At 50.6% G+C, this 60,948-nt stretch overlaps 1 protein-coding gene and 1 non-coding gene across 7 annotated transcripts; both read right to left on the bottom strand.

Annotated features, from left to right (window-relative positions):
• Positions 1-23,286: 23,286 nt before the first annotated feature.
• On the bottom strand, positions 23,287-43,083 carry KRBA1 (KRAB-A domain containing 1). 6 transcript variants are annotated; one of them, XM_030826315.1, is made up of 17 exons: positions 42,826-43,083; positions 38,254-38,380; positions 37,798-37,917; positions 36,936-37,091; positions 36,387-36,542; positions 35,356-35,496; positions 34,951-35,124; positions 34,016-34,171; positions 33,031-33,228; positions 32,392-32,565; positions 31,820-31,993; positions 29,222-29,374; positions 28,508-28,690; positions 27,538-27,732; positions 27,311-27,451; positions 26,108-26,212; positions 23,287-24,672 (listed from the first exon to the last, which is right to left on the bottom strand). In XM_030826315.1, the coding sequence occupies exons 1-17, from the start codon at positions 42,835-42,837 to the stop codon at positions 23,816-23,818; spliced, it is 3,222 nt and encodes a 1,073-aa protein (XP_030682175.1). In that variant the 5' UTR covers positions 42,838-43,083; the 3' UTR covers positions 23,287-23,815. The 6 variants fall into 6 exon arrangements, with proteins under 6 accessions (XP_030682175.1, XP_012367789.2, XP_030682176.1 ...); XM_012512335.2 differs by having other exon boundaries at positions 36,387-36,539; XM_030826316.1 differs by having other exon boundaries at positions 37,798-37,872.
• Positions 43,084-50,180: 7,097 nt separating this feature from the next.
• Positions 50,181-50,252, bottom strand: TRNAC-GCA. Its single transcript has one exon. It is a non-coding gene; the product is annotated as a tRNA-Cys (tRNA).
• Positions 50,253-60,948: the final 10,696 nt, after the last annotated feature.

The raw sequence follows: 60,948 nt of genomic DNA, 5'->3' as shown, positions 1-60,948 counted from the left end.
TGCTCAGTTGCCCAGGCTGGGGTGCAGTGGCATGATCTCGGCTCATTGAAACCTCTGCCTCCCGCACTCAAGGAATTGTTGTGCCTCAGCCTCCGGAGTAGCTGGGACTATAGGCACGTGCCACCATGTCCAGCTAATTTTTCTGTATTTTAGTAGAGATGGGGTTTCACCATGTTGGCCAGGCTGGTCTTGAACTCCTGGCCTCAAGTGGATCTGCCTGCCTCCCAAAGTGCTTGGATTACAGGCATGAGCCACTGTGTCCGCCCCAGTCTAGTTATTTTGATGAGGTGAAGGAAGCTCAGAGAGTCTCCATGACCTGTGCACAGACATGAGGCCATACCTGACGCAAGAAAGCAACCTGGTGGTCTGACTCTAGAGCTTGTGCTTTTTAAAAAATTACATTATTTAAAACTGTGGCAAAATACACATAACATAAAATGTAACATCTTTACCATTTTTAAGTTTGCAGTTTAGTGGCATAAAGAACATTCACGTTATGTGACCATCACCACCATCCATCTCCAGAACTCTTTTCATCTTGTGTCATGGTTAATTTTCTGTGTCAACTTGGCTAGACCATGGTGCCCAGATATGTGATCAAACATTATCTTTATATGTTTATATAAGGGTTTATGGATGATATTAACATTTAAATTGGTGGACTTGGAGTAAACAGATTACCCTCCATAATGTGGGTAGGCCTTACCCAATCAGTTGAACAGAACAGAAGACTGACCTCCCCCAAGGAAGAGGGAATTCAGCCAGCAGAGGCATCGGCTCTTCCCTAGGTCTCCGGCCAGCCAAAGGCACCCTATAGATTTTGGACTTGCCAGCCCCTGTAATCACATGAGCCCATTCCTTAAAACAAATCTCTTTCTATATGTATATACACACACCCCATGGTTGTCTTTCTCTAGAGAATCCTGACTAATACACCTTGCAAAGCTGAAACTCTGTGCCTATTAAACCCTATTCTCCCCTCTCCCAATCCCTGACAACTACCATTCTACTTTCTATCTCTATGAATCCGACTACTCTAGGGACCTCCTATAAGTGGAATAACACAGCGTTTGTCTTTTGTGACTGGCTTATTTCACTTAGCATGATGTTCTCAAGGTTCATCCATGCTGTAGCAGGTCTTAGAATTTCCTTCCTTCTTAAGGCTGAATATTCCATTGCATGTCTACACTACATTGTTTATCCAATCATCCATCAATGAACACTTGGTTGCCTCCACATTATGGTATTGTCAATTATGCTGCTGTGAACAGGAGTGTACATATATCTGTTTGAGTGCCTGCTTTCAGCTCTTTTGGGTATATACCCAAATATGGAATTGCTGGATCATATGGTCATTCTATTTTTAATTTCTTGAGGAGTTGACATACTGTCTTCCACAGCATCTGCACCATTTCACATTCTCACCAGCCATGCATGAGGCTTCCAATGACGCCACATCCTGGCCAACAATTGTTATTTTCTGGGTTTTGATACTGGCCATCCTCATGGCTTTGAGGTGGTATCTCAGAATGATTTTGATTTGCATTTTCCTAGGACCTGGGCTTTTAAACACCAAGCTCCACTGTCCCCTGGCAGAGAGGGGTCTTCAGGACACACATTCAAGGTCTTCAGGGCATCACAGACTCGTGGTTGGACCTAGTGGGCTGATGAGTAAGAGAAGTATGTGCAAAGGATCATGGAACAAAGAGCAAGGAGCAGGGACTCACACCTGGAGGTCAGGAGGGCGTCTCTGAGGAGGTGAATTAACTTGCCAAGACTGTAAGCAACTGGGGACCAGGCTTCCAGGCAGCCAGGAAACCTGTTACATACACACGTGGCATTAACATGCATCTGTCTCCTGGGAGAGGACAGCGCTGGGTGGCAGAGACCTGGGAAGAAGCATGAAGCCATGGAGGTTGGGCTTGGCCATCTGTTGCAAAATGTTCCCTTTCCAGACGCGATCATGAATCATGGAGCTACAGCTATGGGATCTTTGTTGAGGCATGGACGTCAGCTATGATTTAAAATAGGTAGGAATCGGCAGGCAGAATGAAGTTTCATTTCATGGAAAACATATATTATGGCATCCTGAATCGAGGCACTGAGAAAGGGTGGCTGATGTCCAAGCAGGTGATATACCAAGACCAGGCAGTACAGACAGGTACAGCTCTGAGAGAACACAAGGAAGGAAGGGGGGAAGGAAGGTAGCAAAGTCTCAGGATGCAGGCAGGCAGGTTGCAGGCAGATAGCAACCTGGGAAGAGGGTCGAGGCCTCACAGACTCCCACGACACTGGCCAGCCTGGGCCCAATCCAAGCCTCAGTCTCTGAGAATTGCCTGAAAGTTGTCCTGCTGACATTGCTGCCCCCTGCACCCAGGCAAGGGGAGAGCTGTGCCATGTGACACTGTGTTCACCGAAGCTACTGTGTTCGATTCCTGAGGCCTCCTTTACAAAGTGGCACACACCGCATAGCTCAAAACAGCAGAAATCTATTCCTTCACAGTCTGGAGGCTATGAGTGGGAAATCAGGTGTTACACTCCCTCTGGAGGCTCAAGGGCAGACTCTGTTCCAGGCCTTTCTCCTGGCCATTTCTTGACTTACAGACACATCACTTCAATCTCTACCTCCATCCTCCCATCACCTTCTTCCTGGGTCTCCTCCACTCTGGGCATGGCTGTGTTCCTCCTCTTCCTATAAGGACAACAGTCATATTGGAGAACGGCCCACCTTAACGACCTCATCCTGATTTTCTCCGCAAAGATCCTATTTTCAAGAGGCTATATTCATAGGTTGGGGCCAGGGCTAGGACTTCAACACAACTTTTTGGACTTCTTGGGGGGCACAATTCAATTCGTAACAGAGACCTTGAGTAAAATACTGTGTCAAAGTTGGGGGAGCAGAGGCTGAAATGAGGGCTGCTGGTATTGGGAGGGAATGGGGCAGTGCAGCTCTAATCAGAGCCCGTGAGAGTGGACCTGTGGGTTCTGGCAGCTCTTATCCCCAGGAGCTCTTGGATCCACCCTGTGCTATGTTTTGGAGAGGTGTCATATCACTCAAAAAAGCCAAAAGCTGGCACTATGGCTCACACCTCTAATCCCAGCACTTTGGGAGGCCGAGGTGGGAGAATCACTTGAGGCCAAGAGTTCAAGACCAGCCTGGGCAACATAGGGAGACTCCATTTCTACAAAACAAATTTTTTTTTTTTTAATTATCCAGGCATAGTAGCAGGCCTGTAGTCCTAGCGACTCAGGAGGCTGAGGTAGGAAGATCCCTTGAGCCCATGAGTTCGAGGTTACAGTGAACCAAGACTGATCACTGCACTCCAGCCCAGGTGACAGAGCAAGACCTTGTTTGTCTGAAAAAAAAAGATAAAACATAAACAGTTTTGCTTCGTGTTACTTTATTCTTCGTGTGATTTTTAAATTTAATTTTTTCCTAGTCCTATAACAGTCAAATAGCTTTGATATGACAGTAAACAGTTGACTTTTAGGAGACACTAGGAGCAGCTGGAAACTCAGCCTGTTTCCATCAAACATGACTGTTTTGTTTGGTGTTTCTGTAAATTGTGTTTATGTGTCGGGGGTGGTGGTGTGCACACCAGGATTTACTTGTGGAGAGACATAGATGAAGACAGCCTCCTGGGGAAGATGTTGCCTATGTTGGGGAGAGGGCTTGAAGGGGAGCCGGGGTGGGGGTTGGCGAGGTGGGTTGAGGGTGGGAGGGCTTCTGCTAGTATGTTTAGGGAGACAGATGGGCTGACTGAAGCCAGACAGGTTGGTGAGTGCATGCAGGGAACATGCTGGTTTCCAGTAGTGAAAGATTTTTTCTGCCCCTGGGACTCAAGGACTTGAGTTGTTGTTAACTCCAGGGTCGTAGTTGTTCTCGTAGTTGTTTACTCCAGGGTCCTGGGGAGGCCCCCCATGCCCCACAGGGAAGAAAACCTCTTCAATCACTTATTGATCCTTGAAATGTCTTTTAACCAGAGGTGTCTTGGATTTCACAGTCAGAGAGAGTGTGCAAGACCCCCAGAAGAGGGCGCACGGCCACAATTCCACGCTGGTGGAAGGACCGGAATCCTGTCCTTCCTGGGAGGCCTCACCTGGGGAAGGATGAGTGAGTGTCGTACTGAGGCCTCACACAGTGGAGAAGCAGCAATGGAGAAGGAGGCCCCAGGAACCCTAAAGACAGAGACGTTGAGGTCGGGAGGGTTTGACAGAGGCTTGAGGAAACAGATTTATCCAACTGCGACAAAGGACTGAGCCTTCAGGCATGGGATTAGGTCAGCCTCGGGCAGGGGACATTCTTGGTCAATAGCAGGACTTTGATTTATGTAATGGGCTTATGCAATGTCATTACATAACATCATTAGGGGCATCGCAAATTGGATTCTATTTCAGGCTCTACAGGAGCCAGACCCAGGGCTCCCCTCCGGCCCAGCAAGACAGGATTCCCACGGGCCCAGTGCCCCTTTCCTCGCTGGGATTTTCTCTCTTGAGGTGTCACTGCGGGGCTTCCAGGAGAACTCCTAAGGCCTCGCCCTTGTCCGTCTCAGCTTCTCCCTAGAAGGGCTATATTTTGGGTGGATGAGGCTCTCTTCAGAGTAGGCTGTGTCCTCAGGATCCTCTTTCTCCAGAATGACGGAGCTCGCATCATAGCACGCTCATCCTTTGCAGATGCCGGCCCTGCTGCCCCTGCTGCCCCTGACCCTCCCGGTACCATCCCCCCAAGCCCAGGCCAGTGGGCAACCTTCTCCTATCGTGTGCCCCTCTGACTTCTCCCCAGCTCCGCTTCCCCATCTATCCTCCAACTGTCAGGCTGATCTTCCTTATAACTTATCACGCCCCAGCATAGAAACTTCTGCTCATCTGAATATCCAGAGGCCTTAGCGGTTGACACATTGTGCCACATTATGCTGTGCATCCCTCTGGGGGTGGCAAGCTTCCCTGGCACAGAGCAGAGTACCCACCTAGCCAGTGTGCAATACATATCTGTTCTAACTCAAGGCTCTCTACAGTTGGCCCCAACAAACTTTTGACTTATTTTCCAAACCTCCTGGGTACACACCCTCCCTTACACCAAGCAGTCTTGTTCCTGTCTCCAGGCCGTGTGGTCCTTCCTGCCTCCTGCCCCGGCCTCCCTGGGCTTCCCCATCACAAAGTGCCCACAGCCCTGACTTCCCTTTTAAATCTGCCTATTTTTCGAGCACAGATGGGGGCCACCTCCTGGGGGTGTCCTTCCCCAATGATCCCAGCACACAACAATCTCCTCCTTTAAGCTGTCATGGTTCCTCTGCTTCCCACCTTACCAGATGTCGCCTGCAGTTGTTGGGTGTGTCCATGTGTGCCTAACATGTGTGAGCGCCTCCAGTGACTGGGGCTCCTACTTAAATCCCCTAAGCCCCCTTTGGTACGGGGTTACTGTCCTCACTTCTCAGGTAAGGAAACCGGGGTTTAGAAAGGTTACGCCCTTGTAGGAGCCTCATCTCTCCAGGCCCACTGGGAACATCTCGAGGGCAGAAGTCGTGTTTTTTTGTCTTGGTATTTCCAGGACCTGGCACATTTGAGCACTCACAACACATATGTTGAATTGTACAGGCGGAAAAGGAGCCTTTACAAGGCCTACCCATCTCAAAATCCCTCCCCTACTGGGTAATCTGAGTGCCTAAAATCCACCCCTGCAGAATTATAGCTGTGGACTAAGGATGCCAGCAAATACAAATCCCAAAGTTAATAAATTCAGCGATCCATTTTCTCATGTGGCTGCTGAGATGGTTAAAGCTAAACTTACTGCTCAAATGCAATTATGTGAGTTAGATATCTGGTATGTTTCACATACTCTGCATGTCCCATTTAAAGTCTCACTGTAATATACCACCTTCATTGGCCATTACTGCAAAGTATATGTATTAGATGAGAAGAGAGCTACCTGAACTAAGAAGAGAGCTGAGAACCACACTCAGGAAAGCAGACAGAAAGGGGAAAGCAGGAATGTTAGTGTTGGAGAGGCCTGAGAATTTTCTAGACCGATGGTTCCTAGCCTTTAGGAAACCACCAAGCATTTAGTTGTTTAAAGCTCCCTTCAGAGTAATGTGCATAGAAAGAATGATTTGCACATAATTTTAGAGGGTATGTGGACATCCACTTTAAGCCCCTCCGTGGGCTCCCATAGTCCGCAGAGCTGGTTTAAGAACCTCTGCTCTCATCCTGCATGAGAGAACGGAGGCCTGGAGGAGAGATGTTCTGCTGGGGCCTGAAGGGTGGGAGGGAGGGAAAGAGGAAATCCATGATTTTGCAGGGCAGGCCCTGCTGGCTAGTTTCCGGTTCTCCTTGTCATCTTGTGCCTGGGCTGCCCCTGGCACAGGAAGAGCCTGTGTGGCCAGAGGAAGCTGCTTCCCCTCCACCCAGCTCTGCATGCCCCTCCCTGCTCAGTAGGCTGGGGAGGGTGGGGGTCCCAGGGTTCCACAACTAAGGTGGGCTCACATTCTGGGACCAGATCAGGACTCACAATTATCCCACCGGAGCCTTCCACCCATCCCTCTCCCCAACCCAGATGGAAGCACACTTGCCTAGCTGGGCTGGAAGCAGATGACATACCTAGGGGGCCTGCCGGGGGCCTGGGTTGGGAACAGAAGCCCCAGCTCTGCACTCTGAGAGCTGTTCTTGAGTTATCCCCCACCCCTACCCCTGTGCAAAGGATGCTAATGAGAAGCTTTTCATTTCACAGCTGCAGCAGCACAGCGTGCACACACTTGTCTCATTTTGCTGTTTCAGGAAAGAAAGCAGAGCTAGCTCACCCCTCGCCCCCACTTCTATTCCCAGTCAAGGTCACAGCTTCTCCTCGGCCCTGATTGGCAGCAGCCTTCTGAGGGCCAGTGCTGGTGACCAGCAGTCAGGCTTCAGAGAGGGGCCTTCTGAGCTTTCCACAGCTCTGTGAGGAGATGTCCGAAGGGAAACATTGCAGAGTGGGACAAGGGGAGAGTCCAGAGATAAGAATTATCTATTTTTTTTTTTTGAGACAGAGTCACACTCTGTCGCCCAAGCTGCAGCGCAGTGGCACGATCTCGGCTCACTGCAACCTCTGCCTCCTGGGTTCAAATGATTCTCCTGCCTCAGCCTCCTGGGTAGCTGGGATTACAGGCACCTGCCGCCATGCTCGGCTAATTTTTTTTTTTTTTTTTTTTGTATTTTTAGTAGAGACAGGATTTTACCATGTTGGCCAGGCTGGTCTCGACCTCTTGACCTCAAGTGATCTGTCTGCCTTGGCCTCCCAAAGTGCTGAGATTACAGGCCTGAGCCACTGTGCCCAGCTGAGAATTATCTATTTTAATCCAAGTAGGTATTTAGGCACTTGAGAATACCCGGGGGGAAAAATCTCATATTGTTGCAGGGATCTGCCTTTTGCAAATATTGCTTGTAAATTAAATGAGCTGGACTTGGGAAGTGGCAAGAAATAACTTTATTTTCTTCTTTCATTGTCGCATTCAAACCCATTCTGTTGTATCTGCCTTCTTTGCTATATCACTTTTTTATTGTGTATAACAAATCGCTCCGAAATTGAGCCACTCAAAACAACCTTTTATTTGCTTACAGCTCTGTGGGTTAGCAATTTGGACTGGGTTCAGCAGAGTGGTTTTTGGCTGGTCTCACCTGGGTTCCTTCTTGCAGGTACAGTTACCTTGTGGCTCAGCTGGATCTGGGTGGTCCAAAACGGTCCTGTTCTCATGTCCAGTGGTTGGTGCTAGCTATTGGCTAGGCCTCTCTCTCCTCCTCCAGGAGGCTGACCTGGGCCTCCGACATGCCAGCTCTGTATTCCGAGGGGGCTGGTGCAGAATCTGTAAGGGCTTCCTGAAGCCATGGCTGCAGCACTCACACAATGTCACTTCAGCCATATTCTCTTGATCAAATCAAGTTACAAAGCCCCCCAAGGTTTAAGAGGTGGGAAAACAGTCTTTGGTGGGAACAGCAGCCAAGACCCATGACACGGTAGTGAGTGTACAGAGGCAGGAGAAGTTCTGGTCACACCCACTCCTGGACCATATGTTAGGTGGATCCTAATATATCTTGGATGTTAGAATAGTCTCATTTTCAGTTACTAAAAAGTCTAACACCATCTAACCCACAACTTCTATATCTCATCCACTCTGAAGCATCTCTCCAATCTCACTGGGGACTGCTGTGATGGGAAAAGGGGCCCAGGTCTCAATGATCTCCATCTTGTTCTTTCACTGCTCTTCCTCACACCCTGGGCCCCAGTTGGCTCCCCCAGGGGGATGACAGGAAGGAGGGGAAGGAGAATGCCTCCCATCTGACCAGTGTTGCTGTCACCCAACCCAGGTGTCCTCTGTGTGGCAGGATGCTGCTGGAATAGTGACTTTGTCTCTCATGAGGTCCTTTGCTGAGTTCTTCTAGGTCACTTGCTCCCTGTGTGGGGCTCCTCATTAGGGGCTCCCTAATGAGGGCAATGCACCCTCTAAGTGACCACCCTTCAGCTTCTGCTCTGCTGTGTGCCCCCCACAACTGCTTTCTTCCAGGGTTACTCACCAGATGTGCTATTTTCTCCCCTGTTTCTCTGTGCATTCCTTCCTTCCTTCCCTGTGGACCAGCTTTCTTGCTTCTTCACTCATAGAGCACAGCAAAGGTGGCCTCTTCACAGCTTCCACATTGACCAGTTACTGGTGTAGTCATTCAAACAATTGACTAACTTTCTCAAGTCCAGACTCCTGGAAGAAAGAATCTGGCTAAGCTAAGGTCAAATTGATCCCAGGATTGTTCAGCTATGATCGTTGTCCTATGGATGTCATGTCCCACCCGTTTATGGAAGAAATGGGAGTTCCCAGGGAAATGCTGGCCCTCAGGCTGGACAGTCAGGCCCAAGTATCTACTGCAGTGGGCACAATAGCTAGAGCCAGTCCTATGTTAGCAACTGTTATATTGACAGTTCAAGAGGACCATCAGCTTTATTAACTATAAACTCATGGGCGGTCACTTAGAAAGCTGCTTCAGTAGAATGATGGTGGCAAAAGTTAGATTGCGAATGTCTGAAGGGTGAATTGGAGTGAGGAAATGGAGGCAAGATGTGTAGAACATTTGGAACAGATATCTAATTTTATGTAGTCAGTGCTGCTGCTTTTCTAAAAAAAAAAAAAAGTACCCCCTCCTTCTTCTTGGTGAGATGGAGCTGCTGTGTTTCTGCATGGTCCTGGCCCTGGCACCAGGTGACTGGTCCAGGAGAGGGAACCCAGCCCAAGCTGGGCCAGTTGGCACCCTTCCCCGGGATTTTGAACTTTGGACCAGTGACCGTGTGAGTCAGACCCTCTTGGGTAACAAAAGCCATAGGAAGTAACACATGGAAGCTTCCATAGGCCATATTTCTTATCATGTGAATGAGATTGGTTTTCAGTGAGGGAGAATGGAGCTGACCCCATAGTAAAGTAGGAATGAGGAGCGAAGAAGATCTTTGTATCAGATGAGCCACAGATTCTTGGCATTCCTTAGGCCAAACTGTATCCCTTGTTTCTGTGGCAACCATGGAGAGATGCGCCCTTGGATTTCCCTTCCAAACCCAATGCTGCTCCTCTGTGAAGAGGATGGTGAGCTGACAGCTGGCTGCTGTCAGTGCATCCAGGGTCCACCTCAGCTTGTGAGCCAAGGCCATGTTCCTCCCAGGAAGTCCCCAGCCAGTGACCACACCAGGCAATTTCTACCCAAAGTGGAAATCGTCCAGTAAGCCGGCGAATAAGCTCTCTGGGCCAGAGCTCTCTGTCGAGGTGTCTGAGAATTTGTGCATTGGGGTCTGAGGCTCCAACTCCACAATCCTGTTCCCCCCACCCCCAGCTCTCTTTGCAGAGGGGTTGGATGCTCATCATACCTGAGACTGCTTTCTCCCTTTTTCATCTTTGATGGGGCAATTACTTCCCAATAAATCTCTTATCCCTGTAATTCTGCCTGCTTCTTGAAGCAATCATTCCCATGACTTCATTGAGCCAATATATTTCTTTTTTCTTTTCTTTTTTTTTTTTTTTTGAGACAAGGTCTTTCTCTGTCACCAGGCTGGAGTGCAGTTGCATGATCTTGGCTCACTGCAACCTCTGCCTCCTGGGTTCAAATGATTCTCGTGCCTCAGCCTCCCAAGTAGCTGGGACTACAGGTGCGCACCACCACGCCTGGCTATTTTTTTGTATTTTCAGTAGAGATGGAATTTCACCATGCCAGGCTGGTCTTGAACTCCTGACCTCAAGTGATCCACCTGCCTCGGCCTCCCAAAGTGCTGGGATTACAGGTGTGAGCTACCATGCCCGGCCTATTTCTCCTTTTGTCTTGGCTAGTTGAGTTGAGCTTCTGTGATGGGTAATTTTATGTGTCAACTTCACTGGGCCAAGGGATGTCCAGATAGTTGGTAAAAGATCACTTCTGGGTGTGTGTGAGGGTGTTCCTGAGAGAGACTGGCATTTCAATCAGTCAACTGAAAGAAAACCTGCCCTCACCAAAGCGAGTGGGTGCCATCCAATCCATAGAGGGCCCTGCTAGAACAAAAAGGCAGAGGAAAAGTGAATTTGCTCTCTGTTCTAGAGCTGGGACTTCATTTTTGCTCTCAGACATCAGAGCTTCTGTTCTCAGGCTCAGATTCTGGGTTTTACACTAATGTTGGTTGCTCCCCTCCCCTTACCGTTCTCAGGGCTTTGACCTCAGACTGTTCTCAGGGCTTTGACCTCAGACCGTTCTCAGGGCCTTTGACCTGATCCTAGCCAGGTTGCAGGGCTCCTGGGAGGCAGCAGTGTCTGACCCTTGAAAGTTTCCAACTGGAATCAAGGTTATTAATCGCCCCCACCCCCACCCAACACCCAGATGATGGCTGTCCCCAAAGATGGCAATAGTCTGAACTATGTCTCATTCTTGACCACTAAAGGAAAAGACAGTAGCAACAGGTGGTCCTAGAAGTTTATTCTTCAAACTCGCCCTCCAGAACTCATCCTCCAAACCCCTGGAGCCTGTTCCAGGCAGACACGAGGGAGCTGTGCTTCACTCTTGACTTGGAAAGATGAGTTCTGATGGGTCGGGCTCCAGCAGCAGCAGCAAGCAATGGAGACAGAGAACTGCCCTGGGATCAGAGCCCGCTAATAATGAGGTGCCCCAGCCTGACTGGATATGATTCAATTTGCCTTCAACATGGACGGGAACACGTGACTGGAAGACATCTATACGAGGATGGAGAAACATTTCCCCTAATTGAAGCTCACTCCACATCAGGCTGGAAGTATTTCATCTGACAAGCCTCCTCCCTAATATGTTTTTAGTGAAATATCCACCAAAAGGCAAGGTCTTCTTCTGGGCCATCTGCTTCAATGCCAGTGGCTACTTGGGGGGTGCCCCAGGTATTTAAATAGCAGAGATGACCCACTTCAGAACTTTTCAGGGATCTGTGCATCCAACCTGGACTCCCAGATGCCCACTCACACCTTGGCCCACTTAATTCCCCGTGAACAGGCCTTGGTGTTGCAGCCCTCAGTGAAGATCCAACTTTCCCTGGGGGCTACACCCATAAACTAATGAGCTCAGATTCAGTCATCACAGCCAGAGAGTTCACAAGCCCCCAGGTGATCCTAACTGAGGAAGGAGCAACCCCTTTTCTTGCTTCAGGACTGGACAAAAGCAGAAACCTCTCTTAGAGGAATCCAGCCAGGGGAGGCAGTGCCTCTCCTGGAGGCCATCAAATTGGAGTGCCTACCTTGCAAAGATGCATCTTCCCATCCCAGATCTCCAAGAGTAGTCAGTCCACCCCTGGAAGGACTTGTCCCAGCCTCTCATTTCAAGGACAAAGACCTCCTATACTGGGTTTACATCCCCAACCCAGGAGTCTTTGAAATACTGATGGTTAGCAGAGGGAGAGAGGGAGGAAAGTCAGGTCTGGTAGAAACAGATCTTGTTTTCTCCTAGCCTGAAAGAGCCCAACCTACAATTCTCAGGGCCTCAGCACCTCCAGACAAGGTTTTGGAACCCACCTCCAAGCTTGGCTTCTCCCAGCAAGAGGAAGAACCCTTTTAGACATCCATTAAGGAGGTGTCCAAGAAGCTGTTCAATTCCTCCATCCCAAGCAAAGCCATCTTCTCCATGATCCTGGACTCCTGGGGCTCATACTCCAGCCCAGTCATGAGGATTTCAGCCCAGTATGAGCCCCCAGAGTGCCTATGGCCTCCTGCCAATCTTCCCAGGCTGACAGATCTCAGCACTACTCCACTGAAGTGGCCTCTCTGACTAGATCCACCAGCCCCTCAACAGAGAGCCCTTAACCTTGCCTCTGACCCCTTCAGCCAAAGCTGAGACTAGAGTGAGGAAAGCAAGGTGCCAGGGCACAACATTTAAGAAGATGCTCTTTCCCAGTGACTTGGCAACTGTTCCCATTATTTCTAGAAATCTAAAGCCAAGCTCTCCTGAGCTACAGGTTTCTGGCCTTGAGCTAGCCCCTAACAGAAGGTCTGGCTCTGGATCCGATCAATAAGAGTGTCACCAAGACCCTGCTGGAAGGCTGTTCCCCTGCCTGGGGGACTGACCGTGGCTGCAGCAGCTGTCCCCACCCAGCCCTGCCCTTCCCTTGCTGCTCACGATGCTCGATATTAGGATCACTTGGGTGGCTATGCAGTCCTAGGAGCAGTGCAGCCCCTGCATCCTCTGGGAGAACAGCAGCCAGGGCACCAGTCGACTCTTTGTGGTGTCACCTTTCCTGCCTGTGCCAAGACAGGAAGTCACCCTGAATTGCCACGGGGCCTTGGCAAGCAGCAAGACCCGACCCTAGGTCTTTGCCCTGCCTTGACCACCCCAAGAGGCTCTGATTCCTCTACGCTCCCTGCCAGGAATGAAGGGATACAAACCACAGAACAAGGCTAAGAGAGCAGAGGGACCAGCAGTCTCTCCCCTACTCTGTTGACTGACCCAGGGTCTGTGTAAATAGTGGACATTCTCCAAATTATCCTTTCACGTAAACTTACTTTCCTTTCTTAGATCCTTGTCTCAGGACTGCCACGAGGTGGATGGGGTGATAAGGGGTTTTGGTTACTTCTGCAACTTGCTGTTATTTTTTAATTTTTTTTGTAGGGATGGGGTCTTGCTATGTTGCCCAGGTTGGTCTCGAACTTCTGTCCTCAAGCAATGCTCCTGCCTCAGCCTCCCAAAGTGCTAGGATTACAGGCTTGAGTCACCAGGCCCAGCCTGGCACCTTGCTTTCAGATCCTGGAGGAGAAAAGGGCTGCAGGCACGGTTTCTTCCAGGTGAGGGACCCAGCTCCTGGTGTCTTCACTACAGGTGCCCAGACAGGGAGATCTGCAGGCTAGGCCATGTCCCTGTTACTGTCTCCTCACCTGTTCATGTTTCCATGTCAGCTTTCCTGCCTGAAGAAATTCTGATCAAATGTCTCTCAGAGATGGGTCGAGAGTTGAATTCGGGTGGGAAGTAGGAGATGGGCCAAGAGTGTGAGTTCTCTGGTGCACCCCATTAGATGTTTCTCTCATTGAGTCCCTCATTCATGCCAGGGAGATGAGCAGCAACAAAGAAAGCCCAGATCTGGCCCTCAGCTGACCACGTGCACACGAGCCAGCCTAGGATGCTACTGTAAATTAAATCTCTACCAATAAAATCCAGGGTGCAATGCTGGGAAATAGTGGGGTGTCAAAAGTTTTTATGGGAAAAAGTTATTGGGTCAATGATAAATGTTTTTACTGTCTAGACTCTGGGTCTACATTTATTCTTATACAAAGTTGCAACATGCACCAACTCAGATATGGCAAGACTGTAAGAGACTCTGAGGAAAACAAGTACATATCATAGCTAGAGAGACCAGCAGGATGCCCAGGGGTGACTTGTCTATCATCCCTCCCCCTCTCCACGTTGAGTAGTTGACTGACTGATCTAAGCTTCAATTTCCTCCTCTGCAAAATCAAGATAAAATTATACTTAATTTGGTTGGTGCTAGAATAAAGTGAAATAATGCATAATAATGGAATAATATGGCATAGTGCTTGGCACATTCTGGATGTAAATATTAGCTAAAGTCAGTTGAAAAACACTAAACCTTAATTTATAAAAGTGGTCAAGGGCAGGACTGTTCTCAAATCTTTCCAACATAGGTCCTTATTAAACGTCATTCTTGTGATTAACATATAATAAATTCTCAGTAAGTGTTAGTTGCTGTTGCTGTAGTTAGTAAACAGAACAGCTCAGGCAACGTTGGGTCAAGTTAGGGACTCGCCACTGCCAGGGAGAAGTAAGGGATCTGGGACAAAGTCAAGCCAGTGTCAAGGAAACATTCCTGGAAAATACAGGAAGTTTGCTTTAAGAGTCTAAATGAGAATGTGGTCTCTCTCTCCAAATATTTGCACGCATTGGCACAAAACTTCAACATTTTACAATTATGTTTTCAATGATCTTATTTGAGCCACACATTCAAACGATATTTTCTTTCCTTTCTTTTTTTTTTTTTCTTGTGACGGAGTTTCGCTCTTGTTGCCCAGGCTGGAGTGCAATGGCGCGATCTCGGCTCACTGCAACCTCCACCACCCGGGTTTAAGTGATTCTCCTGCGTCAGCCTCCCGAGTAGCTGGGATTACAGGCATGTGCCACCACGCCCACCTAATGTTTGTATTTTTAGTAGAGACGGGGTTTCACCAAGTTGACCAGGCTGGTCTTGAACTCCTGACCTCAAGTGATCCTCCCGCTTTGGCCTCCCAAAGTGCTGGATTACAGGCATGAGCCACCGCGCCTGGCCACAATATTTTCAAGGTACAAATTCATCTTGGCCAAGCATGATGGCTCACACCCGTAATCCCAGCACTTTTGCAGGACAGCGTGGAAGGATCACTTGAGCCCAGAAGTTTGAGACAGACCTGAGCAACATAGCAAGACCCTGTCTCTTAAAAAAAAAAAAAAAAAAAAAGAACCCGGCTGTGCGTGGTGGTGCATACCTGTAGTCCCACCTACTCCGGAGGCTGAGGTGGGAGGATTGCTTGAACCCAGGAGTTCAAGGCTGCAGTGAGGTATGACCATGTCACTGCACTCCAGCGTGGGTGACAGAGTGAGATCCTGTCTCAAAAAAAAAAATCTCACATCAGACCTGACAGGTATATGAAATCCTAAATTGGGGCGTGATGTTAAAGTTCATCTGGATCTCATCATTCACTCCCTCCAAGTAGAAGCCCCTTCCACAGCCCCACAGGTGATGTCCTCATCCGAACCCAGCACCGCTGCCCATGGCTGCCTCTCTGGAAGGCTGTGCCAGGATTAGGCACAGACCTGATTCTCTCGGCAGTGGGGAACCTCGGAAGGAGGCTGCCCTTCCCCCACCTTCCAGCAAGGTGACTGCAGAACCAAGCTCTGCTGTAGAAAGAGAGCTGGTAGCAAGGCGTCTCTTCACCCTCTGTCCAGTATACACACAAGGTGGCTTCATATACAAGGCAGCATGGGATCTCTGAGGAAGCCCTTAAGCTAATGTTCGGGAGTAGGAAGGTGGGCTTCACGGCTTCTGTTTTCCCTTCAGCCACCTACGGGGACCAGTCGTAGCCCTGAATTGTCATTGCCTCTCTTTACCCGCAGATGGCGCCGAGGCGCTGGAACGGAAGCCCCTTTCCTTGACCAGCTCTCCCCTCCGAAATAGGGATTCCAGAGATGCAGGTTCCTGCCTCTCTGCCCTAGGTCCGGCAGAGCAGGTGGTCTCAGTGTGGTTTGATGGACGAGCAAAGGCATTCCAGATTCAGAACAGCTTCCTATTCTGCTCACAGCAGCCTCAAAGTCGATTGAAAGTTTCTGGCAAAATACAAATTATTTCCTGGGAGGGGGTAAGAGAATGGATTAATTTACATAGTTTCCTAGTTGAGAATTTCCCAAGGTACTGGGACTCAGAGCAGATGTGTCATTATTGGTGGGGAGGGGAGGTAAAGAAAAGTCTGGCTCGATTGTTCTCAGCTGCGACCCGGGACTCTGGCGGGGCTTGCACACACTCACATCTCCTTCTGGAGACCTCCGCCTGCTTATCTTTGGGGGCCTGTGGTCCCTCCCTGGCCCACTGTTCTGGCGAACTGCTGCCATCTAATGCAGTGCCACCAGCCTGCTGAGAGCTACAGTGGCTGCTCCCGGGCTCCTGGCACTCTGAAATCTGGCATGAAATAAAAGCATGCTGCCTGTGGAAGGCAGATAGATGCAGAAGTTCTCTGTGGTTAGCAGGGGGAATGGCTGGGAGGCAGCAGTGGTAAACTCTGATTGTTCTACAGTTTTGCCAACAAGAATGGTTCTCAATACTGGCTCCACGGCAGAATCTCCAGCAATTTAAAAATACACCAATTGAATGTGTACTTTTTTTGTATATTGTATTTTAATAAAAAGTTTATACACATATACATATGGCTAGATAGATGATAGATGCCAACTCCATCTATCAATCATCTCATTCTCCATGAATGAGAATCTGTATAGGTGGGGCCTAAACCTGATTTTTTAAATCTCTCTCAAGTGACCCCAATTTGCACTCAGGGAAGAGAACTGTTGCTCTATGAACTTCTCCATCATCTTAAAGATCCATGTCCAGATTACCACCAAGCCAGAATCATTTTTAAAAATTTTAAATGGAGGGGATGAAGGAGTGTCTGAGGACATGCAGGGTCAACAGAGATGCCCTAGGGCAATGCTCTGTCTTCTATAACAATGTGTGACTGGCCTGTTAACACATGGGAAACTGAGGCACGGTGCTGAGCCTGAGGTGTTGATCGTACCAGCTCAAGGTTTCTATTGGAATCCAAGGGTCCAATAAACACTTGGAAAATTTCGATGAATTTATTCCATCACCTTCACGGTCTCTCTTTTTTTTTTTTTTTGAGACAGAGTCACACTCTGTCGCCTGGGCTGGAGTGCAGTGGCACAATCACGGCTCGCTGCAACCTCCGCCTCCCAGGTTCAAGCGATTCTCCTGCCTCAATCTCCCAAGTAGCTGGGATTACAGATGCATGCCACCATGCCCAGCTAATTTTTTGCATTTTTAGTAGAGATGGGGTTTCACCATGTTGGCCAGGCTGCTCTCGAACTCCTGGCCTCAAGTGATCCACCCACCTCAGCCTTCCAAAGTGCTGAGATTACAGGTGTGACCCACCGCGCCCAGCCCACTCTCTGTCTTAAACCCAAATAAGAGTGTTATTCAGAGATTCAATCCAGGTTTATTGAACCCCCACTATGTAGCTGATCCAGAGTTGATGCCAGATATACCATATGTATTTGCCTCATCCACAGAGCTTACAACTGGGGGCTGGTGGGTGTGAGGGGCAGGCATTCAACAAAGTAACACACAAATAGATGCTGCAGATTACTAATTTTTCTAACAATCTATTTCTTCCTCCCTGATTTGCGTCAGACGCTGACGAATCTAATGTGAAGGTCCAGAGTTCAGTGTGCCTCTTGCCCTGCATGTTTTGGGGCCTTCCTTAGCTCTGAAGCCAGAGAATCCCAGCTCAAACTCACCTAGCAACTGTGTAGCTTTGAGCAAGTTTCTTAACTTCTGTGCTTTAAGGAAATCACAAAAAGTGCTCAATAGTTCTCTCCACATTAATCTTTTTTAGATTGATTCCTGGGCTCTTGAGTTTTTTGTTACTACAAATAAAATCTTTAAAGTAATATTTTCTAACTGTTGGCTGTTGGTATATGTAAATATAACTTAGTTTTGGTATACTGGTTTTTAACACTTCAATATGTCACCATTAAGCACATTAGCTATTGATATGGTTTGGCTGTGTCCCCACCCAAATCTCATCTTGAATTGTAGCTCCCATAATCCCCACATTATGGGAGGGACTCAGTTGGAGGTAACTGAATCATGGGGGTGGGTTTTTCCCTTGCTTTTCTTGTGATAGTGAATAAGTCTCATGAGATCTGATGGTTTTACAGAGGGCAGTTCCCCTATAGTCTCTTGCCTGCCACCATGTAAGACATGCCTTTGTTCCTCCTTCACCTTCTGCCATGATTGTGAGGTCTCCTCAGCCACGTGGAACTGTGAGTCCATTAAACCTCTTTTCTTTATAAATTCTCAGTCTTGGGTATGTCTTTATTAGCAGCATGAAAACAGGCTAATACAGCTATCATCTTTTTTTTTTGGTATATAATCCTCATCAAATTAAGAAATTTCCTTTCTCATCCCAGTTCACTTAGAATATTGATGGGTGCTGGCTCTTATCAAGTGATCTTTCTGCAGCTATTAAGATGATCATGTGAATTTTCCCCTTTAATCTATTATTGTGGGTTACCACTGGTGATTTTCAAATGTTGAAACCATTCTTGATCTACAGGATGAAGCCAACTGGGTAATGACGTTTTACTCAGTAAAACATTTTGTATATTGCTAGATTCTCTTTGGCTAATATTTTGTTGAGTATTTTTCCTACGTACATTTTTTGAGATTAGCCTGTAATTTTGTTCTCTTATACTGTCCTCAAGTTTTGGAAATTTCAAGATTACGCCAGTCTCGTAAAACGAGTCAGAGAGTGTCCCATATTTTTCCATTCTCTGGAATAGTTTGTATATTATTGAAATAATTTCCTTTTTAAATGTGAGATAGAACTTACTAGTGAGGCCTTTTGGGCCTACAGTTTCTTTTCTTTTTTCTTTTTTTTAGACGGAGTTTTGCTCTTGTTGCCCAGGCTGGAGTGCAGTGGTGTGATCTCGGCTCACTGCAACCTCCACCTCCCGGGTTCAAGTGGTTCTCCTGCCTCAGCCTCCCAGGTAGCTGGGATTACAGGCATACACCACCACGCCTGGCTAATTTTTTGTATTTTTTAGTAGAGACAGGGTTTCACCATGTTGGCTAGGATGGTCTCGAACTTCTGACCTCAGGCGAGCTGCCTGCCTTGGCCTCCCAAAGTGCTGGGATTACAGGCCTGAGCCACAGTGCCTGGCCCTACAGTTTCTTTTGTAAGATGTTTGATCACTAATGCATTTTTTTTTTCAATGGTATGGGACTATTCAGGTTTTCTTTTGTTTTTGAGTCTAAGTTGCATTCTTATGGGAGTTATTTTCATTTAATTTTCAAAATTTTGGCAAAAAGTTGCTTATAATATCATCTTATTGTCTTTCTATAGCCTGCAGCATCTGCAGTAATGTCACCTTTTCATTCTGAGACTGCTTATTTGTGCTTTCTGTTTTCATTGATGGTTTCATCACAGGCTAGTAGTCAATGTTATTAGCTTTGTAAAGAAATGATTTTTGGCTTTGTTGATTATATCATTTATATGTATGCTATTTCAGTAATTTCTGCTCTTGTATTTGTGTACCCTTTTTAACTTTTCTTTGGATTTCCTTTGCTGTTCTGTTTGTTTCTCCTTGTGAATTCTGTCCTTCCTTTTCCACATACTCACTTATGTCTATACATTTCTAAGTACTGATACTGCTTTATGCTACACATTTTGATATGGTTCCTTTCCTTTCCTTTCCTCTCCTTTCCTTCCTTCCTTCTTTTTTTTTTTTTTTTTTTGAGATGGGGTTTCACTCTGTCACCCAGGCTGTAGTGCAGTGGCACGATCTTGGCTCACTGCAACCTCCACCTCCTAGGCTCAAGTGATTCTCCCACCTCAGCCTCCTGCGCAGCTGGGACTACAGGCACATGCCACCACACCTGGCTAATTTTTGTGTATATGTGTGTGTGTGTGGTGTGTGTGGTGTGTGTGTATATATATATATATATATTTTTTTTTTTTTTTTCAGTAGAGATGGGGTTTTAATATGTTGCCCAGGCTAGTCTCAAACTCCTGGACTCAAGTGATGTGCCTGCCTCAGCCTCCCAAAGTTTTGGGACAACAGGCGTGAGCCACCACACCTGGTCTGTGGTACCATAATAGTGGCAAACATTTTTAATTTCCATTATGATTTCTTCATTGACACATGGGTTATTTTAGCAGCATAATTCTCATTTTTGAATATATAAGAATTTCTGGTTATTATTTAATTCTAGCTTAAAAGGTAAAAGTATTGTCAGAGAACATACCCTATATAATTTCAATATTTTAAATTTATTTAAACTTACTGTAGGGCTTAATATGTGGTCAATTTTTGTAAATGTCCTGTGTATGCTTGAAAAGAATGTATATTAAGCAGTCCCATGGCACACAGTTTTTGTTTGTTTGAGATGGAGTTTCACTCTTTACACAGGCTGCAGTGCAGTTGCATGATCTCAGCTCACTGCAACTTCTGCCTCCCGGGTTCAAGCAATTCTTGTGTCTCAGCCTCCCAAGTAGCTGGGATTACAGGTGCATGTTACCATGCCCAGCTAATTTTTGTAGATACAGAGTTTCACTGTGTTGGCCAGGCTGGTCTCGAACTCCTGGCCTCAAGTGATCCATCCGCCTCGGCCTCCCAAAGTGCTGGGATTACAGGTGTGAGCCACCGCACCCGGCCCCATGGTGTACTGTTCTATATGGGCATCAATCAGGCCAATTTTTTTAAGGAGCCTGTTCAAATCTTCTACATCCCTCCTGATTTGTTCCATCAATTTCTGAGAAAGATATGCTAAAACCTCCCAAATATGATTGTGAATTTGGGTGTTTCTCCTTTTAGTTCTTTACATTTTGAGGCCAGCAGAGGAAAAAATTGAATTTTTTTTTAACCCACAACATTGTTAATACAAAATAAGGCAGGGAAGAGAAAGCCCCTCGGAAGAGGTGGGACAAACAAAAAGCACAAAGTAAGAAAGTCTGTTAAAGCCTAAATAAATCAGTCAATTACATTTAAATGGATTAAGGGCTCCCAGTGAAGAGCAAAATCTGTCAAGATGGTTTATGAGATAAAATCCGTAGGTCGTGTATAGGAGCCACATCCAAAACACAAACCCACACAAAGGTTAACAGCATGCCTGGTGCTCTTGACCAAGCACCTTCAGGGCGGAGCAGTGAATCGTGGTTCTTGCACCCCACAGGCCAGCCTCTCTTCCATCAGGACCCCCGGGGGTGGCCAGAAAATAATAGGGGCACGAGGAGCCCATTCATTCATAGTTTGAAGCAGAACCTTCACATGTTCCTGCCTCCTGGGGCACTCTGGCTGGCAGACTGGGAAGGTCGCACTCAGGTCAGCCAGGACGCGTTCGGCTCACCCAGGAAGGAATGAGCAGCTTGGAGCCTTCTCTGCCCCCAATCCCAAACCCTGGAGCTCCTTTGAGTTCAAAAAGGTCCTTCAGTTTCTCCCATCAAAGGGACCACATTTCCTCTTCCAAGCCCCACTGTACAGTTCTTAAAGGAGATGGGCACAGTGCCAAAGACCTAAACTGCATCTAGATTTTCCACTACATCATCGATTCTAGAACGCGTTTCAGTGACTGTGGACAGGTCCTGGAGACCTAGACCTAGGAACCGGCTTCTGCAGGAGGAATGCAGCTGCAGACCATGGAACTTCTTACCACTTATTACTTAGAATCCACATTCTTAAAACAACTTTAAACTTATTATATGGTCCAACTGGGTCTGGACCACCTAGACCAGGCTCAGTCTTGAATACTCTTGTCTGTCCCAGCAGGCAAAGGCCGGGAGGGGGCACCTGTGCCCAGGGTGAGGATGCGCCGAGTGCTGGCGGCACTGGTGAGGGCTTGAGCTCTCTTCCCAGCTCTGCTGGCTGAAGGCTGCCTAACTGTGACAGTCACTTACAGCCACCATGCTCATTTGTTCATTTGTGCCTGCCAACTAGGGTTTGCGTGGTGGCTGTTTCAGAAGCCAGCAAAGCAAAACCACCTTAATGTTCCACATGGAAGTGTAAGGTGGCCCCCTCCCATTGAGCCGACAGCCCAGTGACCCCTGCTTAGAAGGGAAAGGAGAATGGGAGGACAGGCAGGCAGGCAGGATGGGACTGGGCCAGCTGCAGCAGGGGTGGGCAAGAGTCCTCTCCTCACAGCCAGAGTCAGGGCAGGGGCAGTTTCGCTTCTCAACCCCCCTCTGAAACTGTGTCCCACCCCTTGCCATGGCTCTGAAACGTGCCCGGCACTGCTCCCTGCTTATTACAAGGAGAGCTCCTCAGGCAGGAGCAACCTAGAGCCTTTCCCTTCCTGACTGTGTGCAAGCATGGCTGTGAGTGAAGAGCCTCCGTATTTCAACAAAAATCCTACTTGTACGATCTTAGGATCTGTTTCCAGACAGTCACCTCTGGGCTCACTCTAGTCCTGAAAGCATCTTCCCATCCCTTTGTGATGTTCAGTCTGTTGCAAGCACTCCCCTCTGACAGGTGTCCTTGCCCTGCTGCTTCCACAGGGTGGCAAAGAGCAAGGGCTTCAGCTCCCAAGCTCAGCTGTGGGGCACTTAGGCTCCAAGTGTGTCCCCAGTGACCCTGACTTGAGGGACACACTGGGCACTGCAGCCACAAGGCACTGCTCCTGTAGTCATGGTGGGCAGCCAGCACTGCCCCAGGCCACAGTGCTGGTGTCCCAGGCTCCTCAGGGACCTGAGGACAGGACCAAGTGTGCCAGCCCACACCAGGCTGGCCCTGCCAGGCAGCAGGTGCACACACAGGTCCTGAAGCCACCTCAGGTCAAATAAGGGATTTGGGGGCACAGAGGTTGCACTCTGCCTCTTGGGAAGATGATGCAAGGGAATGACAGGCAGGCTGGTTCCAACGCATTGCCAAGTGCCAGCTGAGTGGGCTGGGAGCAGGCACATTCCGGTAACCAGGACAGAAGTGGGCTAGTGATACCTGGTCATGCCTTTTCCCAAGACAAAACCAAGAAGACTGGCCCAGCCCCTTCGGTGTGTTACAGGCTGAACTGTGCCCCTCCCCAAATGTGTATGGTGAAGGCCTAACCTCCAGTACCTCCAAATGTGACCTCATTCGGAGAGGGGGTAGAGAGGTAATCAGGTTAAAATGAGCTCATTAGGGTGGGTCATAACCCCATACAACTGCTGCCCTGATATGAAGGGGAAATTTGGAGACAGCTGTGTGGAAAACACCATCTGAACAGGAAGACAGCCATCTACAGGCCAAGGGGAGAGGCCCGGGACTGATGCTCCCTCCCAGCCCAAAGGAACTGACCCTGACACCTGGATTGTAGACTTCTGGCCTCCAGGACAGAGACAGTAAGTGCTGCTGTTGAAACTGCCCAGTCAGGGTTCCTGTGCGGCAGCCCCAGGGGACTCAGAGTGTGCCCCGGGAGTCCTGTGGGAATTGCCCCACCCTTCCTGGCACACTCTAGAATGTTCTCGAGGATGTCTGGGAGACAAGGCAGCGTGCTGCTGGCACAACCAGCCCCGCCCCAGCGTGGGCCCACATGGAGCTCCCTTCTATAGGAGTCAGGGCTTTCCTTAGCAACTCACTTCTTTAATTTCAGAATCCACAGAGGTAAGTCCAGCTTAGACCAAAGGGCCGAGTTCTCACAAATGAAATCTGTGCCAATATTTACTCCAGGAAGGCAAGAGCCCAGCCCTTCACGGCTCCCGAGATCAGGAACGGCTGGTGGTTAGGAGGTGCTCTCCTGGCCGCTCTAGCTGTGTGGGGCACCCCCTGCATATGTGGGGCACACGTGGCCTGTGCACACCACCCACCTGCAAGCTTGGGCGGCTCCAGTGGGAAAGATAGGAGAAGGAAGCAACATTTGACTGAATCTGAGCCAAGAGGACCAGAGGCTGAGGAAGGCACCCCCACAGCAGCCTCCTGAGCAAACAGCACCTGAGGGCTCTACCCAGTTGGGACAAAGGGCGAGGCTCCCAGCAACAGTAAGGGAGATGGCATCCCCTGGGAGAGGATGGCCTGGGGTGGGGTGACAGGGCTTCCATGCCACCACTGCACCCTCGGCAAGAATGAGCAGATGTGGAGAAGAGGAATGCCATCAATGCGCCCCCCATCTCGGGTCCCTGTGCTCCCCACCCCACAGTTCTTCCTGGAGGGCCCTCTGCACTCCTCCCAGCAGGCTGCTCGGCTCCTTGGGCTGGCCTGGGATCCCGTCTGGTGCCACTCCTGAGGTCAGCACGTCTGCATCTGCACGGGCTGCAGGAGGAGAGGCTCCCTGCAGGGGTAAGGCAGCAGGCACCAAAGGGGGAAGGGGGCTCTGGTGGCCCCCGGTATGTGCGAGGAGGGGGTGTGCAGGCGGCGCAGCATGGCAGCTGGGTGTAGAGGACAGCAGCTGCTGGGAAGAGCCGCAGTGGAGCCCAGGAGGTTCTGCCGGGGGAGTGTCTGGAGGCAGCGGATGTGCCCGGCGAGCGGTCCCTCTGGAGAGTCCTTGCAGGTCACCAGCCCTGCAGCTTTCTCCCTGGCCACGCAGGATCTTTGGTTTAGGCCTCGTGGGTCCCTTCTGCCTCCAGTAGGGCAGGTGTCTGTGAGCAGGGCCATGAGCCCAGCGAGGTCCCCGTGGGAGGGTCCACATCCAAGAAGCTTGGCCCATTGGCCCAGGGCCTTGGGGGCGCCTCCCCAGCCGATTCACCTGGGTCCTCATGGTGGCCACTTCCTGAGCCAGGCCTGCCAGCACCGTGGCAAGCCGATCCAGCTTCTCCGCGAGGGCAGCACCGAGGCTGTGCAGCTCCTGCTGCAGGGGCTTCCCACAGTGGCACGGCGGCTGCAGGGAGGAGGCTAGCAACACAGGAGGCACAGCTTCCGGAGGGGGCAGCTCCGGAGGGGGCAGCTCCGGAGGGGGAGACTCGCTGCGCGGCTCAGGCGGGTCCTGGGGGAGCAGCCTCTCATGGGTCTTGGCTAAAACCAGAGCAAGGACCAGTCAGAGTTCCTGGTTTCTAAGGACCTTTCTCTCCCCAGAGGTCCCATGAACCAAGGGCGCTCAGTACTCTGCCTCCTCCAAGGCCCAGCTTCCAGAAAGGAAGGAAGGTGGGTGAGGCCTGAGAACACAGATGCCAATGCTTATGGCATGAAAACTGGCGACGTCTCCTGGCTGTTCCCCAAACTGATAGGCAGGATCAACCACAGGTTGGGTTTCCGTGGTAACCAGGCTTTCCTAAACTGCGGTCTTCCCACCTTCTAGGAATCAGTGGGTCTTTGTGTTGTCGATGAGACCAAATGGCACCCTGCCCTAGGAGTCAGTGAGAAGGGTCCAGAGCCCCCGAGACAGCATGAGGCCAAGGCCGTGGGGGCACCAGGAGATGGGCCAGGAGGGCCAGGCAAGCCAAGGGCCTTCTGCGCATTTTTTGTGGGGTGACCCTGGGGCCACTCCAGAACTCAGTGCTCTTCGTTACAGGCAAACCACAAGGGTTCCCACCCCCTTCTGCTTTTACTCTCCCTATTCAGAAGTTACAGATTCATAGGAGTCATAAGCTTTTTTTTTTTTTTTTTTAAAAAAAAGATCACTTAATCCTTCGCCCTAAATTCCCTTGGAACTGGTCCCAACCCTGGGCAAACCACAGGAAAGGCTTGGCCAGGCACCTGCCATTCCTAACCTGTTCAGCCCCAGGCTGGGCGCAGAGATGGTTTCTTCCCTGTTTCTCTGGGCCCCCAGCTGTGGCTCTGCCCTTCTCTTTTCAGCACCTCCAGGGTTTTAAACTGAGGAAAAAGTGAAGACTGGAGTAGCTAAAGGACCCAACTGCTGTTTGGTCAAGTTCATCAACAAGGATCTCAGCCTGGAAACCCCAGCCAGGACTTCTACAGAGGACAGGCAAGGCTCAGTGGCCCCAGGCAGCTCAGAGCTCTCAGCAAAGCAGTGGCGCCTGGACAGAAGCCAACACCCTGAGCCAGTAAGGGAACCTGCCACAGGCCACACTGAAAGTTCCTGGTGTGGGGCTGTCCCCAGGTGACCCAGGGCACTAGGTGCCAGGCCCCCTGCATGTCTCCACCACGAGTCCATAGGGGCAGGTGTGTGACATGGAGCCAACTCTCTCACAATGACCATGGCCAGGTCATCCTGGCCTCAGTTTCCTCACCTATTCTCTAAAGTCCCCTCAAGCCCCAAACTTTGATTCTTCACTTCTCAATTTCCACCTCTAAAAGGTGTGTCTGCTTTTATGAAAAGCCCAACTGCTTCTGTAATAAAACACTGAAAGGAAATATGCAACCTGAAGTGGCTTACAGGTGAGACTTCCTACCCATCACCCAAACAATGACCCTGGAAGGCTGTTTTCCCCCAAGCTGGGGCTCTGGGTCCTGGCCTGTGCAGAGGGAATGGGGGAAGCCACCAGTTCACCTGCAACTCTGGGTCTTGCATGTCCAAGCTCCAGGCCTCTGGATGCTTCACTAACCCTGGGCCTTTTCTCCAGCCGAGAAACAGGGCAGGGATCCCCAGCTGTACCTATAGAAACAGCACAGAGACCTTGGGGCAGGAAGACGATCGTTTGGCCAGAGCCATTCTGACATACCCTAAAACAATATCAAACTCTCAACTTTTAAACAATGATTAAATGAGATAGAAGATGGAAACTTGAACCATGAGGGAGACTAATTCTGGTGGAAGGGCCTGCTGCGGTGCGTGTGTGTGGTGTTCCTGCCCTGTATGCAGGGGGCTCTGGCAGGAGGCGGCGGCTGGGGAGGCAGCTGGGAAAAAGGACTCTCATCTGCGGGTCCTGCCCCAGTGAGACTTCCAAGGGCGTGCTGGGGCATCCTGTGGTCCACACCCAGCCCACTCTGCCATTTTCCGCTAGGCCCACTGGGGAGTGAAGAATGTAGTACAGCCCGGGTCTACACAGACAGGGCCAGTGCCTGTAAATGGAGCCAGCTGCAGGAGTTGGGGAGAGCTCCCTCCCCTGACCATTTCTGGCCTCTTCCTCCTTCTCCCCATCCTCTACCACTGCTTCTCCCTCCTCGTCCTCGTCCTCATCCTCCAGCACTCCTGAGAGGGCCAGGCCAGCAGGTACTCTCTAAACTCTCTTTTCTCCCAGGCAACTGGGACCTGTCTCCTGTCCCATCTGCTTTTCCTGTTAGGAGCAAACAGTGGGGTCACAGTGAGATTGAGAAGCAAGGTGGCCTGGGGCAATAGGCAGCATTTCTAGCTTTCCTAATGGGACACTCTCCAAGAAGTCCCCCCAGCTGGGGAAATCTCACTTTTGAGACTTTTGTTATTGATTGCCAAGTTTTAAAAGCATACACTATTACTGTATAAATACATCCCTATCTGTCTGCATGCACGCGTATATATTAGCAAGTGCAAACACCGTTTACATGGCATCAAGCGAGTGGCCCAGACCTCCCTGCAGCTGCTCACCAGCACCCCCAGCAGCCCCGCCCTCCTTCTCAGACACAGCTCACCTTACAGGGAACTAAAGCACGGCCAATGTGCAGGACTCCCTGGCAAGAGCCAGGCAAAGCGATAGGCAGGACTCAGAGGATCCAGTCTGGACTCCTGGTCCTCTGGGGGACGCATGGGCGCCCCCTCAGGAGACCCCAGGCTCACCTGCACCGAGGCCGCTGCAGTACCTGGGCTCTGTTCTCCTGCGGTCTTCACCAGGGCTGCTGCCACTGCTGCCAGCAGGGGTCCCACCAGGACATGGTGACAGAGGGACAGGAGGCTTACAGCTGGGAAGGCGGTCCCTCTCTAATGTCACAAACAAAGCTGGCATCAGAGTGCTGACTGGCGCCCTGGCACACACCCCGCTATCCACCCTCTCTGCACAGGCTCACCCTGGGGGAGCTGCCTCCAGAGCTCGGGCTCCGGTCTCGGGTCTTCTCCTTCAGAGCCGCTGAAGCTTGAGCTGGAGCCAGGGCTGGGGTTGGGGCTGGGGCCTGCCACACAGGCGAAGTGCAAGGGCCGTACAGGCAAGATCCCCCTCAGGGCGCTCTCCAGGCAGTGCAGCGGGGAGGGCTTGGGGGCAGACCCTGGGCAGGGGACCAGAGAGTGCTCTGTCATCAGCCTGAAGAGAGCCAGGCCTCTGCCTTAGTGTCTGGGCACACAGAACCGGTCCCCTTTTCACTGAGCCCACACTCAGCATGAGTTCTAGGGGACCCTAAATGGCTGCCTCTCTTGCCAGATAAAGAGGACAAAAGTGAAGCCAGAGCCTGGCCAGAACCCCAGAAGCTTTGGAAAGTCTGCTGGAGAACTTTCTGGAAATCTCCAGTCCTTGGAAGCCATTAGCAGTCAGGTTCTAGCCAGGCCTAGGACTCACAGGCCAGGCAGCCTCTGCCACCAGGCAGGTGCCATCCCTGCACCCCAGTATCTCACAGGGGCCAGCAGCCCAAGGGTGGGGCTCAGTTAGGGCCCATCCTCGTCTGATGGGAGGGTCAGCAAAACCACATTTATTCAGCAAAGGCATCCCACCAGGCCCTGCGGCAGATCTAGGAAGGAATTCTGCTGGAAGTTAAACCAAGCAGCAGCAGCGGACAGCGGGAGCCCCCCAAGAAGCTTCTCCACTGGAGAAACCCAATAGACAGACACAAACAATGGTCTTCCCGACCCCACTCCTTGTCAGCACTTTGTGACACTTTATCTTCTGGTTTAGCGAACCTCAGTTTCTGTTTGGCGCCAGCTTCTGTCCTCTGGGGAAAGGATGAGAGATGGGGAAGAAACAGAGGGACAGAGAGGGGAAGTCTATTTCCTTGTCAAACACTTTAACTAAAGCGTGGCTGTCAGTACCGAGGGCAGGTGCCAGCTCACCCTCTGGGAGCCACCTCCACACTCCTGGCCTGGTGGCCCCGGGGTCTTTGAGCCCCCGCTGGTGGCAGGTGGGGATGCAGCTGGAGGTGAACACCTGTGGGCTGACCAGACGGAGGCTCCGGGTGGGCACTTCTCCCCTACCCTGCCCGAGACGGGCTGACACGCAGGCCTCGGCCCTCAGTCCTGTTTTAATGAGAAATCAGAAGGCCTGTCAGCCCCACGGGGCCTCGTGCTGCCACAGAAGAAGGTACAGGGAACAGTTTCTGCCATTGCTGGGCTCTCAGGCACACCAGCGTCAGGTGTGGGAAACACCCAGCTGCCATGTTCCAGGGAGCGCCCGAACCCTCCAAAACCTCTCTATTCCCAGACCCAGCTGTGTGGACCCCTGGGCTTGGAGACTGGTGCCCAGATACCAAGGCTCGTGGGGTTGGCACGGCCAGGACAAGGACACCCAGCCACAAGGAGCCAGCTCTAGCCGGGATGGTGGAGCCACAGACAGTGGCACTAAGGTGTCCCCGTCACTCAGATGCCAGCAGGTCTACACGTGTGTGCTGAACAGACTATCCGGCTTTCTGGCCTCCAACAAGGCTCTGCCCAGGCCTGTTTCCAGAGCACCATGTTGGCTCAGGAGCAGATCTGAGCCCACAGGTGCAGCGCCCAGGGCATCCTCAGAGCAGCCCTGTCTACACCCAGGGCCCCGGCAGCCACTATTACCTTCCTTGTCTGCTGTCCAGTTCCTGGGCTCCGCTCTCCTCGGTCCCTTGTCTGCTGCTGAGGAGCAGGGCCAGGCAGGCTGCAGCGCAGGCACACGCATCTCCTTGAGACAGTTCTCCAGACCCTGCAGCGGGGAGCTTCCTGCTGGGCTTGCTGTGAAGATCAGAGATTCACACATGAAGGGGGCTGTAGCTCAATCTCTGCCAACTGCAGAAGCCCCCCGTCTTCTGCTGTGTCCAGGGAAGGGGGGTCACAGGGGTGCTGGGCACAGAGCACTGTACGTGTCACTCCTGGCTCTGGGGCGGCCCTGCTTTGGCTGCCGTGGAAGAAGCTTGGCCTGTCCTGGCCACCCACACAGAAGCCTGGCCTGCGGCTGTCATGAGGGCGTTGGCCACAGGTGTGGGTTCTAGTCCTCCTCAGCACACCCAGCTGCCACCACCGTGAGGGATGACACATCCTGTGTCCCCAGCACAGGGGATGGCCCCACAGATAGAATGTGCTAAGACTTCCTTCACCACTCACAGCAGGGGAACAACACAGGCCCCCTGGCCTCGGCCATGGCAGGCCAACATGCATGCAACTTCAACTAGGAAAGAGCTAAATACACTGCAAACATCCTATTTCCAGTGACAGCTGTGCGAGTAACAGGAACTAGATGCACTGAAACTCTAGAGTGAGGATAGCCCTTCCTAATAAAGCGGACAGTGCTGCCACTCTCTTTCCCGAAAGCATTTGCTGACGATTCTGGGCCCAGGCACAGGGCGGGAGGGCAACCCTCAGAACTTCTGAATGTCCACGGGGTGGAAGGGCAGGGACCAGCCCTTCCAGACCAGGAAGGGCTGGAAACCAGAGGACCCCCACATGCATTTTCTCCACAGCACGTTCGCTGAGTTCTAGGGCAACAGAGGGAGCCGGGAGTTGGCTGGAAGCTTCTGACAGGCAGTGTGAAATATCCTGCAGTTTGGGTTACTTAGTAAACAAAGTCTACCCAGGCAGGACACGTGAAGCATGCTACCGAGTACCACGCTGCTGTCCCAAAGAAGAAACTGGTGCTAGTGGCCAAGGAATATGAAAAGTATAGAAAGGGGTCAAAGACAAATGCTGACAACAAAGGCAGCCTGCAGGGGGCATGTATAGATGCTGCCCTGTGTGAGGAGGAGGAGGGGAGTCAACTCACAGCAGTGGCAGGAGGGGCTGGAGTGCTGAAGGCTTCATTTTTCCCACATAACCTTTTATAGCTTTTGAAGAAAGCTGTGTGATCATATTACCTATGAAGTCAGTTGCACTTTAGGGGAAAAGTCCCACACCCAAGGGGCTAACCCATAGTGGGGCTTGGGAATTCAGGCTGCTGTGGACACTGGCAGGCCCCAGGCCTGTTCTACAGGCCCACAGGCCTGGTCAGAGCTGTGGCTGCTGTGAGAGGCCTGTTCAGTAAATACACTGGCAGTCAGGACACGGGTGAGCACGGAGGGACTGGTGTCGGCAGGACAACACAGACCAAGAGGAGTCGGATTAACCAGGCGGGGGAAATAAAAAGGCCAAGAGGGGATGCTGGAGTCCTGCAAGATCCCCAAGTCCGCAGGAGCAACTCGACTGGAGTGACTGGGGGAGGCACAGGTCACCAAGCACATGCCCAAGTGTTTCTGACATGAACCTCACTGTATGTTTTCCTAAGTTGGGGGTCACTTTGATATTACAGGCAATTCTTTGTGGCTGGGGTAAGGAATTCAATGCAAAAAGGAAATTTTACGTATTTATTTTTGAGATGGGGGGTCTCACTCTGTCACCCACGCTGGAGTGCAGTGGTATGAACAAAGCTCACTGCAGCCTCAAATGCTGGGGCTCAAGTGATCCCCTGCCTCAGCCTCCTGAGTAGCTGGACTACAGACTACAGGTGCCATTCCCCCCAGATAATTTTTTAAATCTTCTGTACAGGCTGGGCACAGTGGCTCATACCCATAATCCCAGCACTTTGGGAGGCTGAGGCGGGCGGATTGCCTGAGGTCAGGAGTTCAAGACCAGCCTGGCCAACATGGTGAAACTTCTTCTCTACTAAAAATACAAAGATTAGCTGGGTGTGGTGGCGGGCACCTATAATCCCAGCTACTCGGGAGACTGTGGCAGGAGAATCGCTTGAACCCGGGAGGTGGAGGTTGCCGTGAGCCGAGATGGTGCCACTGCACTCCAGCCTAGGCAACAGGAGTTAGACTCGTCTCAAAAAAAAAAAAAAATTTTCTGTATAGACGGTGTCTTATTATGTTGCCCAGGCTGGTCTCAAACTCCTGGCCTCAGCCGATCTTCCTGCCTCAGCCTCCCGAAGTGCTGGGAGTACAGGCGTGAGCCACTGTGCCCAGCCCAAAAAGATTTTAAAAGAAATCTTAGACATTGTCCTGTCCCTTCTGAGACAAGTCGCTAAAACGGAGCCCCCTCTCCCACAGCCCACCCAAGATAAGTCCCGCATCTGCTCTTGCCTCAGTATCCCTGGCTCTGCTCCCAGCATGGGAATGGGGGTCTGACCCAGTCAAGCCAGAGGGACTGGGCAAGGGGCCTCAAGTCCTCTCCCAGGATGAACCCCAGCCTTGGTCTGGCCCAGCTCACCTTTTCCAGGATGCTGCTTCTGGCTCCCTACAGGACTCCCAAAATCCAGGTCCCAGTCGGTGCTGCTGGATGAGGAGAAGCTGGTGGGGGTTCCTCGGGGGGCCAGGGGCCGGGTGGGGCCATCTCTCACACAGCCCTGCAGACCCAGAGGCAGAACAGGCTCTCTGGTCGCTTCTGTAGGGAACAGCACAGTTGTGGTCACCAGGAGGCTCACTGGAGAAGAGACCCCTGGGCCATGGGGTGCATGGGCACCAGAAGACCCTGCCCCAAAGTATCTTCCACTAGGCTTTCCCTGCGGCACTGATTAAACTCCCACAGCACGTGACCCACAGAAACCCCACAGTGAGTCTCGTGACTGGAGAGAGTTCTGAGAGAAGGAAGTAGGGCAGGAAGATCTGCACTGGCTTTCAGCACATGCGGGCAGATGTTTGGGGGAGAGTATGAAAGGCAGCCTGGGAGAGCGGGCCTGTGCCTCGGGAGGCCAGGGAACACAATGACCCGACAGTCCTCAGCATCTGCCTCCACTGCCGTGCTCAGGGACAGGCCACCCCGTGCCCATGGCCACGATCTACCTTCACTGTGTGATCTGTGGGGCTGCAGTTCAGGCCTCTGAGACCCAGAGTCTCCTGGCTGGGGGTTCTGGGAACAAGAAGTGGCTGGCAGCTGGGAAGGTGACGACCCACTTGGAGGAATGCCCTTCAGACAGGCTTCCAGGGCTTCTAGCGGTGAGCCTGAGGCACTGGCAGCTGGAACAGGAGAGAGCACCCTGTTACCATCTCCCACACATTCCAGCCTTGCCCATTAGACCCCTGGCTGGCTCTACCCGACGTGCTTTCTGCAGGGGTGACGAGTCCTGCACCAGGCTCTGGCACCTGCCAGGCAGGAAATCCTTCTGTGGGGGACTGATCGGCTCTCGCCCCCCACCCTGCTCCCTGGAAGGCATGAAGATAAGAGAAGAGTGAGGAGGGCCACACATCAGCAGGGGTAGCTTCCGGGGCCAGGAATCACTGCAAATCGAAGGCCCCGAGGCAGCAGGGGCTTGGACAAAGGCCTGGGCTGAGGAGGCCGTGGATGAAGGGATTCACTGCTTGGGAAGAAAGGCCAGGGGGCAGCTCCCTGCTGAGAGCTGCTTCCCTGGGGTTGGTGGAACCTTGCCAGGGACTGACAAGCCCATGGGGAAGACTACTGGAGCAGCCAACCTCAGGCCTCACCTTGAGCCTCAGGGCCCCAGCTGGGTTGGGGGACCCCTCTGGTGTCTCCAGCGGCTAAGGGGCCGAGGGGCTGCCTGCCAGGCTGACAGGATGCGGGTCCTGGGGGGCTCTGGACCCAGCTGTTCTCCATCTTCACAGAGAGCAGACCGCCAGCTCCAAGACCAGGACGGGGAGGAGGGGTCAGGAGGTGTCCAGGCCCTGCGGGAGGAGGCCATTGGGAAGCCCAACATTCAGGCCTGGACTCACCCTGAGAATCCCTTGAGGCGTTTATAGGGTTAGGAGGGGCTTCCAAAGCCCCTGTGCCTCCACGGCAGTCACCAGCTCAGACTGCTGTCACTTGCAATCACCAGCAGAGAGCTGAGTCACACGCCTCCTCCCCTACCATGGCCCCTTGGGGTGCCTCCAAGGTTTCCACCAGGCATGAAGTCAGCCCTCCCCAGACAGCACCAATCATGTCTTTCTCCATGGCCAGCACACCTGACTCAACCCAGCTGCTCAGGGCTTTGTTCTGAGAAGCTAACGAGCTGAGGTGACATGCACGGAAACATGAACCCATGTGTGGGCTGGGTGGGTATAATTAGGATTTGGGGTACCCAGTTCTCACACACATGGCAGAAACCCCAAATCTCAGTTATACCAACCTGACCCAAACACACAGGACCCCAAATCACAATGAGGAGCTGCGTGTGTGCTGGGCTAGAGCTCCATCCTCTATTTCTTGATCTCGCTCCCTCCCCACTTTCCTTTCAGAACATCCAGCTCCTCCTCTAAGAGCCAGCCTGAGAATTATCAAGTGCTGACCGAGCCCCCCCCGACACACAACTCGCTCCACTTACACAGTGGGGATCCCCCGCATCTGGCTCCTCTTCCCGACAGGCCAATGTGGGGGCCTGAGTGTTTATGGTGGGGGCCACCTACAGCCCTGCCTGGGGCAGGGTAATGGAGGACGTCTGGGGGCCCTCCCAGCCCAGCGAGAAGCCTTTACCTCCAGAACCCCTTTTCCAGGCCCCTGGATTCTCCTGTAGCCGTCGGTTCCCCACTCCTGAGGGACTGGGATGCCTGTCCTGGGCCTCGGGGAGCTCCTTCAGACAGTTTAGCAGACCCTGGAGGGGACAATCCCCCGAAACCGCCTCGGTCTTCACTAAAGGAAAAAGGAACATGTTTTCACCTCGAGCTCAGTGTCCTCAGCCTTCACGACAAACAACAAACAGGGGACAAGTCAGAAGGGCGTGGGGCCAACTCTGAAGATGAGGATCTTCCAGTGGCTTGCTGAGTCTTCCCAGTGCCTGGGTCCACACACCTGCCAGAACTGGACAGGGCAAAGAGGGAAGGCATGGAAGTCGCCCTGCAGGCAGACATGTGGCATCACTCTGAGGACAAATTGAAGGAAGTGGGCTGTCAGGGTCACTGTTTAAGACAGCTCTGTGGGTCCTGAACAGAACTTACATTTGAGGAAAATGGAGTTGTACAATAAGTACATTACTGCAGCTAAGCTCACTGCGGCCCTGTGAGTGGGAAGAGCGTAGGCTCAAGGTGTCAGGAGCCTCTCAGGGTCTGACTCCAAGACCCGTGCCCTGGCCCCTCCACCATGCTGTTCAGAGCCCAAGCCCACCCCATGCATCATGCCTGGCGTCAATGCAAAGTGACATATGAGCTCTGCAGCTCTTCCCCTCGGGTCCCAGGTCGGGAGGAGGAAGGGACATGAAGAAACCAGGGCAAAGCCTGCTTCCGAGTTTCCTTTTCCCAGCTGACCAAACGCTGCCCTTAAGAGAGCCACCTGGCTCCAGAAAGGTGACACTGGCAACACAGCAGTGGCCAAGCTGGTAACGATCCCTAAGGGAGGCAGTTTGGAGCAGGAGGAATCGCTGCTGAAATGCAAACCAAGCTTCAAAGACCTCAGCCTGAGGCCCCAGGACTCACCTGCCCAGGGTGGGCTCCCAGGCCCCAGGTCTGCCCTGGTTAGCCTGGACATGCCCAGGCTGGGGAGAGGCGGCAGGAAGCTTGGGGATGTCTCGGGGTGCTGGGGCCCAGGCACGAGGATTTCCTTCAGACAGTTGATGAGGCCTTGCAAGGGGCTGTTCCCAGGAGAAATTCCTGTGGCACATGCAAGGTGGGCCGGGGTCAGTGCAGTCCTGATAGGACACCAGGAGCGCTTCGGCAGACATTCAGGTTTCCGGGTGGCTGAGATTCCCACCCGTGAGAACGCAGACAAGGCCTGCCTGGTGGAGCTGCCACCAGGCCCAGGATGGGGAGCAGCATGACCTCCTCGTGTGAACTAAACACACTTCCCCATCGCCACCCCACTGAGGAAAGCCCGCCTCTCACCGGCCTCCGAGGTCCCACTCTCCTGTCCTCTGTGGCTCTTCCTCCTGCCGGGGCTATGGGTGGGACAGCTGGGCTCCCCGCCCAGGGCTCCCGGGGCTCCCGGGCCTTCCTTCCTTGTAGGCCATGGTTTGTCGGCAGTTTCTGTTGCAGGAGAAGACAAGAGGGCCTTTCTAGCCCCAGCTCCAGACTCTGGAAAATCACCCCAGATCTGGTTCCCATAGAGGACAGCCCTCTCCAGCCACCCAAGTCCCTGTTCGAGGAGGGCTGAGGGCCTTTACTGTTTCTTTCTGGTTTAACTGGAAACAGCAAGACTGTTGGTTCACTGTGAACACCCCTAGACCCTTCCCCCTGAGCCCAGCCTTGGAATTTGGCTCAGCAAGTGATGCTGGCAGCCTCGACATGTAGGCCACAATCTCACACTCACGCTTCTTGAACCAGGGCACACACACACAGGGCACACAGAACCCCAGAGCAAGTGTGCCCGATGACCCCTGAACACCAGATGAAACCACAGCTAAATGGGGTATGTTTTTTGGGAGTGCCAATTTTATTCCATATAAATTTGAATTGTTTTTTATAAAAACAGAAAATGCAAAATTTGTGAGAAGTTTTAAAAATAAAATGAGACCCCAAAGAAATCCTAGGAGCTCCCCTTGACCTGCTCTGCAGTTAGGGTTGCTGTGATGAGATTGTCTAAGGATCAGACCAGTGCACACAGGTAGGTCAATGTTGCTGGCCATGGGCCTGCATGTTAGAAACTGCTGGAGGCTTTCTGTGTACAAAGTGCTCAGTGATCGGGGCGGGATGGGAGGCTCCCCAGGGGCTGAGCATCACGCCTCCTCTTTCGTGTTTACACCAGAGGCTAAATATATTGTCCTGCTCCCTGGGGTACTTTGCTAACAAAAGAATAGAGCAACAAGGGAACTGTGTCCTAGAAAAAAATGAAGAGGGCACAGGGTCCAGGTCCCCGGACGCCACAGTCAGGGCTCTTGAAATGCTGGTTCTCCCTGTCCCTGCTGTGTCAGACTCACTGATGGGGAGAGGACTTCCCTGGACCCCATCACCAGTTGGGCCACTGGAGCACGAGCTGTCGGTGGGCGTGGTGGCCAGGTGGGGCCGGCCGGCAGGGCCGTCTGGAAGGCAGCTGAGCAGGCCTCGGAGAGGGCAGAGCTCTCTTGCCACAGCTGCTGTCGGGAAAGAGGGAGAAGACAACTGCTGGTAAGATGCCCCTAACATTGTCACACTGTCACATTCTGGGTCCTTCCCTTGCCATGTGCTGCTAACAATGACCAGGATGTCAGCCACCTATGTGTCGTCATCACTGGGCTCTGAATGGGGCCACGGTGGGCGGAGGGTGAAAAAGCCACACAGAAATCACCATGCAAAAGTCAGAGCTGCCCTCTCGCCAGCTACGGCCATGCGCTCAGAGGGTGGCACACGGCCTAGCCATGAGGAACAGCAGGTGACTCTGCCTCCCGGCCTGTGCCTGTGAGCCCACACGCGGTGCAGTGCCGTGGACTTGCGCTTCATCATGGGGAGTGCAGAGGAGGCTGCGTGCGTTGCCCCACTGTCTGACTTACCCTCGGGGCTCGCTCTCTCTCCGTCCAGGCTGGCTTCCCGGCTCTCGCTCTCGGGGCTGTCCATAGTGCCCTTGACTTCTCCAAACAAGAACTCTGGGATCTCCTTCACCAGCTGCACCAGGGCGGTGAGGTGCAGGCTGTGCCGGGGCTGTCCCCCTACAGAGAGGCCACAGTGACCCCCTGCAGCCCTGCGGCTGCTCAGCACTCACACCTATGTGTGTGTTTTCACACCCAGCACCTTGCGTAATCCTCCCAGCCACAAGAGCAGCAGCCAGAGGAGACACCATGTCCCATGAGATATAGAGGACTTGGGCTCAGGCCAGGCGCTCTGGCCAAGGGACAGCCAGGGCATGGGGGCGGGGCCTGGGTAACAGGGCTCTTCTGTTCTGCGTTACTCATTAATCTCCCTGCCTCCCAGGGGAATGCCCAGGCAGGCTGCCGCCACACTTCTCCCACCATCTGGGCCCTCTGTCTTTCTTGGCACCCCCTAAATGCCCGGCCTTGCCCAATCTGGGCCGGTGGAGCACGTCCACCATCTGAGGTCTTGGGATGTAAGCCTTGTGGCAGGACTTTTGGGAGCTGGGGCAGGTTCTGCAGGGGTGGCTGTGATAAGGCTTCAGGGTGGTGGCGGGTGGGGGACCTGAGGCAGGAGGTACTCTCCAGGGTGACCCCAGGCTTTCTCTGAGTGCTTCTCTGCATAACAGGCTCCCAGCCCAGAGGGATGAGGGGTGAAAGCTCGGGAGGTTGCAGTAGGGGAGGCAGGGAGGTGAGAGGCTGGACTAAGCAGGCTGAGGTCACGCATTGCCCGGGGCTGAGGACCGATGAGTGGGAGGAGACACCCAAAGTCTGACAGATAACTTACCCTGGGGACCTCCACAACCAGCAGGCTCCTGCCCCTCATCAGCGTGGCTCCCTCCCCCGACAGCTCTTCCAGGGTCTGAGGGTGACAGGAAAGCAGAGAGGGGGAGCAGCTCAGCTGTCCCTGGGAAAGAAGAGGGAACTGTGGCCCTGGGAATGGAGTGGCCTCTGCTTCGCACACAGTTGCATAGCAGCCCAGGCCCCTGCAGGTCTGTGCACGTTCACGTGACCACTTAAACTCAAAGAACCGCAGAGTGGACGGAACCTCAGAGGCCACGGCATACCCCCACCAAATTGTACCTAGAACCCAGTCCCGGGACATAGAACAGCAGCAGCGTGAACGATCCCCGTGTTCATTTCTCAGGTGGAAAGACTAAGGCTGCCGGGTCCCAGGGACTCCGGCCTCCCTTCCACCGCCCACCAGGCTCCTGCCACACGTGCTGCTGCCTCCCGTCCTTACCCACAGAGACCAGCGTCTCGTAGTTCTCCCGCATCACGTCTCGGTAGAACTCCCTCTGCCCCTCCTCCAGGAGCCGCCACTCCTCCTCCGAGAACCGCACGGCCAAGTCCTTGAAGGTGATGGACACCTGCAGGCACAGTCTCCGGGGGGGTTGGTTGTTCCATCCCAGAGGGGACAGCCTAGCTGTCCCTGCACTTGGTGACCCCACCTGGGCCTCCAGGCACACACTCCAGGATAATAGCCAGGGTCTGACATGCAGGAATCCCCTCAGGAGACAGTGCTGGGGGTGAGCTGTGTCTCTGCAGAGACAAGCTGAAGTCCTAACCCCCATGCCTGTAAGTAGGACCTTATTTAGAAACAGAGTCCCTGCAGATGGAATTACTTAAGATGAGGTCATACTCCTAAGTAGGGGGCGTCCCTTAGTCCAGTATGACTCATGTCCTTATCAGAAGAGACACAGAGACAGACACACAAGAAGAATGCTGTGTGAAGACAGGCAGAGACTAGAGTGATGCAGCCACAAGCCAAGGAATGCCCAGGGCCACCAGAAACCACAAGAGGCAAGAAGGATCCTGGCCCAGAGCCTTCAGAGGGAGTGTGGCCCTGCCCACACTGTGACACAGGGCTTCAGGTCTGCAGAGCTGTGAGAGAATACATTCTTGTTGTCCACCCAGTTTGTGTGCTGGGTTTAGAGAAGTGCTCAGAAGAAACCTGGGGTTGCCCTTGGAAGCTTTGGGTCACCAGGCTCCTTTACACTCTGTACTCCTATCTCCTATTCTCTGTACTCATCTCCTCCTACCCTGTGGCTTTTTAAAATAACACGAACATTTTTGTCTATGTTTCTTTAAAAAATAATCCTTTGGCTGGGTGCGGTGGCTCACACCTGTAATCCCAGCACGTTGGGAGGCCGAGGCAGGCAGATCACCTGAGGTCAGGAGTTCGAGACCAGCCTGGCCAATATGATGAAACCTTGTCTCTACTAAAAATGCAAAAATTAGTTGGGTGTGGTCAGGGGCGCCTGTAATCCCAGCTACTCAGGAGGCTGAGGCAGGAGAATTGCTTGGCCCTGGGAGGCAGAGGTTGCAGTGAGCCAAGATCGTGCCATTGCACTCCAGTCTGGGCAATATGGCAAGACTCCGCCTCAAAAAAAAAAAAAAGTCCTTCAGTGGACTTTAAAGTGGCCATCAGACACTAGAAAATGATCAGCATCAATAGGCTTGAATTTAAAATTATGGCAAAAATTAACTGTGCAAATTAAGCAAACAGAAGGTAAATTATGGGAAGGGTCCTTCCTGTTGAGAAATGAATGTTAAACTATTTATTTGTAAGGACGAATTATTAAAGAAAACGAACACGCTCCTAATAAAGCAAAGACAATTCACCGCTTGTTTCATCTGCTCAGGGCAGTTATTTTAATTAATTAATTAATTAAGACAGGATCTTACTATGTTGCCCAGGCTGGTCTTGAACTCTTGGGCTCAAGTGGTCCTCCCACACTGGTCTCCCAAAGTGCTGGGATTACAGGCATGAGCCACTGCACCCACCCAAGTCAGTGATTCTAAAAACTGTCCCAGGCTGGGTGTGATGGCTCACACCTGTAATCCCAGCACTTTGGGAGGCCCAGGTGGGTGGATCACCTGAGGTCAGGAGTTCAAGACCAGCCTGGCCAACATGGTGAAACCCCATCTCTAATAAAATACAAAAATTAGCCAGGCGTGGTGGTGGGTGTCTGTAATCCCAGCTACTTGGGAGGCCGAGGCAGGAGAACCTGGGAGGCAGAATTTGCAGTGTGCCAAGGTCACAACATTGTACTCCAGCCCGTTTCAAGAAAAACAAAAAACCGTCCCTTGTTGTCCACTTACTGCCGGGCTCTCTGCCTGTTCTCCCTGAACAGTTGATAACTTGTCCCATGCAGTCACACCTACCAGTGCTCCCCTCTGGCCAGGCTGCATCTACACCCCTGGCAAGGGGCAGCCCCTCCCGTGACTGCCTGCCTGAGGCCCGGAGGCCCAGAGGCCCATGGGCAGTGAGACGCCGCAGCCTTTGCCTCCTGCCGCGATGTGCAGACTCTCCCTGAGCAAACCTCTGTGGCTCTGGCCCAGGTATAATCACTCCCTCTCAGGAACAGTCTCAGACACCCTCCAAAACTTCTCTCAAAGAGTTATTTACATTTCCTCCTAGCATCTTAGAACAGAGAAAATGTAGTCAACATCAGGGTCTATGCAGACGAGCATGCAGAGCGGCCCTAGACTGCTGTCCTTAGGAAGCCCTGCTTGCCAGGAGGGCTCGGGCTGGCTTCCAGGTATTTAGGTGTCAGGAGGCTTCCCACCATTCTCTAAATGATGGGAGTGGCTGAAGGTGCCTAGATTGAGCAAACAACGTGGTGTGTGCCACACCCCTGCTTTCCTTCTGGGAGTCTGGAATTTTGGTTCATGCCAGGCAGAGGGTTCCCACATGACATTCTGATGGCTCAACACAGAGCTGGCAAGGCAGGTCTGAGCTCTAGGTGAGAACATGATACTAGCTATGTTGGTTCCACTGGTACCACTGCTGACCTGATGTGGCCATTAAGAGGTTCCGGACCCAGAGACCAGGGCAGAGCACGGTGGCTGGGGCTTAGCCTCAGGAGCCAGGCTGCCAGAATTCCAATCCCTGTCTTGTTTCATACTAGTTATGAGACCTCAGCCAAACCTAACCCATTTGGGCCTCAGTGAACTCATCTATAATACTGGGATCATAACAACCTACCTCACAGAGATATTGTGAAGACAAACCAAATACAGGAATAGTGCCTAGAACAAATGCGGGCACTATTAAGTGCTATGATTAGTAATACTGCAGCCAGACCTGTCTGCCTAATGCCCACTTACAGGTCTGAGCCCGCCAGCTAAGCTCTTCCACATACTGCTCCTGACCACCGATGTCTCTCTCGCTCCAGGCTAAATATATCCCAGCTCTTCCAGGAATCTGTAAGAGATGCTTTCCAGGCCTCTCACCATCTCAGCCTCAAGACAAACTGTTTTGTGACAAAATTCTTACAAAATGAGAATGGGAACTGACTGTGGCCAGGGTAGGCGCTTCTGCCAGTGGCATCCCTCTCCCCAGAAACAGCAAAGAGTGAGGGTTTTGTGTGTGAGGGAGTGAGCAAGTATGAGTGTGCAAACACCTGGGCTACAACTCATCTTCGGGAGGAGGAAGGCCACCACTGGCTGGCTGTGCCCACATACCACCGGCCTTCCTCCTCGGGCCCCACTTCACCTCCTTCCCCCAACCAGTGGAGAAAAGCTTTCTGGGCTGACCCAGGACTGTTGTAACCGGGCAGCCTCCTAGCTCATAGCTGCACACTGGTCCTCCTAACGTCACCCTTCCACCGTGTCACTAGCCCAGCACAAAAACTGCAGCTTCAGTGCCTGCTGGACCTGCCCCTCTCTCACGGTCCTTCCCAACCTAGACCTGCTCTCCCAGTGGGCCTCAGGCTCCGGCTCCCAGATCAGACCCTGACACAGGGCCTCTCAACCTGGAGGCTGTGCTCACATCCCCCTGGGCTTCTGGGAACCCTCCCCGCTCCTCTCCACCTGACTGTGACCTACCACTCCCCAAGGTCACTCCTGGCCACCTTCTCCAGGAAGCTACATGGTGTGAGGATATTCCCCTCATCAGATCTGAAAGGTCAGTGGCCCAAACTCCTCACTTTACAGAGCAGGAAATTGTGGTATGAGGAGGCCTTACGATGGGGCCATGGGCATGTCTGAGCCAGGGTGTCCCTGGGCTACTTAACTGTGCAGCTGGACCTGAAAAGGACACTTGACTGTCCCTGCCCAACAACATCCAATTTGCCTGGCCTCTCCCTTCTCCCCAAATGCTTGGGGGCACTAATGACACTAAGGGCCTGGCACAGTGTCTGCTCTGCCCAGTCACACGCTGCCCCCCATCCATGGCTGCCTCAGACTGGCCTAAGCTCAGGAGCCACCACGGTTGCAGAACTGGCTCCAGGTGCCCATCCAGAAGGACGTGGAGCAGTTGCTGGTATCAGCACCAGATACCTGATACCTCGCTGATATCAGCACCAGAGTTTCCTGGCATCGTCACAGCCCACACACAACCTAGCCCAAACGGCGCCCAGGCTGTCATAGCGCCTCCAGTTCTCAGATCTAAACGCCTTACCTGCAGGCTTCCCAAGACAAAACTTGGGGTTTGTTCTATCTTCTGTTTCTCCCCATTTCCACGTCCCCAACCCCGGGATCCAGGATTCCACCAAGAATAGAAGTATGAGATTCACTCACTCCCTCCGAGGCCTTCATGTCCACTCTACCAAGATAACTTGTAATGAAACAAGCCACGCCAAGGGGGTTTCCCCAGGTGGAGACTGGGCCGTGGGTACCGGGGGCGGAGAGCTGGAAAGAGGTTGTCCGAGGACCTGAACTTCCCGGCACGAACCCCCGAGCATCAGGCCTGCCCCGCCTCGCCCAGCCGATCCCGAAGTTGCGGGGTGGGGGGGGTCCCAGCTCTTTCTCGCCCTGCCGCCTTCGGGGCCGCACTGCGCCGAGGGGTCCGCGCGTCCGCCTGCCTTACCTGGCGCGCCATCCCCGGGCTCAGCCTCCCCGCCACTCCTCGGTTTCCGGCGCGGCCCCTGGCGCGGGCGCACGCGACCCCCGTCGGCGGCGGCCCAGGTCTGCGCAGGAGGAGGCGGGGCCGGGGGCCTGGGTCGTGGGGGAGGGGCGGGGGTGGGCGCGCCCGGGCCCGCCCCCGGCCTCGTTGAGCCCGCCCCGCGCGCCTCGCATCCCTTGGCGGGTGGTGCCGTTTCCGCCCGGAGCCCCCGGCCTCGGCTGCCCGGCCCGCCGGCGCAGGCGCAGACTACACTTCCCAGAAGGCGCCGCGGCGCCGGCTCGGAAGCGGGGGGCGGAGACAGGGCGGGGCGGGGCGGACCTGGCTCCTGCCTCGTCCCCGCCCCCTCCCCTCGTCCCCGCCCTCAGCTGCGAGTAGAGGTTGCGCGCCGAGACCCGCCGGGCGGCTGTGGGCGTGCAAGCCCGCGGGTACGCGCCGCTCATCACTCATTCATTCCCACAGCCACCACTCAGCGCGTCCCATGTGCCAGGGGCTGATGGTGGGGATGAAAAGGGACCCGTCTTTCCCAGAGGCCGCGGTCGGGGAAACCCGACCCGGAGAGGAAGGGGTCGAGGGTCCGGCCGGGCGTGGGTGGGCCAGAGCAACTGCCAGGGCCCCGCGCGTCCTCACGTCTTTCCCCCGCGCCCCCGCTCGCCGCAGCCATGACCTACCTTCGTGTCACATTTTGCGTGCCTGTTTGCTGGTGTGGTAACCCCAGTTGTTCCTGGCACATAGTAGGCCTCAAATAAACGTGTGATGCGGGAAGGAAGCGCGGCCCACCCTCCTCTGTCACCCCCTGCGCTTCACGAGTTCGAAGGCCTGGTCTGGGCGGGCGCGGCAAGGGCACTCCGGGGGTGCGGGCGAGGCGCAGCGAGCCTGGTTTTCCTGTCTGGAGAAGGACCCCGTCATGTTTATGGAAGGCTCCTGGAAGGGGGCCTGAGGGGCTAAGCCTGCTGTGCCAGACAGAAGCTTGGAGGGGAAGGGGAGGCTGTGGTCCCACGCAGAGGAGACTCTGCTCTGAGTTTGGAAGCCCCGTCCAGACCTTGCGGCCCAGAGAGCGCTCTGCCTGGGCAATATTGGAGGGAAGGAAAGGGAATTCCTCGCCCAGTCGCCCGGGGCTGGCCCTTGAAGCCGCGCCGGCCATGATCACCTCCCAGAACTCGGGTACGATGCCGACAACCCCTCGACCCGGCCTCCGAGGAAAGGCTCGCGCCCACTCGGGCAAAGCCCCCTCGGTCATACCCGAGACACGTTAGACACAGGACCGGCGTGTGCGCAGCCTGCTGAACAAGGATTTGAAGATATCACAAGGCCCCACCTCGCGGAAAGGGAAAACTTAAAAGTCCAACTTCTTATCTCAAGAGCCCTACAGGCCACAGCCCTCAGGGTAAGTCCCCGCCTGGACTTTAGGCCGGGTCCCACCTCTGTGCCGAGTTGAGGCGGACTCCTTACAGTAATGTGTTCCTGCTCCCGGCTCCTCTCCACCGCCCACCCTCCGGCCCGGGATCCCTAAACTTTAAAACCCCCTAAACCAGGGGTTCCCCGCCTTTTGGGCCAGGGCCCGGTTTTGTGGAAGGGAATTTTTGCATGGACTGGGAGGGGGTTGTTTTGGGATGAAACTGTTCCACCTCAGATCACCAGGCATTAGATTCTCCTAAGGAGCCCGCAACCTGGATCCCGCATTCACAAAAGGGTTCTGGCTCCTATGAGAATCCAGCACCTGCTGATCTGACAGGAGGCAGAGCTCAGGGGCAATGCGAGCAAGGGGGAGTGGCTGTAACTACAGATAAAGTTTCCCCTGGCTTGCCTGCAGCTCACCTCCTGCTGCACTGCCCAGCTCCTAACAGGCCAGGACTGGTACTGGTCCATAGCCCAGGGACTGGGGACCCCTGCTTTAAACTTAAACACCTATAGAAAGAAATCTCTATCCAAGTAAGATGCACCTTTGTTTTAACATGTGCAGATTATTGGCACTTCTTTGACTCAAACTTCCACTTCCTGGCTAGGCTTCCTGCCCCGTTTGTGGACCATCAGTCACTAAAAAGCAGTTCACCAACATGAAATTTGCTGCATGGCCAATTATTTAAATTATGGAGACACTTCCTGGCACCCCCATCCCCCAAATTTTAGTTGCGTCTTTGACCCTGTAGACCTGTATTTACCTCAGCCCGTGTGTGTGCGTTAAAAAATAGTTGTGAAGACCTGTCCTGAACCAGGTTTATTGGATGGCTCTGGACACCGACAAAGGCAGGAGTGGAGCTGAAACACATCTTTAAAAAATCCTTGGCTGGGGCCAGGCACGGTGGCTCATACCTGTAATCCCAGCACTTTGAGAGGCCAAGGCTGGCGAATTGCTTGGGCCTGGGAGTTCCAAACCAGCCTGGGCAACATGGTGAAACCCCATCTCTACAAAAAATGCAAAAATTAGCCAGGTGCAGTGGTGTACCCCTGTAGTCCCAGCTACTTGGAAGGCTGAGGTGGGAGAATCTCTTGAGCCCAGGAGGCAGAGGGGGGTTGCAGTGAGCCAAGATCACACCACAAGCACTCCAGCCTGGGTGACAGAGCAAGACCCTGTCTCAAAAAAAAAAAAAACAAAAAAGAAATTTCGGTGATTCAGATTGGTTGTTTAGCAAATTGATATTCAGTGGTTTAGCTTTTACCATATTTGGCTTTTGGCTATCTGGTCATTGTGTGAATTGACTTTTGGTGAACTAGTCAGCACTTTTCCCAAATGAATCTAAAGGCAAACTGCTGGCCAGTCCTCCATGTGAAAATGGCTGCAACTTTAAAATATTTTCTGATTTTCATTATTATTTCTTTTTCCATCCATGAGGTTATTTAAAAGTACTTTTTAATTTCCAAATGTGAATCTTTTTATGAGCTATTTTGTTTTTGAGTTTTGCCTTATAGTCAGAGAATGTAGTAAGTGATGCTGATTTTTTAGAATTTTCTGAGACTGCTTTGTGGCCAAGTGTGCAATAGATGTTTGAAAACGTTCCATGTTTGCCTAAAAGAGTACATATATTCTAATATTGGTGTAGGATCTAGTTAGAGCTGTAAAATCAAGCTTATCAATCATGTTGTTTATGCCTTCTATAGTTTATCATCTTTTTGCCTTTGGAACTATCAGTTACTAAAGAGGTGTTAAAATCTCATATCAAGTTTGTGCATTTGTCAATTTCTCCCTGAATTTGTGAGAATTTTCGCTTCATGTATTTGGAGGCTATGTGCTTACAAATTTAGAATTGTAGTATTTTCCTGGAGAATTGTTCATTTTATTATTAGAAAGTAACACTATCCCTAATAATAGTCTTTGTCTATAATCCATTTTGTTTGATATTGCTGCAGCTACACTAACTTTATTTTGGCAAGTATTTCTTTGATATATCTTTTCCTGTCCTTTTACTTTCAAACTTTGTGTATATTTATGTTTCAGATGTGTGTCATATAAAAGCATGTAGCTACATTTTATTGTTGCTGCTGAATCCAATATGACAATCTCTATCATAATCATGAATCTACTGATTTGAAAGTTATGCTTTCCTTTTTTATTCATTTAGGGGTTACTCTATAATTTTACACACGTATTTGGTTTAACAGAATCTAATATTAATTACTACTTCTGATCTTCTCACAAATGATAGAAAGCTTTTTGAATATGAGTTTAATCACATTGTTCCCCTTCTGTCTTGTGTGTAATTATTGTTCTTTTTAGTTACATCTTGTTTTTAAGACTCTCTCCTGACATTTGAAGTAACTGTTTTTGTTTTATACAGTCTATGCTGTTTAGATTTACCAATGTGCTCACCACTATCTTTGTTCACTCTTTTCGTGCCTCTTTCTTCTTCCTTCTGGGTTCAATGTTCTTCCTGAAGCACAACTTTTAAAATTTCTTTCAGCAAGGGTATTTTAGAAGTAGATACTTTCAGTTATATAAAATGTCTTACATTTTTCTCACTCCTGAATGATACTTTAGCTAGGGAGAGAACTGTTTCGCACTTTTAATATTTTATTCCATTGTCTCCTGACTTTCATTGTTGCTGTTGAAAAGTCTACTGTCAGTCTAATTATTCCTTTACATATGATTTAATTTCTCTGGCTTCATTTAAAATCATCTGTTTGGCCGGGCATGGTGGCTCACACCTGTAATCCTGGCATTTTGGGAGGCTGAAGCGGGAGGATCACCTGAGGTCAGGAGTCCAAGACCAGCCTGACCAACCTGGAGAAACCCCGACTCTACTAAAAATACAGAAAAAATTAGCCAGGCATGGTGGTGCATGCTTGTAATCCCAGCTACTCGGGAGGCTAAGGCAGGAGAATCGCTTGAATCCAGGAGGCAGAGGTTGCAGTGAGCAGAGATCGTACCATTGCACTCTAGCCTGGGCGACAAGAGTGAAACTCCATTTAAAAAAAAAAAATCTCTTTATCTGTTGTATCATGAAGTTTCACTGTAATGTGGCTAGGTATGGATCTTTTATTTATCTTTCTTGGAACTCGTGAGTCCTAAATCTGAGGTGTCACATCTTTGTAAAGTCTGGAAAATTCTCAGCTATTTCATCTTTTAATATTGCCTCTTCCCAGGCTGGGCATGGTGGCTCATGCCTGTAATCCCAGCACTTTGGGAGGCTGAGGCAAGTGGATCACGAGGTGAGGAGTTCAAGACCAGCCTGGCCAACATGGTGAAACCCCGTTTCTACTAAAAATAAAAAATTTTAAAAATTAGCTGGGCGTGGTGGCGGGCACCTGTAGTCCTAGCTACTCAGGAGGCTGAGGCAGGAGAATGGCATGAACCCAGGAGGTGGAGCTTGCGGTGAGCTGAGATCACACCACTGCACTCCAGCCTGGGCGACAGAGCGAGACTCCATCTAAAAAAAAAAAAAAAAAAAATTTAGGCCGGGTGTGGTGTCTCCCGCCTGTAATCCCAGCACTTTGGGAGGCTGCGGTGGGCAGATCACCTGAGGTCAGGAGTCCGAGACCAGCCTGGCTAATATGGTGAAACCCTGTTTCTACTGAAATACAAAAAATTAGCCAGACATGGTGGCACAAACCTGTAATCCCAGCTGCTTAGGAGGCTGAGGCAGGAGAGTTGCTTGAACCCAGGAAGCAGAGGTTGCAGTGAGCTGAGATCGTGCCACTGCACTCCAGCCTGGGCAACAGAGTGAGACTCTGTCTCAAAAAATAAATAAATAAATAAATATATAAAAATAAAATAAATATTGCCTCTTCCCCATTACACTCTCTTCTTGTGGAATTTGTATTTGACCTTTGTTGGACCCCTTTATTCTGCACCATCTCTTTTAGCTACTCTTTCATATTTTTCATTTTTTTAGGTCTTTGTGCTTCATTCTTAGTGATTTTTAAAAGATTTACATTCTTTCATTCCTAAATCTCTCTTTAGCTTTGTCTAATGTGTGTTTAATCTGTTAATTAAATGATCAATTTTAGTGACTGCACTTCTCGTTTTAGACGTATCTGCTTTATCTTTAAAAAAAGATCATAGGTGTCCATGCTTTCAATTCCTCATGTCTTTAAGATTTTTAAGTATCCTTACTTTATAGTATCTATCTGGTAACTCTATGGCCTGACTTTATGACTTTATTTTGTTTGGTGGTTCTCACTCATAATAGGCTGGTTCCTTGTATATTTTATTACTTTGAATTGTGAGGCCGTCTTAAGCCAGGCTTTATCAATAGGAATCCTGTGCAGCCTGGCTTGAGGGTATGTCCTTCATGGTTTGTGTTTGCTTCTTTTGGATACTCTAGAATCATTGTCAGCCTGAGTATGAGACGAAGTTTCACTCTTGTTGCCCAGGCTGGAGCACAGTGGCACAATCTTGGCTCACTGCAACCTCCACCTCCCAGTTTCAAGCGATTCTCCTGCCTCAGGCTCCTGAGTAGCTGGGATTACAGGCGCCCCCCACCACACCTGGCTAATTTTGTGTATTTAGTAGAGACAGGGTTTCACCATATTGATCAGGCTGATCTTGAACTTCTGACCTCAGGTGATCCACCCACCTCGGCCTCCCAAAGTGCTGAGACTACAGGTGTGAGCCACCAGGGGATACTCTAGAATCACTGTTAGCCTGAGTACTTTTTATGTTAACTTTCAGGTTGAGGAATTTCTGAACCACGTAGGTAGTGTAAATTCAAAGCCATAACAAGTGTGAGGATAGATGTATGGTTATGGATTCTCAGCCCTCTGCCTCCCTAGGAAGAGAAAGATGTCTTGTGTTCTTATGCTAGTGGATGCTTTTTTTTTTTTTTTTTTTTGCTATGCTTTTACTAATATTATGGCTCTCTAAGAGTTTGACTTGGTACAAGAGAAGGGAGACTCAGGTCTTAGGCCAAATCTCCTGTACCCACATGGCTGTGAAAACTGAAGCACCTTGGTTAGCTCACCACAACCACCACAGGCATGCCCAGGATCAGCTCATATTACCTGTCAGGGTTTTAGTTCATCCCCCACTGCCACCCCAGAGATATCCTTTACTGTTATGAGAGCTCAGCTATATATAAGAATATATATTTACTATATCTTGTCTTGCATTTCTGGGTGTTTTGAGGTAGGAGGCGTTTTAGATTATCTAGTTGAGAATGTTTATGGTAACAGAACATTTCATTTAAAAATAGCGCCCCTTCTTTTTTTGTTCAGCTGTCCTTGTCATTGCTTGGATCATTTCTTCATTGGACTATTTTGCTCACCACAGACAGTTCTTGCTTATCTCTGTCTTTCCTGTGTCTGGCATTGAGAAGGAATCAGATGACGAATGAATGAATGATTCCGTGGATGAACGGGCGAGTGAGAACCACTGCCCTCATGTCAGTAGGCATCGTGAAGATAGAGCACGGCCAGAGAGCCCAGGCCTCTGTCAGGAAGGTGGATTGGGGCAGTGTTATGCTTGAGCTAGCTTGCAGCAGACAGCCATTTGTTAGCACACCTTCCCAACTCCATGTTCATCATCTCATATTTGTAGCTTGAAATTTGCCATGGTGGTATTATTTTTCACTCTGTGAAATTGGAAAACACTACAAATCACCCCCCTCAGAGCTGGTCGTTAAACATTTACCTGCACTTCACTGATTTGGGGTCATGAAAATGTGTAGAAAAAGTGAAACAAAACCAGGCAAGGTAGAACAAAGCCTTTGGTAAGTGAAATAAAAAGTCCAAGTTGAAGGAATTTATCAATCTGAGACAGTGACAGGGTTTAAAGTTGTTCCTGGCTTTTTCACAGATTTAGGGAAGCTCAGTATCCTGAGATTTAGGATTGGAGAAGGGTGCCGAATCTTCAACACCAGCTCCAGGGAGTAAAATAAGAACACCACAGGGGGCACCTGGATTTGAACCAGGGACCTCTTGATCTGCAGTCAAATGCTCTACCCCTGAGCTATACCCCCAATGGAAGTGTAAGCCTAAGCAAGACCTTTTATCTGTGCAGTCATGCCCAACATTCCTATAAAATTTTACCACAGATGCTCATTCCAGCTGGGCCTCCTCAAAGCTGCCAAACCTCCCTAACTACAATTTTATCTCCCTCATGCAAAACAAGTGACAGTTCCCCTTCCTGTAGCAGCTTCCTTGTGCTTTCAGGAAGAGGACTGACACTGGCATTTAGAGCTGGAAGGGCCTTCAGAGTCACTCATTTGTGCCCTTCACAGTGCACATTTGACAACAGAGATTCGACATTAATGTTCTTCCCAGGCACACACACTCCTTATTGACAGATTCAATCTACTCTTTCTGACTTTGGTTCAGGTCCCTGTTACTAAAAGAGACTCTCTTATCTTCTCTTGTCCTTGTCGTCTATTGGCTCAAAATGGTAAAGACTTCATAGATAGACCCATATGAATAGATTTATACACATCCAAGACCATGGAGGGGGCTAGAATATGGACTTCGAAGAGCAGGAATGTGCTACCTGGGAAGCACTTTCTGCAAGGAAAAGCTAATGGGGAACTCCAAGATTTGAACTGGTGCATGAACTGGACCCCTGGAGCCAGTCCTCACACTCCATGCCCCAGCCCCAGGGATCAGCCAGAGCAGATGGTGGGCACCAGAATTTAAACCATGGATCATGGCAAGCTGCTCGTCCTCTGATTATGCTGTAGTTCAGTGGCATAGGATACAGAGAGCTGAGGCTTAGGGAATGGAACTGGCAGGAGAGGGGGACATTCCAGAGGACAGGTGAGTACAGGAGGAACTGGGCTGGAGGAGAGCAGACCTGGCCAGGCACTAGGAGTGCGGATGCTACCTCTGCAGGTGGCATACAGGGGCAGTCCCGCTGAGGGCAGGCTGGTTCCACTCCCAGGTGTCTGGCTTGGGGATTTGGAGAGTTAGCAGTGCCAATCACTGACGCAGCACTTAGGAGGAAGCGGAGGAGGGGGAGGGGACAAGGGAGGAAGAAGAGGAGGAGAGGGAGGAGGGGAAGAGAGAAGTAGAGGAGAGGGAGAGAATAGGGAAGAGGAAGAGGAGGGAGAAAAAGGGGGGGAAGGAGAGGAGAGGGAAGGAATAAGAGGAAAGGGAGAAGACAGAGGAGGGAGGAGGAGGAGGAGTTTGAGTGTGGACTTCCTGAGTGTGACTTTTCTGCAAGAACTATGGAATGAGAAGAAGAGGGTTTTGTTTTACACAGGCAGAGGAAAGAGTGGCCAGCCAGGCAGGAGGACGAGGGAGAAGGAGCAGTGTCCTGAAAGCAAAGGGAGGAGAAGAGAGTTCTACGAAGGGGGAGGAAGGGGACAATAATAATTAAAAAATAATAATAATAGGCCAGGCACAGTGGCTCACGCCTGTAATCCCAGCACTTTGGGAGGCCAAGGTGGGTGGGTCACTTAAGATCAGGAATTCAAGACGAGCCTGGCCAACATGGCAAAACCCTGCCTCTACTAAAAATACAAAAATTAGCTGGGCGTGGTGGTGCATGCCTGCAATCCCAGCTACTCAGGAGGCTGAAGCAGGAGAATTGCTTAAACCCAGGAGGCAGAGTTTGCAGTGAGCCGAGACCATGCTGCTGCACTCCAGCCTGGGCGATAGATCGAGACTCCGTCTCAGAAAAAACTAATAACACCTCTTACACAATGCATATTCTGTGCCAGGCATTGGTCTAAGTGTTTATATATATTTATTGGCAACTGAGTATTATTATTGGAAGGCAGTTTTGATAGAAGAGAGGTAGCAGGTGGGCGGGGAAGACAGCCGGCCTTGAGCTGAGGAATGAATGGAATTGACAGAGTTGTGAAGACAGAGCTGGGTGAACAGACTTTTCTTCCAGGGGCTGGATAGTAACCGTTTCGGCTCACTGGCCCAGATGGTCTCTGTCACGACTACTCAGCTCTGCTGTTGTTTGAGAACAGCTATAGACAAGAAGTAAATGAATGAGTGTGGCTGCGTTTCAATAAAACTGTATTTACAAAAACAGGAAGCAGGCAGGGTTTGGCTGTGGGCTATCTTTTCCTGACCTCTGAAATAGACCACACCTTGATGAAGAAATGCCTGGGCTGGGCGCAGTGGCTCAAGCCTGTCATCCCATCACTTTGGAGGGCCAAGGCAGGATTGCTTGAGGCCAGGAGTTTGAGACCAGCCTAGGCAATGTAGCAAGACCCCACCTCTACAAAAATAAAGATGAAAAATTTAGCCGGGCATGGTGGTATGCACCTGTAGTCCTAGCTACTTGGGAGGCTGAGGCAGGAGGATCGCTTGAGCCCAGGAGTTCGAGGCTGTAGTGAGCCGTGATTGCACCACTGTACTCCAGCCTGGGTGACAGAGTGAGACCCTGTCTCTAAACAAAATTAAAAATTAAAATAAATAAAAAGAGTGCCTGGGAAAGGAAAGAGAAAAAGGGACACAGGTTAAAGAAAGGGTATGTGTCTATTTGAGAGAAAGAGGGGAAAAAAATCACAAAGAGTTAAATCCCAGTAGAGGACTGAGCAGGGCAAAGTCCCAGAGCCCTTGCTGGGGGTGGGCAGTGGTCAGGACCAGAAGATTGCTTGGGGCTCTGTCTTCATCCAAACTCATGCAGCCCAGCAGGAGATGAGGTGGTGATGTCGTATCACTGTGCCAGCCCCAGCCTCTTAGCATCACAGTAGACAAAGTCAAGTTTATTCACCCCTGCACTGAGGAAGAGTGTGCACCAAGGAACCCTGGGGGGCTTCATCAAACAAAGGAACAGGTAGGCTTTTGGGCAAGGCTGGAGGCTTGGGGAAATTTCAGTGAAGTGGGCTCTAAGCAAAGCAAGGCTGTGGCTGTGGAGATGGGCCTTGGGTGTGGGCTGCACGGTGGGCCTGGGAAATAGACATGAGATGCTGTGTCCAGAAGCCTCTTATCTGAAGTTTTGTACATGGGTCAGAAGTTGAGGCTGCTTCTCTGCCTCAAAGCAACTTGTGTCCTCCAGGCAAAAGTGTACTGTTTCAGCTCTAGAGATTGGAAAAGGAAAGGAAACACATTCTCCTCTGGAGCCTTTGGAGGGAGTGTGTCCCCACTGACACCTTGATTTCAGTCCACTGAAATTGATTTTGGATTCCAGGTCTCCAGAACTGTATGAGAATAAATTTGAGTTGTTTTAAGTTAAACAATTTTTAAGTGGGCTGTTTCATTCTTCCTGATAATATTTCAAAGTTTCTGACAGTCTATGATTTTAGAGAACAAGGTTTCTCAGCAAATAAGAAAATAGTAATCTCTCAAAGAAGGAGACTGTCATGATGTTTTAGAGCTGTGGTGTGTCTGGGAGAGACGGTCTTTCATGTTGACTTTATAGCTGTCTTTAGTCCTGCCCAGTGTTACCTGAGCATATTTTTATTCTCTCTCTTAGCTCAGTTTTACTTTCTCAGCCACCTTTTGTGAATAAAAAAGCAAGTAAACAAGGTGGATGCGACTTTAAACCAGGGACCTCTGGATCTGCAGCCGAATGCTGCCCCAAGCGTATTAACATACTTAATTGGCACCTTTTAGCTCTTGGCACCACATCCAAGACTCCGCTGCTGCTTCCGCATGTCCCAGCAGAGAGCAGGCGTTCCACGTAGGGATGTTGAAGTCCTACCCCCAGTACTTGTGAGTGTGACCTAATTAGAATGAGGGTCTTTGCAGATGTAATCAAGTTGAGTCACACTGGATTAGGTGGGCCTTAATATGACTAACATCTTTATAAGAAGAGGAGGAGCGGCCGGGTGTGGTGGCTCATGCCTATAATCCCAGCGCTTTGGGAGGCCAAGGCAGGCGGATCACCTGAGGTCAGGAATTCGAGACCAGCCTGACCAACATGGTGAAACCCTGTCTTTAGTAAAAATACAAAAATTAACCGAGCATGATGGTGTGTGCCTGTAATCCCAGCTACTCAGGGGGCTGAGGCAGGAGAATCACTGGAGCCTGGGTGGCAGAGGTTGCAGTGAGCTGAGACCACGCCACTGCACCACTCCAGCCTGGGCGACAGATCAAGACTCTGTCTCAAAAAAAAAAAAAAAAAAAGTCAAAGTCATCCATGTTTTTCTAGAACTGACCTGGAAAGGGATCCTCTACTGCGGGGACACAGATGTGCAGTCAGTGTCAGGGGAAGCATTATTATGGGGCAGGGGACTCTCTAGCAACGCCACCAGCCCCCTCCTCCTCATCACTTCCTCTCACAGGAAGCAGTGCTTGACCTCGCCTTCTATGTCAGAAAAAATAAGGAGCCACTTGGCCTGACCTCCTTCATTTCTTTAACTAACGTTTCAGTGTATGTCATGCTCCAGACATTGTGCTAGATGCTGGGATACAACAATGACCAGATTAAACTGGTTTTGGCCTCTGCTCCCTCAATGCCTCACACCATCAAAAGACTCCCTGTCTTTCCCCATCCACACTCCATCTTCCCTCCCCTCTACTGTCCTTTCTTTCTTAAAGGTCATCCCTCTCTCATACTGTTGCTTCTATGCACACCAGCTCCTGACTTTAGCTCCTGGTTCAGCAAACCTCCTCCTAGCTCTCTCTCCTGTATCTTCAATGCCTCTCTCTCCATAGAAGTGTGCTAAGGCAGATTCATCTCATGCAAGGAATGAACTGTGCTGCAAGTAACACAATTAACCTGAGGGTAGTGGAACCCAAAAGGGAGAATTTATTGTCACAACCAGTAATATCTCACGGAAAGTTCGGGCAGAAATGCAGCCTCCATTTCTCTGACTGTAGTGCAGAGACGTGGTTGGCAGGGGCCAGGAATGGATGCTACTGTATTCCGGGAATAGCAAAAGTTATTATAAATCAGTTTTCCCCAAGAAGATGATAAATCAGGTGTGAAGTTAATGATAGAGATCAAGTTGAGAGAGAAAGACAGAGCAAACCGGTGGTTGTTGCATTTCAGATGTACAGTGTAGCAGAGCACTTATGATCTGTGTGTGTAGTAACAAATACTTTGCTTAATTCTGGATGAAATTACTGATGAGCAGAGTCTGAACCAGATGTGGGGAAAGTGCTTCTCAACTCTTTGTTCTGCTCATCACTGACAACTTCTGCTCTGGAGAAGATACTTTCCATGTGATTAATACTTATCTGATGAGGTACGTTGATGTTAGGAAAAGTGTGTGGGCATCAGTTTCACCAGGCCCAACTGGGTGCAGTCACCAAGGGCAGTGCCACACAGAAGAGCCTACTCCTAAACATTAATCCACCCACTGCTTCATTTGCAGAGAAAATATGTTTCTTGATCACCGTGGAAGGAAATAGGGAAAACTGGCACTGACAAAATGGCAGCCTAGGCTGCCATTGTTGGACCTAGGCATCCCTGTGGTCTCTAAACATATGTTGTTTTAGCCTCCTGGCCAAAGCAACAGGGAAAGAGTACAGGATTCTGCTTTCTGATGTGTGCTGGCCACTAATAATGGCAGCAGTGGCCCGTCTGGAGCAGCTGCTACAAAGACGCCAGCTGCAGTGGGGTAGGCGCATCCCAGGCGCATGCTCTGCAGAGCCTGTTGGGGTGCCAGGAACAGGTAGGAGCCCTGCCTCCTACTGAGTTGATGGGGTGGGAGCCCCACCCTCCTAGGTACAGGTGCAGCCACCCAGCCACGGCTCTGGACCTAGGCATCCCTGCAGTCTCAGGGGCCCAGGAAACACCATGTTCCCTCAGGCTTGAAAGTGCTGCCTGCCCCCACTCCCAGGCCTCTCCCCACTCCCAGTGCCTGCTGCTTCAGTGCAGAGCAAAGTTGTGGCTGAGCCTGGGTGCTGTCATGACCCGGCCAGGTGTGTGTGCATGCACTTGGAGTGGCACTAACACGCCAGCTCCTTGCCACCTCGGCCCCCTCCAGACTTTGGGCACTGAGGAGCACAGCACGAGGACTGGGGGCGGCTCAGTGTGGGCCTGTCAGGTGCCCTTGGCATGAACAGCCTGGATGCCATGATGGCATGTCAGTGGCAGGAGGCAGACAGGTTTTTGGATAGAAACAGGCAGTCCTCACCCACCTTCAAGCCAGGGATGGACTGAAGCCAGGCTGTCGGATCCGGGTGCGTCCCTCGGCAGGGAGTGAGAACTTACGGTGCTTTCCTGGGCCGCCCATGGCCACGCATGGACCAGTCAGCACATACTTTCTCCCTTCTGAGCCCCTGAAAACCCTGGACTCAGCCAGACTTAGACAGATGGCCAGACTACCAGCTACAGGAAGGAGCTACGCACTTCGGGTCTTCATTGAACTGTTCTCTAGCTCAATGAAGCTCCTCTCCACCTTGCTCACCCTCCAGTTGTCCATGTACCTCTATCTTCCTGGATGTGGGACAAGAACTGGGGACCCACTGAATGGCAGGACTGAAAGAGCTGTGACATAAACAGGGCTGAAACATGCCTTCCAGCTCGCCAGGTTGCAGGCAACAGGAGAGAAGAGCAGTGGCCCTTAAGGGAGCTCAGACCTAGGGGCTCCCAGAGCCAGGGCTGTAACACCCTTTTTGGGGCTCTGTGGCTTATGGTATCTCCAAGCTTTTGGGTGCCATGGTGTCTCCCCTGTCCAGACCCCAGCGCCCACAGTGGAAGCTGCTTGCCTTACATCTGGTCCAGCCATAGCTTTGCATAGAACCAGAGCTGGTGCCGGTGCTGGTGCCTGGAGCTGCCCACTACCACAACAGCTGGCGCACCTGGCTGTGCACAGTGGCCAGACACTGCACTCACTTGCTCACCTACCCCTGGCCACTCTGCACCTGGATCGCCCTTGGAGGCATGGGATCCAGGACAGTGGCATGGACTGAGTGCAGCCTGCTGGGCCAAGTGGCCCGAGCCATGGGCCACAGAGGTTTCTGGTTAGGGAACTGGCACCAAAAAAAAATCCTGTGTCACTAAGAGTGCTTTCACGAGTGTTAGAAATGAGAGAGGAGATGAAAACATTTCTTCAAAATGCTGATAAGGACCATTTCTGTGACATGGAGAGGCATGGCTCAAGAGGAATATCTCAGGCATACATGTATTTTGAATACCCAGAATTTATCACACCAGGGCTTCAGTACCATGCTTTGTTGTTTGGTTAAGAAGACCTGTCTGTGGTGCACACAATTTGATAGTTGAGTATCTAGCTTATTCTCTATGCTTGATGATTTTCTTCATCCATGGTATAGAAAGGAATCAATGGTGTATTACTGGGCTTATTTTGAAACCACATTTGAATGCTACAATTGAGTCTAAAGAAATACCTCCCAGAGCCAAAGAGTGAACTAGAAATTCAAACACTAGTGTCTCCCATGTTGGAATATTCACCTCTCTGGACTTAAGGACTTGTCAATGTATTATCCAAGTGAATGCTGAAAGCAGTCTTTAGTGAGAAATTTAATTTATGGGTTCATTTAATAGGAATATTCATAACTATCTGCCAGAGTCCCCAAACATTTGCTGCGGTTCCTTCTGACCTTTAAGTTATGATTCTTGGCTGGGCATGGTGCCTCACGCCTGTAATCCCAGCACTTTGGGAGGCCAAGATGGGTGGATCACTTGAGGTCACGAGTTTGAGACCAGCCTGGGCAACATGGTGAAACCCCGTCTCTACTAAAAATACAAAAATTAGCCAGGCATGGTGGTGCACCCCTGTAGTCCCAGCTATTCAGGAGGCTGAGGCATGAGAATTACTTGAACCCTGGGAGGTGGAGGTTGCAGTGAGCCAAGATCATGCCACTGCACTCCAGCTTGGGCAACAGAGTGAGACCCTGTCTCCAAAATAAATAAAAAATAAAAGTTTAAAAAGTTATGATTCTAAAGTTTAGCAGAAATAAAGAGTATGAAATGAAATCAACAGTTTTGGAAATTTAACCTATGGTTCAATCTAGCTGTCTTTAAGCCAAATAAAGATAATTTGGTGAAACACTACAAATGATATCTTGCCTCTAACCATTGAGAAACAACCATTACTCATTTTAAATATCGTATTTTACTTTTTATTTTGATGAAGACAAATTGATTTATCTTTTTAAAATATTTTGTGCCTTTTGTGTTGTTTAATTTTAAAAGTTTTTTCCCACATTTAGTTATGTAATTCACCCAGAATCTACCTTTCTATATGATGAGGATTCTAAGTTGTTTTTTTGTTGTGTTGTTGTTGTTTTAGTATGGAAAACTAGTTATTTCAATGCCATTTGTTGAACAATTCAGTATTTTCCCCACTAGTTTGTAATTCCACTTTCATCATATATAGGAGGACCGTATATTAATCATCCAACCTGAAACTTTTTTTTTTTTTTTTTTCTGTGACGGAGTCTCACTCTGTTGCCCAGGCTGGAGTGCAATGGCACGATCTCGGCTCACTGCAACTTCTGCCTCCTGGGTTTAAGTGATTCTCCTGCCTCAGCCTCCCGAGTAGCTTGGATTACCGGCACCCAGCACCATGCCCGGCTAATTTTTGTATTTTCAGTAGAGATGGGGTTTCACCATGTTGGCCAGGCTGGTCTTGAACTCCTGACCTCAAGTGACCCACCTGCCTCAGCCTCCCAAAGTGCTGGGATTATAGGCTTGAGCTACCAAACCCGACCCCAACCTGAAACTTTAAAGAGTGAAAGGGAATGCTATTCACATTTGTGCTGGGACAACAAGCATAAACTGGGACTGTCCCAAGTAAAGCAGGACATACATTCACCCTTTTCAAATACCAAGTTCCCACCTATGCACGGGGCACATTTTCTGTTCCATTTGTTTGTCTGTCTGTCGCTGTGCTTCACCAGTTTAATTCCCTTTATAAGTCGCATCATCTGGTAGAACAAGTCCTGCCTTCTTGTTTTCATATCCGAAATTGTCATGGCAAGTCTTAAACTGCTGCTGTTCTTTATTTTATATGGTTTTTTCAAGTTCTACTAAAATCCTTTTTAACTTTTGCTTTAATTACATCAAACAAAATAATAAAATTGGAGAGGACTGACATCTTTATAATATTGAGTTCCTTATCTGTGAATATGGTATCATCTCCATCAATTCAAGTTTCCTTTATATCCTTCAGTAATATTTTATCATTTTGTCTGTAAAGAGCTTACACATATATTACTTTATTTTTAGTTACCTTCTAGTTTTTGTTTTTGTTTTTGTTATTAGTAGGAGTTTTACTGTAATTCATTATCTAGTTGATTACTGTAGGTTTATGAGAAATGATATTCATTGTTGTAGTATTGGGGGAACCCATCCCCAATATTTCAACATAGGTTCTTTCTATTTTTCATAAGTGTTGGCCGGCTGAGAAATAAAGAGAGACAATACAAAGAGAGGAATTTTACAGCTGTAGAATATATTACTCCTGTAATATATTAATGTGCTGGGTTACATTAACCAATTTCCTAGTGAAGAAACATCCTTGTATTCCTAGAATAAACCCTTCCTGATAATAAATTATTTCTAAAAAACGTTGTTAGGTTTAATTTGCTAATATTTATTAAGGATTTTTACATTTAATTTTGTAAGTGGAGTTTATCTGCATCTGTATCTGTATGCTCTTGCACAGTCTTTGGCTAACTTTGGAGATGATATTATACTAGCCTTATAAAATAAATTGGGTAGTTCTTTTCCTACCATCTGGGAGAGACAGGAATGATCTGTTTCTTGAAAGTGTGAACAAAAGTTCTCTGAAAAAGGACTTTGGAGGAAACAGATTTTATTCTAGGAACAGTTTGCAAACCAGGGAGGCACACCCTCTGATGTAAAATGAAGATGCCTTCCAGAGACCAAAAGGAAGGCTGGGTTTTACGGCAAAAGTTTCTACCCAGGTTCTCTATAAGGTCCGTTTATGCAAATGAAGGCTTGAAACTTGCATAGTTCTGATTGAGGCAGCTGAGTTTTGATTGGTCAATACACCATGACGCCCAGCTAATTTTTTGTATTTTTTGTAGATACAGGGTCCTGTTATGTTGCCCAGCTGAGTACTGATTGGTTGATACAGAGGAATTCTGTTTTGTCAATAGAGCTGAGCTTTGATTGGTTGATATGGCTCAGCCCTGAGTGGCTGAGGCACATGAGCTCTGAAAGTCCCAAAGATAAAACGATGTGGGCTTTTGGGAGAAAAGCCACAAAGATTATAAGATGTGGGCTTTGGGAGAAAAGCTAAGGGTTTTGCATAACCCCCTAGTCGGCAAATGATGCCTTGGCTCCATGTTAAATTTAGTTCCAGTTAGCCACTCAGGATCTATCTTGAAGTTTGGCTGTTTCAGGTTCACATTTGATGGTTTTGTTTTTGTTTTGTTTCTTGTTGAAACAGGTCTCACTGTCATCCATTCTGAAGTGCAGTGGTGTGATCATGGCTCACTGTAGCCTCCACCTCTCAAGGGTTCAAGCTATCCTCCTGCCTCAGCCTCCAGAGTAGCTGGGACCACAGTGTGCGCCATTATGCCCAGCTAAGTTTTCGTACTTTTAGTAGATACAGGGTCCCGTTATGTTGCCCAGACTGGTCTTGAACTCCTGGGCTCAAGCCATCCACCTCCATCAGCCTCCCAAAGTGCAGGGATTACAGGTGTGAGCCACTGCACTAAGCCCAGGTTCACATTTGTTCATAAAAGTTTTGTAGAAATCATCTATAAAGCTATCTTTGTTTTGTCCATTTTTAAATGAAATTTTTGATCATTTATTAAATTTATTTAAAAGATACACATTTCATCTGAGTACATAAGATGAAATTATGTAACAATTTATTT

This window comes from Nomascus leucogenys, chromosome 13 (assembly GCF_006542625.1).
Source record: "Nomascus leucogenys isolate Asia chromosome 13, Asia_NLE_v1, whole genome shotgun sequence".
In the NCBI taxonomy this organism is placed as follows: Eukaryota; Metazoa; Chordata; class Mammalia; order Primates; family Hylobatidae; genus Nomascus; species Nomascus leucogenys.
Note: the sequence above shows the minus strand (reverse complement) of the source record. Positions and strands in the feature narration are given on the sequence as shown.

Excerpts from the sequence above, each read along its gene's own strand:
- KRBA1 (XM_030826315.1), bottom strand. Across the intron at positions 37,092-37,797 it reads TGGTTGTGGAGGTCCCCAGG|GGGGACAGCCCCGGCACAGC; the intron begins GTAAGTTATCTG and ends GCCTCTCTGTAG. Across the intron at positions 24,673-26,107 it reads TGCAAGACCCAGAGTTGCAG|CCAAGACCCATGAGAGGCTG; the intron begins GTGAACTGGTGG and ends CTCTGGTTTTAG.